General features: G+C 33.5%; 2 protein-coding genes and 1 non-coding gene across 5 annotated transcripts; all 3 read right to left on the bottom strand.

The window, feature by feature from the left end:
• Positions 1–10,936: 10,936 nt before the first annotated feature.
• LOC109817363 (zeaxanthin epoxidase, chloroplastic) lies at positions 10,937–21,581 on the bottom strand. Of its 2 annotated transcripts, XM_020382596.3 has the most exons (16): positions 20,816–21,579; positions 19,753–19,915; positions 19,530–19,604; positions 19,196–19,296; positions 18,977–19,092; positions 14,491–14,702; positions 13,697–13,788; positions 13,389–13,503; positions 13,175–13,278; positions 12,867–12,912; positions 12,668–12,732; positions 12,477–12,563; positions 12,188–12,242; positions 12,007–12,095; positions 11,828–11,912; positions 10,938–11,349 (listed from the first exon to the last, which is right to left on the bottom strand). In XM_020382596.3, the coding sequence occupies exons 1-16, from the start codon at positions 21,379–21,381 to the stop codon at positions 11,287–11,289; spliced, it is 2,034 nt and encodes a 677-aa protein (XP_020238185.1). In that variant the 5' UTR covers positions 21,382–21,579; the 3' UTR covers positions 10,938–11,286. The 2 variants fall into 2 exon arrangements, with proteins under 2 accessions (XP_082931404.1, XP_020238185.1); XM_083075278.1 differs by lacking the exons at positions 12,477–12,563; positions 12,668–12,732; positions 12,867–12,912 and having other exon boundaries at positions 10,937–11,349; positions 20,816–21,581.
• A 1,987-nt stretch (positions 21,582–23,568) lies between these two features.
• On the bottom strand, positions 23,569–39,578 carry LOC109817357 (zeaxanthin epoxidase, chloroplastic). 2 transcript variants are annotated; one of them, XM_020382590.3, is made up of 16 exons: positions 38,850–39,578; positions 37,461–37,623; positions 37,234–37,308; positions 36,911–37,011; positions 36,673–36,788; positions 35,226–35,437; positions 26,134–26,225; positions 25,821–25,935; positions 25,611–25,714; positions 25,310–25,355; positions 25,113–25,177; positions 24,913–24,999; positions 24,782–24,836; positions 24,600–24,688; positions 24,421–24,528; positions 23,569–23,990 (listed from the first exon to the last, which is right to left on the bottom strand). In XM_020382590.3, the coding sequence occupies exons 1-16, from the start codon at positions 39,365–39,367 to the stop codon at positions 23,969–23,971; spliced, it is 1,968 nt and encodes a 655-aa protein (XP_020238179.1). In that variant the 5' UTR covers positions 39,368–39,578; the 3' UTR covers positions 23,569–23,968. The 2 variants fall into 2 exon arrangements, with proteins under 2 accessions (XP_020238179.1, XP_020238178.1); XM_020382589.3 differs by having other exon boundaries at positions 24,421–24,505; positions 38,850–39,572.
• Positions 39,579–47,443: 7,865 nt separating this feature from the next.
• On the bottom strand, positions 47,444–47,550 carry LOC145958485 (small nucleolar RNA R71). The gene has a single exon (XR_014434326.1). It is a non-coding gene; the product is annotated as a small nucleolar RNA R71 (small nucleolar RNA).
• Positions 47,551–72,089: the final 24,539 nt, after the last annotated feature.

Consider the following 72,089-nt stretch of genomic DNA (forward strand, 5'->3'; position numbering starts at 1 on the left):
TCCCTGAAAGACTCTCCACAGCTATAGTCGTGGATCTACAGCTACAGCCGTGGGAATAAAAGTCACTTTTTGGCCCTGTTTTGAAGCCCATATAAAAGGGGAAAAGAGGAGAAACCATGTATCACGAAAATTAAAGAGAAAAAAAGATTATGGAGCACTGGAAGAAGGAAGAACAAGGGGAGAACAAAGATTTGGAAACTGAATCCTTTGGGAACGAAGATCAACTCCATTTCTTCATACTTTACTTTGCAATTTCTTCTTTTACCTCTTAGATCTTGTAATGTCCATGTGTGGCTAAACTCATTGAGGATTGGTTGGATGTAACTACTAACTTTTCTTCTTCTTAAATATATGCATTTTGATCTCATTATTTGTGCAGTGATTCTTCTCTTAATGCTTATATCGGCTTGATCACCCGTTGTATGATTTTTGGTTTTTGAATCCAGTTGGAAAACGTTTTTGAAAACCCGAACTAAATCTTGCACCTAATTATTTCTTGTTCTACGAATAGACTTGATTTGGTTAGTCACATTGTTTAAGTTATTGTTCTTAATGCGAAGTGTTAAACTCAAACATAGAGGAATCATGTTTCGAACTTAATGACTTTAGGATTCAACCTTGAGGAATCTTGTTGGATTATTTAATGAACGTGGAAATAATGGAATTAGAATCGCATGTATTTTAAGAAGATCTATGAGTTAGCAAGTGCTTCTGAACCAATCCTTGTTCTTAATCATTGTCTTTACTACTTTTATTTTATTGTGTTGATTTATTCCATCTTTACCCATTTGCAATTTTAACATCATTCTCTTTTAAATCATTAGAGCAAGAATTACTAAACACTCAAATTCCTGAGGACGATATTTGAATACTACTTCAAAATTTGGTTCACTTGCCAAGTGATGTGTTTGCGAAAAACCTCATCAGCCATATCATCTCTCCATTTAGGATATAGGGAACTTCCTAATGATAGAACTAAGCTCATAAAGTAGTAAAAAATTAATTGATAAAGGTTTTGTAATATAGTAATTCAAAAAAATGTTTGCCATGATAAGTAGACTTACCATAGGGGTCACAAATTTCTCAATGTAATATATCAAATAATGATTAAGACACTTTATTTAGTGAATTGAAGGATGATCTTCTAAACTTAACAACAGGACAAATTTGGCAAGTGAAAGTAGAAAAATCATATGGAATATGAAAAGGGATTTCATTACTCAAAAGCACTTTATTAGAAACATGTCCAAATCTAGAATGCCAAACGGAAGCATTCTTACAAGAATCAATATTCTAAAAAGAAAAAAATAGGACTTTTACAAGCAGTAAAGAAACAAAATTACAATCATTTTTTGAACAGACTGAAGGAGACAACACACACAATCCTTCAGTGAGATTACCATTGCCAATCTTTCTATAGTGAAGCATCTCCTAGATAAAAAAAATGATTTTTAAGAAAAGTGATGAACAGATCACTATGAGCTAATAAAACATTGACAAACAACAAGTTAAAATTAAATTGAGGCACAAAAAAACATTATAAAGCAACAATGTAAGAGAAAGTGGAATTGTACCAACAACTACTATGGAATAATAAATTTATTGGGTAACACTAGGGTGTTATCAGTGACATATCTGTAAGATTGAAAGCATGAGAGAAAATGAGCGACATAAGTACGAGCACCTATTAATTAATATAATTTTCATATGTATCAATAAATTGTATAATATTTTTCATTTAATTTATTTTTATACTATCATTTATCATCCAAAAAAATATTATCATATTAATTAAATCGTACATGACTTTTTTTTTATTTTATTAATATACTAACTTTATTTATTAACTAGTATTTTACTCTATATTACATAAGTTAAATATTTCCGTTTACAATTATAATTAATATTTATAATAAATAAATATTTTAAATATATTAATTATATTTTAGATTTATGATAAATAATTTAAATCGTAATTCAATGTTATATTTAAATTAAATTAAACAACAGTAAGTCTTGATAGATTTTAAAAGATTTTTTTTTGTTCGTCCCTAGAGTATCCACCGCCGATACCTCCCTATGTTGGAGGGTGGGATAGCTGGCCCCAAGATTTAACGCGGCTGCATACACAAGGCAGGATTCGAACCCCTGACCTTGCTTAAGCGTGGATCAACCCCTACCGCTGAACCACACGCTTGGGATTATATTTTAAAAGATTTAAAAATTATTTTCTATTTCATTTTATTAATTCAAATTGATGAATAATAATGAAAATATTTTATACGTTGATTTGAAATTTATATAAAAAAGTATCATATTATTTTTAATTTTTAAAAATTTGTAAACTTGATCTAAGTATTAAGAACTTTTAATTTAACGGTTAAATCGTTGAAATTTGATCTAAAGCAAGAGTTGTAGAGAGGAGTATGTGAATCCTCCTTATATATATACATATGTATATACATATATATATATGAAGATAGATCTGTTTACTCTACGAGTAAGTTTAACTAAACCTAGACTTATTTCGTTCAATAACTCATATTTTACATCAAATTTCAATAATTCAACCGCTAAGTTTAAAGTTCTTAATACATAGATAAAGTCTGCAAATTCTTAAAAAAATTAAAATCATTCGATACTTCGTTTCATTAATTCAAATCGTATAAAATAAAATGAAATATCAAATGATTTTTAAGTTTTCTTAAATTTTTTTTACAAACTTGATTTATAGATTAAAAATTAAATTTAATTTAATGATTGAATTGTTGAAAATTAACGTAGAGAATGCATGTGAAATCCAATTTTCAAAAGAAGGAAATAGGATGTTAAGATTATCTTTCCTACAAGTACAGGTTGCTTAAAATTAAGTAACAATATTTTTTTTTTCTGGTCTACGTTGAAGTTGGTCAATGTGACATAAAAAGTAGTTTAAAAATAAATAGTTTATGAATAAAAAAATAATTTCATAGTATTGATGAGAAAGAAGAGATGGAAGAAACTTCTATAGGAATCACTTATGTGTAAATAGAAAAAATATATAATAGGGTGCATGACTTATTTTAAGATACACCACTAGAACAAAATATACATAAATTTCTTATGAATTGCTTAAATATGATTTAGCATTATAGAAATTGGTTAAATGAAATAAGATATTTAAAATACTTCCGTGAAAGATGCTTTGATAATCCCTAATTGAGAAAATGAGAGCTTGACCATTCAAGTTAGGAATTTTAAATTATTGTAGGAGTAATCGCTTTATAATTTAAGTTTTAGTATATATTTCTTATATTAAAAAAGAAAAAGGAAATTGTACTGACCGTACTTCGCACTCGGGCTCCGAGCCCGGATTAGCGATACAAAGCCACCTCGAGTACACGCTGAGCGACGTCAGCCCGGTATTTGGGCAGATCATTCCCGAACCCGGGAATCTCGTCCCAGATCAGAATCGCCTTCCAATTATATCATATCATATCTCATCATATCGTATCATATCATATCATATGATATCTTATCATATCATATCATATGATATCTTATCATATCATATCATATGATATCTTATCATATCATGTCTTATCTCAGGCCCAAGGCCCAAGACAACCCTAATTCACACAAAAGTATGTGCATTATTTATACGAGACTCATACTCCCACAAACACTAACTTTAGCATCGGAGTCTCTTTTGCAGGTACCACCCCCATCTTGGAGCACCAGCGTACCAGTGAAGGAGGCTCGCCGACCTTACCCGGCGGATCAGCTCTACAGCAGATTTTCGGTAAGAACATTTGGCGCCCACCGTGGGGCCGATCAAGACCAGCTCTTATTGGCCATTCTTATGGTTTTCACTAGAAGCCATAACAGACGCGCAACAGACGACCTAGATCGCTCAACTACCATGGATAGGGATGCAACAACATTGAGGAGGCTGATCGACCAGGTCGAACATATGCGGAAATAACACGCCGCCGACCTACAAAACATGCGTGCCAAGCACGAAACTGATCTAGCAGCAACGCGCACCGCTAATAAAGCCGACCTAGCGGCACTATGCACCGAGAACGAGTGCATTCACACCCAACTCCTTCGGCATCCCTCAGATCAACCCCCTCCGCAGAGTAAGCTGAATAAGGACGAAGGGCACTCGGTTTCACAACCGCCAACAGCAGTTAGGGCACCGACTCCCAAGCCTCCCACACATCAGTCTCACGCGCCGACGAACAGGTCGATGCATGACGTCAGCAACGCCCCTGCCCACGGCACGGGGAATCAGACAACCTTCCGCCGCCATCCTTTCGTGGACGGTATCATGGAGACACCTCTCCCCTTTGGGCGGAAGCCTTTCCACCTCGACCGCTACGACGACACAACCGACTCGGACGAGCATATCAATCTATACACCACCCAGGTAAACCTCTATACTAATGAGGATGTTATACTGTGCAGGGTTTTTCCAACCTCGCTCAAGGGGGCTGCACTCAACTGGTATACCCAGCTACCCGCCGAGTCAATTGACAGCTTCGGCACCCTGGTCAGACGGTTCACAACCCAGTATGCGACAAGTCAGCCTCATCACATAACGTCAGCTGCTCTGGCCAGCCTCAGACAGAGCGATGACGAACCACTACGGACGTTCATGCAATGCTTTGTCAGCATCTCGGTGAAAATTTGAAATTTATTTGAATCCCGAGGTCGCCCTACATGCCATGCTCATGGCACTCAAGCCCGGACCGTTTGTCGACAGCCTATGTCGCGAAGCTCCTCGCGACATGGACGATCTAGCGCCCGTGCTGCTGGATACATCCAGATGGGAGAACACTCCGCTTTCCGTGACCAGGATCGCGGAAAACCACAAGGAAAGCAAGACCAAGGTCAGGCCACAAACATTTAAACATTTAAAATTCTGAGGTCGAGTACGAACCTTAAACATTCCTATCCGAGGTCGAGAACAAACCTTGTTCTTACCTGAGGTCGAGAACGAACCTCGTTAAAATTCTAAGGTCGAGTACGAACCTTAAACATTCTTACCCGAGGTCGAGAACGAACCTCGTTAAAATTCTGAGGTCGAGTACGAACCTTAAACATTCTTACCCAAGGTCGAGAACGAACCTCGTTAAAATTCTAAGGTCGAGTACGAACCTTAAACATTCTTACCCGAGGTCGAGAACGAACCTCGTTAAAATTCTGAGGTCGAGTACGAACCTTAAACATTCTTACCCGAGGTCGAGAACGAACCTCCTTAAAATTATGAGGTCGAGTACGAACCTTAAACACTCTTACCCGAGGAACGAACCTCATTAAAATTTTGAGGTCAACCTTAAACATTCTTACCTGAGGTCGAAAATGAACCTCGTGAAGGCTTACCTAACTCTATTCTAAGGTCGAATACGAACCTTAATACGCCTATTCCGAAGAATTTAAACCTTATGAAAGTCCACTAAACTCTATTTAAGTCGCATACGAACCTTAATATTAATATCTGAGGTCGAAGTCGAACCCCGGTACTGTCCTTAAAGGTCGAATATGAATCTTAATCAAATCATTCACGTAAACCCGAGGTCGAGCACGAACCCCGATACTCTTACTCAAAGGTCGAATACGAACCTTAATCAAATCATTCACATAAACCCCGAGGTCGGGTATGAACCCCAGTACTCTCGTTAAAGGTCAAATACGAATCTTAATTAAATCATTCACGTAAACCCCGAGGTCGAGCACGAACCCCGGTACTGTCCTTAAAGGTCGAATACGAATCTTAATCAAATCATTCACGTAAACCCGAGGTCGAGCACGAACCTCGGTACTCTTACTCAAAGGTCGAATTCGAACCTTAATCAAATCATTCACATAAACCCCGAGGTCGAGCACGAACCCCGGTACTCTTACTCAAAGGTGGAATTCGAACCTTCATAACCTCAATAATTTCACTTAAAGGTCGAATCCGAACCTCGTTAAAATTCATCTAACATTAGTTTGAGGTCGAATACGAACCTCAATACTCTAATCCGAGGTCGAATCCGAACCTCGTTAAAGTTCAGACAAAGATCAAACAGAGAAACCAGACATCAAATAGAAAAAGCCACAAGCCACACCACTCACATCAGTAGCTGGAGCGACCTGCTCAGCAACTTGGGGCTCCACCTCAGTATCTCACCCGAGGTCGAATCCAAACCTCGTTAAAAGTTCATCCAACTTCAGTTTAAGGTCGAATACGAACCTCGAAACTCTCACCTAAGTTCGAATTCGAACCTTAGTTCAATCGTTTCACTCGAAATTGAGGTCGGATACGAACCTCAATACTCTCATTCGAGGTCGAATCCGAACCTCGTTAAAAGTTCATCCAACTTCAGTTTGAGGTCGAATACGAACCTCGATACTCTCACCCAAGGTCGAATTCGAACCTTAGTTCAATCGTTTCACTCAAAGTTGAGGTCGAATACGAACCTCAATACTCTCACCTAAGGTCGAATTCGAACCTTAGTTCAATCGTTTCACTCAAAGTTGAGGTCGGATACGAACCTCAATACTCTCATCCGAGGTCGAATTCGAACCTCGTTTAAAGTTCAGCCATCTTTAGTTTGAGGTCGAATATGAACCTCAATACTCTCATCCGAGGTCGAGTCCGAACCTCGTTAAAAGTTCATCCAACTTTGGTTTGAGGTCGAATACGAACCTCAATACTCTCATCCGAGGTCGAGTCTGAACCTCAAGATCACATTTTATCAACCAAGGTCGAGTTAGAACCTTGATATGCCAAGGTCGAGTCCAAACCTTGAGATCACATTTTCTTAACCAAGGTCGAGTTCGAACCTTGTTATGCCGAGGTCGAGTCTGAACCTCGAGATCACATTTTATCAACCAAGGTCGAGTTCGAACCTTGATATGCCAAGGCCGAGTCCAAACCTTGAGATCACATTTTCTTAACCAAGGTCGAGTTCGAACCTGGTTATGTCGAGGTCGAGTCCGAACCTCGAGATCACATTTTATCAACCAAGGTCGAGTTCGAACCTTGATATGCCAAGGTCGAGTCCAAACCTTGAGATCACATTTTCTTAACCAAGGTCGAGTTCGAACCTCGAGATCACATTTTATCAACCAAGGTCGAGTTCGAACCTTGATATGCCAAGGTCGAGTTCGAACCTTGAGATCACATTTTATTAACCAAGGTTGAGTTCGAACCTTGATATGCCAAGGTCAAGCTCGACCCTTAAAAATCACATCTACTTAACAAGATCGAATTAGAACATTCAAACATCAAATTTGGGAGCTCCTCAGAAGCCCCTTTGCTCTTACATCACTCGGTGCTGGGGGCAAGTGTACTGGCCAGCAGAGTTGCCAACTTGTCCCTCACCAATCTATTGACCCGGTCAAAGGTTTACTAGCCTGACCAAGCAGCAAACTCATTATTGTCGAGTTCCTCAGCTCGGCCATGAAACATGGATATCGAAATACCACATCGGCCCAAAGACGCCACGTCATCAAACGGATAAAAATACAATTTTGTCACCGCACCGCAATCACAAGGTAAAACCCTAACAATGCCAATGTGCCGGTAGACAGTAAAAACCCTAATATTAAATCATTTTACTCAAAATTTGAGGTCGAGTACGAACCTCGTTAAAATTCTAAGGTCGAGTACGAACCTCGACAGGCTCACTTGAGGATCGAGTTCAAACCTTAATGCGTTTATTTGAGGTTCGAATACGAACCCTAAACATTCTCATCCGAGGTCGAGAAAGAACCTTGTGAAGGATTACCTAACCCTATCTCAAGGTCGAATACGAGCCCGAACCTCGTCCAAGTTTGAGGTCAAACACGGACCTCAACATCCTTATTTAAAGTCGAGTACGAACCTTAAGTTCGTTCAGCAGAATTCAAACCCGAACCTCGTTAAAGGTCGAGGTCAAATACGGACCTCAACATCCTTATTTAAGGTCAAGTCCGAACCTTAATAAAATCGTTTCAACCAAATCTAAGGTCGAGTACGAACCAAATCCGAGGTCGAATACGAACCTCGATGCCCTCGCCTAAGGTCGAGTTCGAACCTTGATATGCCAAGGTCAAGTCAGAACCTTGAGACTATATCCAAGGATGAATTCGAACCTCGGTATGACAAAAGCAGAGTCCGAACATTCGCAAAGTTACTTAATGAAAAATCTGAGGTCAAATTCGAACCTCGGTATGATTGAGGTCGAATCCGAACTATAGTACGATTAAGGACAAACACGAACCTTAACACGATTATTCGAGGTCGACTACGAACCTTAACACGTTTATTCGAGGTCGAATACGAACCTTAACGTATTTGTTTAAGGTTGAATATGAACATTAAACACGCGAACTTGAGGTCGAGCCCGAACCTCGAAATGATCGAGGTCAAATCTGAACCTCGGCACTACTACTTAAGATCAAGCTTAAACCTTCACGAAAATCTAAGGTCAGGTTCGAACCTCGGCTTATTACGGTCAAGTTTGAACCTTCACAAAAATTACTTAGATCTAAGATCGAATTTGAATCCTGGTTCGATTGAAATCGAGTTCGAACCTTCACGAGAAACTACTTAAAATTAAGGTCGAATTCAGATCTCAGCGTGAGCTTTCACCAAAAATGAGAGTGTACAACAGACATCGAACGTGTGTCTCAAAATGTGTGCAAAGCAAAAACTAAACGCAAACACATAAAGGCAGAAGAAAAATATGCATATACAAACAAAGTTCCCAGAGTTCAACGCTTGAATTCAAAACAGAAAATCAAAGCAAAGGGAAAATTAAACTAGGTCATAACAAAATTGGCCTACGTAGAGGCATTCTCGCTGGAGCTATCCTCCATGTCGTCCTCCTTGACGAGCTCGGTCTTAACTCCTCGACCTACGACCTTCAGAGCTCGGGGGGCTAGTGTACTGACCGTACTTCTCACCCGGGCTCCGAGCCCGGATTAGCAATACAAAGCCACCCCGGGCACACGCTGAGCGACGTCAGCCCGGTATTTGGGGCCCAGTATTTGGGCAGATCATTCCCGAACCCGGGAATCTCGTCCCAGATCAGAACCGCCCTCCAATTATATCATATCATATCTCATCATATCGTATCATATCATATCATATGATATCTTATCATATCATGTCTTATCTCAGGCCCAAGGCCCAAGACAACCCTAATTCACACAAAGGTATGTGCATTATTTATACGAGACTCATACTCCCACAAACACTAACTTTAGCATCGGAGTCTCTTTTGCAGATACCACCCCCATCTTGGAGCACCAGCGTACCAGTGAAGGAGGCTCGCCGACCTTACCCGGCGGATCAGCTCTACAACAGATTTCCGGTAAGAACAGAAATAATATTTAACAATGTGCATTTTTGTATCCATCGCATGTTTACTTCACAATGAACTAAAATTTTATTTAACATGAATTCATAAATGTAATACATAAAATTTAACTAATAATTCAAAGAATAATATTTTATAATCGCATCCAGTGACTGATCCAGAAATTTTAGATAGTAAGGGCAATAATTATTTATATATTTATAGTATTAAAGATTTTATATATAACTTTTAAAAGTATAAATATATATCATAATTATTTTTTACAAGCTTTTATATCTATGATTATTATTAAGAATGAAAATAAGTTAAGTCAGACTATGTTATATTATAATTTAGTAGGTTTGAACTTAACTTTTTTTTTTTAAAATACGTATCCTAAATATGACTTATTTATCTATCATAAATATTTTTTTAAATGTTTGGTTAGAACTATAATCCTAAAAATATACTTTATAATAATTTAATACTAATAAAAGCATAAAAATAAATATGTTTTTTTAAGCAAAAAAAAATGTTAAATTATATAAAAATCAAGTTTAATTTATTTATAATATAAACATGTTTTTAATATCTAATATAATATTTTAGATGATAATTTATTTCAAAACATATTTTATAATAAAAATACTAAATAAAATATAAATCTTACAATCTTTACTATTTTGATTTTTTTAATCAATGTATACATAAATAGAAAGTACAAAAGGTAAACATATATGCTGCAATTTTTATTTTATAAAAAATTAAACTTTTAAAAAAATTAATTTATTATTAATGAGTATTCTTTATCTCATATGAAAATTAATCTCTTATAAAAGTTTGATAAATATCAAATAAATGAATATTTTTTTTTAAATTTATATTTTATACATATGATAATTTAAATTTATTTATTTATTTTATTAAATATAATTTTTATTTTTAAATTATTATATTTTTTGAATGAAAAAATATGCATGTAAAATGTTAGTGGGGGCATATGCCCCCACTCCCTTGTACATGCATCCGTCATTGATGGCATCAGAATTCTATTTATTTATAAAAGTAACATAAATTACTATCTAAAGAAAAGTTATTCCAGAATTATATATGTGAAGAGAGATTAAATGACTTAGTAACTTTTACTTAAATTATTTTAGTCAATAACTCATTGTTTATGTTAAATTTCAACGATTTAACTGTTATAAATTAAAAGTTTTTAACTTATAGATCAAATATACAAAATTTTAAATCCATATATATGATAATTCATAATATAGATTCAAATCAATGTATAAAATATTTTTATGATTATCCTTCGATTTGAATTAACGAAACAAAGTATCAAATAAACTTCAAAAGTTTTAAAAAATTATATACTTGATCTATGCATTAAGGAGTTTTAATTTAACGTTGGATCATTAAAATTCATTGTACAATATGAATTATTGAATGTAATAAGTTAAGTAAGAGTTACTCTTAGAGTCATTTGATTTTTCATATATATATATATATATATATATATATATATATATATATATATATATATATATATATATATATATATATATATATATATATATATATATATATATATATATAATCTTTTTGAGCCCCTACCAACCATGGACTCTAAGCCGTTACACCTTCAAACTATGTCCAAGACCAATGTTGCTCATAAGTTAAACTCCCCGTCGTGAGTTTTTTATATCATAGAATTGAACTATGTTATGTAGTACTTTGTAAATAATTTTAAATTAATTTATCTCGATATGTATGCCCCTAACTCATGTCCATGATTAGAAACTTTACTATTAAACCTTCAATTATATTATCTTCACCTTATACTATTAAACCTTCAATTATATTATCTTCACCTTATAGTACTCTGCTACTTTCATTTTAAGTTGTATAACTTTTCCATAACTTACAAATTGTAACTAGATAAAATCAATCATACTTCCTACAAAGTTTATGCACTTTCCTTCTTTAAGACTCTTGGAACAGATCTTGTCACCTTAACACGAAATGAAACCTGCACATAACTTGGATTATTAGGTATCATAAGTCACCATTCAAAATAAATTACAAATACTCTGGCAAGTATAACTTATAACATGCATACAATATTATATGTAAGCCATCGAACATAAATATTTGTCTTTAACAAATGAGAAGAGAAACATAACTTGAATAATTTTTGTGCACCTCCCACAAGTATTTAAATAAAATTAAGTGAAATTTTGGCATTGATAAAAATTAAAATAAATTAATATTTTAAATTTAAATAATTGTGAGATAAAAGTATATATAAGTAACACTACTCAATGAGATAAAACCATCCAACTATTAATGTGCAACTTTTATAGTATGAGTCTCATTAGTTGATCAAACAAATGTAGAGCCTTTGTCATAGGTTGATCAATGGCATCTCATATACCTAATACAGTTTCTAGAAGATGCAAATGTGTAATATGAATACGACAATCAATTTTTAAGACCTTTTAACTCACCTTCTTAGAACCAAATTGAATAACATCAGATGGACGAATGCGAGTAGGATAATCATAAGGTACTCGATACTGCTTTCCTTCATTGCTGAAAACATAACGAGAATGATATTAAATGAATTTTTCAAATACTTAAATCTTTTCTAAGTAAACAAAGTACCTTTCATTTTTTTTTTACTTACTTAATGATCCAAGTGCCATGTTCACTTCGCAAATCAGTTAAGAAAAAGGCACCATCCTTATAATTAATTCGAGCATGCTTGGGAGAAACCTTAAAATGAGAAAATATTAATTATGTTGCATGATGTCGAAGTATATCAAGTGTGGAACCATGTTTGATTTAGGTCATCATAAAATTTCTACCTGGGGTGAAGGTATTATAATGGAATTGCTTTGATGATCTTGTAGTGGTTCACTCCTGCAATTATAGAAACATATATGAAAATAGGTTGAAAGTGAAAAATACATTATATTTAAAATAATTAGGAATGGAACTACAAACCACTAATTGATCGATGACCAAAAATCGTGATCATTCTCATGTTTCAAAGGTACATCCAAAAATAGTTACAAATTAATATTTGCAAATTATGAGTATAATCTAAGAGCTATTTTGTCATTGCATTGTAGGTAAGTGTAGCAATATGCATACCCAATTATGAATGATTTTGCATCATTTCGACTTAAAGTTATAGGCTTTGAAAATTTTGTTCCATCTCCACGTGGTAACAAAATCCACCTACAATTGAAATAAAAAGGGTGGACATAAAAGTTACGTGATCTACATTTGCGATAAGAAATATATAAAGAATGACACTCCTAAATATTTGGTCACAGACATACTCTCCATTTATGGCACGTTCAAGTGCTTCATCATTTTTAAACCATCTATGTAACTGGTCATTTGCCTTCATAAATAATAAAATATTTATCAACATTTAGATCATAAGAAATTTAATATATATCAACATATAAATTACTAGACATACAATATCTTCTCAGCAACGCAATACAAAATTAACATATTATTTGAGCAACGTACTTTATCTGTTAGCCTGCAACTTAGTGGTCTACCCTCAAGTTTGGAACTGCAAATGGAGCATCGTGTTTCAAGTGGTAAGTAAAGAAATTGCACAACTTTACACAACTACATTGATGATGATACATAATATTTTTGCCTTATTGGAAATAAGTAAAAAAAACTAAATATTGTTATCAATATTGTTAGTTTCTTGAACTTCTCATCATTTTTCCGTTATAGCAAGTTTCAAATTGCATGTTGAATGATACGGCCAAAGTAAGAACAATAAAAAAGTATATGACCAAAGAAAAGTGGGCTTTAAACATTACCTATTTCCAGCTATGACCCAATTCAACAAAAAAGACATCATTGTGTCAACAAAACACCTTCCTCCAAATATTCCCGGATGTGGTATCCGAAACTTAGTCAAAAACTACAAAATATGGGAAGTAATAATGAATTTATGTAACTCATTATTTCAATTTGAAATGTTTACCTTACTATATTTTTTCATTCTCGTATTGACAAAATTTAAATTCTTACCTCTAAAGGGCCAAGACCAACATATAGATATCTCTTGTAAATTGAAGCCATAAATGCAGCCATTCTGGCCATTCCGTGAATAATGGCAACCCGTAGTCTTCTTTCTCTCTCGTAGCTAGAAGCATTAGTGGAAATGGGGACAAAAGATGAATATCATTAATCACCAAAGATATTTATCACCAAATTTACAAATTTTAAAAAAGATGAAACATTATTAGACCATGTTGATATGACAAACCATCTCTTTGTTGAAATCAAGTTAATAATATTAATATTTCGTTTTGCATGAATGCAAAATGCTATGTTACCTCCTTAAGGAAGAATCGATGTCAATTGGACTCCTTGATTTAATACTTCGTTCCCATGCATTGGACAACTCCCATGCAAGTTGATAACTATCCTAAAAGGACAAAACAATCTTGTTAGAAAGGGCTTTTGCCTCACTTTTGAGTGTTTCATTGAGTACCAATTCCTTTTAAGGCTCTGACAAAAGTCTAGAGATGAAAATAAAATTGTTTATTTCAAAATCTCATAAAAAAAATAGTATATTGATTAAAGTAAAAAGCTAAGAAAAAGTATATGAAACACAAAGTCCGAAAAATCAATGATAACTTATGTGTATTAGGTATGTATGAGCGATAAAGGGAGAATGTGACAAATAGAAGCCCCTATCATGTTTCTTATTATGAGTAATATAATTTTTATGTAAAACAAAAATAACATCTACAACAATCATTATTTATGGTACAATAAGTTTGTACTTTTTGGACTAACACATAAAAATTTAGAACATAATGTTTAATTTTATTTTGTAGGTAAGATGACACACATGGCTATAAAGAAAATGAGAGATATCTAAATCATAGATGAAATTTATGACTTGAAATAACATTATGCTCACTTGGATAAATCATAAATGTATGAACATATAATATTTAAAATAATATTTTTTTTATTTATCTAGTATAATTCCCCCTTAATTAGTTAACTCTTGGTCTGGGTAAGTAGGAAATTGATATAAGTAATATAAAACTCATAATAATTTCATAATTCATTGAGAAAGGATGAATAAACAAAAATACCAGATAAAGAGAATATTTACCTCAATAGCCATGCATCCTCCTTGTCCCATATTTGGCTGCATGGCATGGATGGAATCTCCAAGCAAAGTCACACGACCCTTTCCCCACGTCAATGTTGGTATCCTGTCATATATGTCTCTTCGTAGAATTGCTTCTTCTTTTGTGTCAAGTATCAAATCTACAACATTATCACACCAATCTTCAAATATATTAAGTAGTCTTTCCTTTTTTCCTGCCATGTAGAAAGAACTATGAAATTAAACATAATGATTTAACCTTTTCTCCTTATAGAAATGGAAGAAAATATATTCATTTTTATTTATATTTTTTCAAGGCTGTCCAATTTCTCCATTTCCAATGCTAAATTAATATCATAAAACCTAGGCTATTTGATTAGCATCTTTACACCATAATACTAACTTTATATAAATAATCCATGTCTAGGAACATGGGTGAAAACTCAACAATAAAAGAAAATGAATCATACATAGAATCGACAAGTGACATTTAAGTCCATATTTAATTTTAACAAAAATAATTCATTAGATAATTTCAAGTAGATATTGTGTTAACTACTATGATGCACAAATACAAATTAAATATGAAACAAGTCTGATTTAGTGATACAATATTTATTATAGGATAAAACAAGATATACATATATGTGTGTAAAGTTTATTGAATATGATATATATATATATAATTTTACAAATTCAAACTAAGAACACACTTTTTGTACATTTCAAAAAATAAAAAGAAATTATAAATCACAGTCATTACAAATCACATCCTATTATCTACAAAATAAGTAGTTTCAATCTCATTCCACCTAAAGAGGACACCTTCCATGTCTAGTTCACCAAAGAGACTATGTTTTATTTCTCACACCTACTAGCAAATTACAAAGAGAAAAAACCCATGTGACCTACTTTATAATTAAAGGAGATGTGTTTGAGTGTTATTGTGCAAGCAATTAATATAAGTATAATTATGTATCAATCTAGCCTTTTAGTTGCATAATTTGATTATTTTGAAGTATTCTACTGTTCGTGTATGTAAATTGATGGATTGGAGAAAAAAATACGAAATTGCAAGTTGTAGAGTTTTTATTCGTGAAAATGACGTTAAACATCATTTTCGACACTAAGCATCATGGTAGTAGAAAGCTAGACTTGTTGTCTGTGACCCTCAGGCTAAGCGTGAGTTTCATGTTGAGTGTGACTTAAACTGAGCCTAAGTTTCACGTTGAGAGTGGCTTAACCAGAGAGAAAAAGGTTGTTCTCTAAAAGTTTTGTGTTGAGCATTAGATTTGACACTGAGCGTCCCTATGGTTTTGATTTGTTTTTTCTTTATCTATGTTCCTTGAATTCCAATGATGTAATGTAAATCCTCACGTTACTTAATGTCAATGCTTAATGAAGCGAGTATGTATATTAATGGCATGATTGATAATAATTGATAGAATGGATGATATGGATGATTCTTGTGTTAAATATGGATGTCCTTAAATATATTGATTGAATGAGATACTTGAATTGTGTATGAAAAATATAATATATGGTGAATTGTTATGAATGATAAATAGTATGCATGACAAATCATATGTATGAAAAATCACTGAGTATGTGTAGTGCATTATGATATGTTAGAGAGTCAATTGTGACATGCATCATATACACATAAATCGGCAAATCATTATATGTGCATTGAGCATATCTTGTTATAGACACCACATGCATACAAATCAAGATTCCATATCTATTGCATTTCATATTGCATATAATTGTCTATTATTCTTGAGAGTGTTTGTATGATGTGTTAAGAATGAATTATGAATTATTTACATTGCAACCATGTGGAATGTGTGTCTATTTGTAAAGTGCTTATTTTATAAATGCCATGTTGTGTGGTTATCTATCTTTAATCTCAAGCCATGAGGTAGTGTGAGAAGTTTCTCACTCCCCTTGTTTCCATGTCTTTGTTATAATTTATATTATTGTAAGTAATGCTCATCATGATATTGATGATGCCAAGGATGAGATTTAGACCTTGTGTTGGGAATGCTTTGACAAGATATGTGACATCGGGCCTTAGACTAAGATTACTTTCTACATTATGTTTTTAATAGGTCTCATGTTCATATTTGAATTTCCACAATTTGTGATTTTGTTTTGAGAGATTGTTATGTGACTCTCTTTACCTATGTTGGATTTTATATTTGGTTAATTATGCATGGAATAATTTTTAATTTTATATCCATTATTTTGTTAAATATACATTATACGTGTATGTAGGGTAGATGATGTCACAACTAATTACCTTATTCTTGTACATCATCAATAGTTTACAAAATTTAGACACAATGAAGGGCTTGTTTTTTCATTCCTTTTCCTCTGGAAATTGACAAAGGTAGCATGGATGAACCTTTGAGAACGAGTGTTAATCCTCTTCCTCCACCCCTAATCATTGCCACATCGTCATCACAACATAGTGGAGACACCCTCCCACCATTGATGATGTCATTGTAGCATCTACATGAGCTTTGTTGTTGTACCAACATTAATGCCTCCATGAAAACCCTTCATCATTTCTTCTTTTGCAGTGCCTTCTAGCTTAGTATTTAATAGGCTAGTTTCTTCAACGATGTCAAGAGCATATTTCATCCAAGAGATTATTAGACCACTTTTGGATTGAGTAACTTCAATACCCAAGAAATACCTAAGCATACCAGTGTCTTTAGTCTTGAACTAATTAGAGAGGTACTTTTACGTGAATAATGCTATGATGATTATTTCTTCTTATAACAATATCATCCATTTATATAATGAGGTAGAAACATCCTTGAGGCGAATGTGATGAAAGAAAAAGTGGTTAGCTTCACTATGAATCATAGCAAACTATTTTATAATATATACTATTAAAAATATATCACTATAAGGCTCTAGATACCATGTTGAAAGTAAAAGAGTAGATGCATAAAAGATGAGTTGAACTATGTGTTTTACTACACCACAAGATAGGTTTATATAGATGTTCAATTCATTCAACGCACATGATTTGGGGATATTTTGTTTCTCCTAAATAAGATATTATGCGTAATTACTAAATATTACAATATTATTCTCAACAATGTTTTAGCGTGTTGATACTCTTAATGAATTTGATTATATCGATTGTCTTTCCTTTTTCATTTAGTTATGTTTATAATAGGGCTTCCATGATTCAATCGACTAAAAGTGTTGAACAACAAGAGTTCGACTACTAAAGGTGTCCAAATGTGTGAGCAAGGGCTTGATCAATGAGGATGTTGATCTTAAGACAACAAATGATTTAGCCATCAAGGGTGTCGAACTATAGGCCAGAGTTTGGTGATTGAAGGTGCACAATTGTAACCAAGGACTCAATTATTCAGTATATAGCCAAGGGTTCGATCATCGAGAAGGTCGAATTATGACCAAGGTCTTGACTATTTGCTTCGGTCATTGTGGGTGCCAAATTCTGACCAAGGGGTTTGATGGCCAAGTATGTTGAACACTTATATCTTTTATCCTAAACATCGTTTCTCAATTGGTCCTACGATTTCCAGTATTTTGCCAACCGGATCCCTATTTGATATACAAAAAAATAATCAATATGTCATGACCATGACAGTTGAAAATTCATTATGGCTAGTGGCTACAATTAATTCAAAGTCAACATCAATTATCTAATGATGTGTTTGATAGAGAAGAAAGAAATAAATAAGAAATAGAGAAGAGAGAAATAAGTGAATGAAAATAGGTAATAAATAGAGTAAAAATTTGGTTATTTGATTGAAGAGAAATATGTGAGAAATAAAATATATATTAAAAAAAGAAATAAATAAATAAATATAAACAAATAAAATAGAGTAAAAAAGGAAAATAAAAAATAAATATTTTTAAAATGAATTTTTATTAATTATTTTTATTTTAATCAATTAAATAAAAAAATAATATAACTGAATAAATAATATTTTGAAATAAAATATATAACTAATTAAAATTAAGTAATTAATTTTTAATTAAAAATAATGAAAATAATAAATTTAAATTAATTAAATTTAAAGTAGATAAACATATTTGAATATAATATAAAAAGTTTTATAATAGAATAAAAAGAATTTGTAGTCGAATAGAAGTTTCTTATTGGAATAAAAGTTTGGTAATCGAATAAAAATCGAATTCGTAAACAATAAAATGTATTCAAATAGCATTTTTATTTATTCGAATAATATTTTTGACAGTTTTAAACCACAAATATTTTCTTAAGAAATTTAAAATAAAAAAATAAAAAAAGAAGAAGAAATAATTGTAACGGTTTTTGACTGCCAAAATTTTTAAAAAAAATTAATTAATATATTTTCTAACAGTTTTAAAATTGCTTTCAATAAAAAAATATCTCTAAGTAGATGACATAAAAATTTAACATTTCCAGAGGTTGTGCCTCTAACAGGTTTGAAATCCCAAACTCATTGAGAATGCATACCATTGGGGTCATCAACACCACCAGGAGGTTCTTTGTGAAATGCATACCATTGCATCTTTCCAGCGCCAACATCTGTAGCCACGAAGTATTGCTTGTGTCCCAAGAATACTCGGTATCTTCCAACAGATAACTTCAAGTAAGCTTCTCAACTCAATATAAGTAATATTAACAAAATATAATCATAATCCATGGAAAATACATGAATAATAGTCAACATACCCAACAGTTTCAATGTCAGCAGGCACAAAATCTACAATGCCAGTATAACAAGTATAGCCAGAGTAAACAGCTTCCGAGGGCCCGAATAACTGCTTCCTCACCTATTCTTAACAAAAATTACAATAAGGTGAAATGCAGAATTTATGATTATATCATATGAACCACTTACAGACACAATGATTGAAATAATTCACTACTTCACAATGATAGAACAAGTTTAACACACACATAAACTCCACTGTACCTGTCATGTTTAAGTGTGACATTTACTTTAATATGGGAAAAACTTATTTGCTAAAGAATAAGATAGTAATCAGAGAAGAGTTAATAAGACCTTGGACCATATACCATCTGCTCCAACCAACATATCTCCTTCAAATTTCTGACCATTCTCAAGCTCTACTGTTACCTGAAATTGTGAAATGCTGGATGAGAAATTATTAAACGTCAATATATGATATTTTAATCATATTAGCCTGCCAAAGCATATTCAATATATAAGAAATAAAAGCTTCACAATGAGAATATTAAACAATCAAGAAGCTTTCTCTAATTACCTTGTTTCCATCGTCCACAAAATTAACAACATTACTGGCATTCTTAATGACATCTTCCCCAACTGCGCGAGCTAGAATCTCTTGTAAAACTATTCGACTAATAATTCTCGTGACTGGAAGTCCACGTTCCACTGCAGGTGTGAATGTATCGAGCTTGACAAACCTGATGTCACGCCACTACTATTGTTAGATGGCATTTTTTGTAACAGTCGTGTGTTGGGATACAAACAAATTCCGCATCAATAAAATAAGAGAAAAAATAACAACTTATAAAATACACGCATACTCCAATAATTGAGAAGTCTTTTTGATAATGATCAAAAGCAAAATCCTGAGGAGTTAGTCCTAAACCGGATAATATCCTATTATTATCAAATTGTGTGTAAAAATAATTCTTATAAAATATTTCTTCAAACAAATACCATAAAATAATTCCATAAATGGTTAGGTCAATAACAACTTATAAAAAACAAATATACTCCAATGATTGAGAGGCCTTGCGGACAATATCTCATCATTTTAAAGTTGTATGTAAAAATAACTCTTATAAAATATCCCCTCAAACAAATATCATAAAATAATCCCATTATCGTGATATGGAAATTTGTCTATTCAAACTTGCATGTAGTAGAATACTTCTCTAATCAGAATTTTAATTTCATTACATGTTATCAAAATTAAACTAATTTTTATCATAATAAAGCACAAGGAGTACCATATTATATCTTTGTTTTGTCCTTAAACCAATTAGTCACAATAGCATTCATTATAAGCTTTTGGCTAACTTGGTTTTACCACACAAATCCTAAATACGTGTTAAGATATTTTAAAATAAGAGTTAATCACTTATATACTATTAATATAAAATTTTACAGTGATATAACACAATTAAATGATATAATTGATTGCTAGTGTAAAAAAATTTTACACTAACAATATATAGATGATTAACTCTTAAAACAATTCATAAGAATATCACAATTGCGTACTTTAAGAGAGAACAAGAATAAAAGAAAGACACTTAAATTACCGAATGAAACAAGTACTTAAGCTTTTAACTTACCAAGAACCAGAAACCCCATCTACAAGTCCATTGATTCTATTACCCGTGATACAACCAGCTCTCATAACTTCCTCAGCAACCTCTAAATCTATAGCTTCCAAAGAAGCCAAAGCATTGCTCATAATCTGAATTGGACCCCTGTATTGTCCCTCTCCTCTTACAGCACTCAAATCCTTCTCAAACACCACTACCTCAAACCCTTTTCTCTTTGCAGCCAAAGCAAAAACCAACCCTCCAATCCCTCCACCAGCCACAAGTATCCGAAGCTGCTTCTTCAAAGGGGTTCTATTCCCACCTTGTGATGAGGGTGAAACAGCAGGAGGATCCTCTACCACTGCACCTTTCACATGCATCACTTTCTTCCTCTGCTTCCTTGTTCTGCATCCCAGGCCACAGTTATAGCCAACAAAAGGTGAAGCATCAAGTGGAAGCCCTTTGTTCACGGGAACTGAGAAACGGGTTCTTGAGAAAGCTGGTGTGGATGGGTTAAGAGAACTGTAATACATGGTAGAAGCCATGGTTGTTGTTCTTGTTGCGTGTGTCCAAGAAAATGTATTGTGATCCATCAAGGTGTTAATACCACCATTTTCAATCGTTGAGTGTTTTCTGAAACTTGTATTGTGATCCTTTCATATCAGCATTTTTCCATTACGTATGGAAAATTATCTTTCCGTATTAGGAACTAAATCAAGCTAAGAAATATAGAAGAGGAAGCTAAAGAACTGATTAGTTGTGCCGCATTTTTGGACCGCTAAAACATTCTTTAAAAATAGAAATTGGAAGGCTACACGATACGACACTAATTAGTAATTCGGGAACATGTGTTCACTGCACCATTTTATCAAGTTGCAATATAGCCACCTGTTAAGATAGGTTTTTATTAATATTTTAGTCGGTATGACATAGTCTTTGTGTGGGAAATTTAAACGTATCAGCCACTGCATTGAATATATACATTGAACACTAGATAGTTCAAAGATAATTGGATGTAAAAATAATACTAGTTTTCTTTATTTAAAAGCTGATCCATGCAGCAGACTGCAGAGTCGGTATTGTACAGTACATTTCTGATGAAAAAATTAACCTCGTGCGGCATGGAAGGAGGAGCACCACAACGTATTGGACTTATAGATTGAAGATTAGATATTAACGCTTCGATTGTTACAATTGAAATAGGGAAGGAATGGTAAACATAGATAAAATAATGAAGAAGAATTTTTTTAATTATTTAGTATCGAAGAAATTTATCAGAAAAAAAAGTATAAAAAAAATTGTGGGATTTATATATATATATATATATATATATATATATATATATATATTTGCAAATCAGGACAAAAAAAAAAATATACTCTTAAATTACGAGAAAAAGTTTGTTTAATAAATTATTTTTATCAAACACAATACTTAAATTCAAGAATTTGAAATTTAAAGACCAATCAAATTATCAATAAGTTTAATAAATATTGATAATTCTTAAACATTTTTATTAAATAAAATATAAATATATCGAATGATTCCATTTTACTAGTCTTAATAAAATCATTATTTACATGATTTTTTTATTTATTTAAATAAATAAAAAAATTATTCAAATTTTTTTTATAAAAAAATTATAACATTTCAAATTTTCTAAAATTGTTAAAAGGATATTTTTGATTAATTAAAATATTTTAAAAGACATATTAGAGACTTTAAATAATTATAAATATTTTAATTAAATAATAAATATTTAAAAAATTATTTTATATAATATTTATTGGAAAAATATGTATTTTTATGATATTTATTTATAATAAATATTTGGAGATAAATATATGTTTTTATTATAATTTTATTGTTTATATATTTTATTTTAATTATAACTGTTAGACTATATATATATATATGTATGTATTATATTTATTAATTATTATATTGTTATAATTAATTAATTATCAAACCATTAAACATATTTATCGCCGCTTCTCATTTTTTCCACACATTTCGCATTAACCAAATACAGTGTGTTGGAGCAATTTTTGTCTCTCCCTCATTTTTCTTTTCCTGTGTGTGGATTTGATTGTTGTCCCACTAACAACAATGGTATATATCAATTATCAAAGCTTGCCAGTCACACGAGTGAAAAGATATTATCGAAATAAGTAAGGAAAGAGAATGTTCTCACCTTATAAAAGATATATAAAGTTGATATAATTTCAAGAGAGATATGTAACTAAGTTACAATATTATTTGTTAGTCCAATCTCAAAATAAATAGAAAGTTAAAAATTAATTATTAGGAAACTTTAATTAACCACAATTAAAGTTACAATGAAACAACGTTAACGTACGTAAAAAACAGAGTAGTAGTCGTCGCTATAATTTATTATGGAAAGACAACAGAAAAATCAGGAATCATCTCAAACCAATAAAATAAGTAATGTATTAGCATCATATGACGTTGGTCATGTTTATTTAAATGTGTAAAATTAGTATAACTTTACCATTAAAACAAGTAAAAAAAATTATTTATTTTAAAAGGAAATTTTAATACTAATTATATTTTTATTGTTACAAAAAGGAGGATTATTATTATATTTATTTATTTAAAATCAACAAGTATAGAACCTTACTCTTCCGTTGTGTTGATATTTTTTAATTATGTTTTATATTTACTTTTTTTTGTGAGATTCTTTTATTATATAACTTTATTACACAGGATATAAGATAGTAGATCAACTATACACATATTCATGAGTCACACAAGAGAAGGCAATGTTAACTACACATCTATATTAGTGTAAATATCGTATAAAATAATGTATTTTAAAGTTGAGAAGAGACTTTTAAACATGGGAAATTAAATAAATTCTAATGACTCCTAATATATCCAACTCTACCAAATGCCATTACAAGTATTGTAGTGGGGCAACAATTTTTATACCGAAGAATCCCTCAAAAAGTCCACATAGGCATGTAACGTGATCAGATCCTAAATGACTGGACTGTTGTATGATACCCCATCCTAAAATATTGCAGATATTACTCTACAACTTCAAATTTTTGTTGTGCAACTTTTCCATGTCTTGCAAAATGTAACTAGACAGAAACAGTCATACTTCCTGCAAAGTTCGTGTCCTTTCCTTCTCTAAGTCACTTGGAACAGATCTTGTCACCTTAACACGAAATGAAACCTGCACATAATTTGGATTCTTAGACATCAAAGTAATCATTCAAAATAAAATTTCGCATTTGTAGTATTTGAAGGACTAAAAATGTTTAATTAAAATTTGAAGAACTAAAATCAAACATCTACAATACTTGAAGAACAAAAACGCTTTTAAACTTTAATACTTTTATTTTAAATAATTATGAGATAAAATTATATATAAGTAACACTACTCAATGAGATTAAATTTAAACCATCCAACTATTAATGTGCAATTTGTATATTTAAACCATCCAACTATTAATGTGCAATTTGTATAGGTTGTGAATCTCATTATTCAATCAAACAAATGTAAAGTCTTTGTCATATGTTGACCAATGGTATCTCATGTACCGATATAAGTTCTAGAAGGTGCAAATGTGTAATATGACTACTGCAACTACTTTTTATCTAACCTTCTCAGAACCAATCTGAATAACATCAGATGGGCGGATGCGAGCAGGATAATTAGGAGGTACCCGATACTGCTTGCCTTCATTACTGAAAACATGATGAGAATGATACTAAATAGATTTGTAAAATACTTGAAGCTTTTTTAAAATAAAATGAGGTACCTTCCATTTCTTTTACTTACTCAATGATCCATGTGCCATGCTGACTCCGCAAATCAGTCAAGAAGAAGGCACCATCCTTATAGTTAATTCGAGCATGCCTTGGAGAAACCTTAAAAAGAGAAAGTATTGATTATGGTGCATGATTTTGAAGCACATCAAGTGTGAAATCGTGTTTGATTCAAGTCAAGATAAATTGTGTTACCTGGGGTGAAGGTATTGTAATTGAATCGCCTTCATGATCTTGCAGTGGTTCACTCCTGCAATTACAAAAGCATGTAAGAAAATAGGTTGAAAGTGAAAAATACATTACCAGGTGTATAGCAGCAAGCATACCCAATTATGCAGGGTCTCATGTCATTTCGACTTAAAGATATAGGCTTTGAAAGATTTGTTCCATCTCCATGTGGTAATAAATTCCACCTATAATTGGAAACAAGAAGGATGGACATAATAGTTATGAGATTTATATTAGTTATAAGAAATATGTAAAGGATGATACTTATAAATATATAAATATTTACTCAGAGACATACTCTCCATTAATAGCACGCTCAAGTGCTTCATCATCTTCAAACCATATGCGTAACTGATCATTTGCCTTCATAAATAATCAAACAGCTATCAGCATCCAGATCACAACAAATCTAACAGATGTGAACATATAAATTACCAGATATACAATATCTTCTCAGCAACAAAGTACAAAAGTAACATTATTTGTGCAACGTACTTTGTCTGTAAGTCTGCAACTTAGTGGTCTACCCTCAAGTTTGGAGCTGCAAAAGTAGCATCATTTTTCATGTTGTAAGTAATCAAATTGCACAACTTTACACAATTACACCTGATGATACATTATATTTCTGTCATATTGGACATAAGTAAAAACTAAACATTGTTATCAATATTGTCAATTTCTTGAACTTCCCATCATTTATCCATTGACCCAGATTTCTAACTGAATGTTGAATCAGAAGACCGGATTAAGAAAAATAAAAGTCTATAAGCAAAGCAAAGTGGGCTCTAATCATTACCTATTGCCACCTAAGACCCAACTCAACATAGAAGGCATCATTATGTCAACAAAAAACCTTCCTCCAACTCTTCCGGGATGTGGTATGCGAAACTTAGTCAAAAACTGTAGAGTAAGGGAAGCAATAATGAAACTTTTGCATTTTAGTCTTTCAAATTGAAGTGTCAACTTGTTTTTTTCATTCTCTTATTTAGAAAATTGAAGTTCTTACCTCTAAAGGGCCAAGACCAACACCTAGATATGCCTTGTAAGTGGAAGCCATGAGAGCTGCCATTCTAGCCATTCCATGAATAATGGCAACTCGTAGCCTTCTTTCTCTCTCATAGCTAGAAGCATTAATGGAAAAAGGGAGGAAAAAATGAGCACCATTAACCACCAAAGAGATTTCTCATCAATTTTACCAATTTGAAAATGATGAAACATTAAGTATTGGATCATGATTGATATGAGAAGCCATCTATATTTTCAAATCAAGTCAATAATATCATCATTTGTTTTTGCATAAATGCAAAATGGTATCTTACCTCCTTAGGGAAGAATCAACATCAATTGGACTCCTTGATTTAATACTTTGTTCCCATGCATTGTCTAACTCCCATGCAAGTTGATAGCTGTCCTGAATTGACAAAACAAGCTTGTCAGAAAGGTTTTTTGCCTCACTTTTTGAGTGCTTCATCAAGTACGAGTCCCCTTTAAGGCTCAAACAAGAGATGTATATCCATCTCCATCTCCTCTTAAATAGGTTATATTTTAATTTTATGCATGTTACTGTGAGTGGTGTATATCCATCATAGTCATGGAAATACAACAGTTTATTTGAAAGGCTCGCCAAGAAAAGAACCAAGAAAAAAGTCTGATACCCGAAGTCTAGAAAATCAGTTATAACTTAAGAATATTAAAGTATGAATTGTTAGGTCCAGAGTAGGCTTAATAGTTACTCACAGCTAAAATAAGAGATGAGTAAAAAAGAGACAAGGGAGAAAATAACCACAGTAAAAATATTATTTACTGAAAGGGAGGAAATTACAACACTTCTCTCTCTATAACTTACTCCTTTCTATTAGGAGACTACTACTACCGAGAACAGATCTCAAGGTGTATAAGAGAGGAAGAGAGAAGAGAAGAAGATTTGGGATGAAAATTATGGTTTTCAGCTTCCCTATTTATAGGAAAGTCCCAATGGCATTTTCGTAATTTCTCCTAAACTTTTAATATTATTTTATTATTATGTGGGACCCGCTTTTGATTTAAAAATCAAAAATCACCGAAAGTGTTTTCGGTGCTGGCCGCCACAGCTGTCTAACATTTCTCCCACTTGAAGATTATGATTAAGTTAATCATATCTTCACACCATTGATACTTCATGTTGCTTATGTCTTCAATAGGCCAAATAAGGATCGACACCATATAAACTTGTCAGTGTTGACAGGCTTTGTCATTACGTCTGCTATGTTGTCTTTTGTATGGATCTTCTGCATATCCACTTTTCCTTCTTCTACTACTTCACGAACAAAGTGATATTGAACTCCTATGTGCTTTGTCCTGGAATGAAAGGCTGGATTCCTTGCAATGTGCAAGGCACTCTGACTGTCACAATACACAGTAATTTTCTCCTGCTTGTGCCCGAGTTCTTCCAGTAACCTTTGAATCCAAATTGCTTCCTTGCATGCTTGCGTAGCTGCCATGTATTCAGCTTCTGTAGTAGATAGAGCTACAACAGTCTGTAACTTAGACAACCAGCTCACTGCTCCTCCAGCAAGTGTAAACACATAACCAGTAGTAGATTTTCGTTTATCCAGATCTCCTGCAAAATCTGAATCAACATAGCCTCTGACAACAAACTCCGATCCTTCAAAACATAATGCAACATCTGAGGTTCCTTTGATATATCTAAGGATCCTCTTTACAATACTCCAATGCTCTCTACCAGGATCTGCCATAAACCTACTGACCGCTCCCACTGCTTGTGCAATGTCTGGTCTCGTACAAATCATGGCATACATAAGGCTTCCCACCGCTGATGCATACGGCACTCGAGACATTTCTATCCTCTCTGCTTCGTTGCTAGGACTCATACTTGAGGATAATTTGTAATTGACAGGAAGTGGGGTCGAAATTGGCTTACAGTCTTGCATGTTGAAGCGCCGCAAGACTTTCAATAAATAATTCTTCTGAGAAAGCCAAATCTTCCTATCCTTTTTATCTCGGTGAATTTGCATCCCTAAAATCTTGTTTGCTGGTCCCAAGTCCTTCATATCAAACTCCCTAGCCAATTGTGCCTTTAATTCTTGGATCTGATCTTTGTTGGGGCCTACCACCAACATGTCATCCACATACAACAGCAAGATGATGAAATCATTGTCATCAAACCTATTGTAGTACGTACAATGGTCTGAACTCAGTCTGTTGTAACCAAGGCTAATAATGAAGGAATCAAATCTCTTATACCAACACCTTGGCGCCTGCTTTAAACCGTACAGAGATTTGGTCAACCTACAAACCAAATTTTCTTTTCCTTGTTCTTTAAAGCCTTCTGGTTGGAGCATATATATTTCTTCTTGGAGTTCCCCATGAAGAAAAGCAGTCTTTACATCAAGTTGCTCAAGATGTAAATTAAATGCAGCACACATAGCCAGAACAACTCTGATTGTGGTTAATCGGACAACTGGCGAGAATATCTCGTTAAAATCAATGCCCGCTTTCTGAGCATATCCCTTAACCACCAATCTTGCACGATATCTCTCCACTTGATCATTGCCATCACGTTTGATCTTATAGACCCATTTGCAACCAATGGCTTTTCGACCTTTTGGAAGATCAACAAGTTCCCATGTTTTATTTCTATGTAAGGCCTCTATTTCTTCATGCATTGCTGCCATCCACTGAGAAACATCAGAACTCCTCAACGCCTCTTGAAAGGTTGATGGTTCTCCTTCTTCAGTTAAGAGACAGTACGCATCATGACTTGCCATAACATAGTCTGAATGCCAAGATGGTTTCTTCGTCTGACGTGTTGTTCGTCGAACATCTCCATCATTGTCCTCATTTGGTTCTTGTTCATCGTGCTCTTGTTCTGCTTCAGAGGTGTCATCTTCTTTAGATTTTCCTCCTATCTCCACTATACTGGTGTCTTTGATAGTGCTGTCATTTTCCTGCTCCTTTTGCAGTTCAGTTTCTGCAAACACTACATCCCTGCTAACAACAACCTTGCGGGCAGTGGGATCCCACAAGCGATACCCCTTAACATTGTCAGCATAACCCAAGAATATACATTTCCTGGATTTTGGGTCCAGCTTTGTTCTTTCTTGGGAGTTGTACATCACGTACACAGGACATCCAAACACATGTAATGAAGAATAATTTGATGGTTTTCCATTCCACATCTCCATTGGTGTCTTCAAACCAATTGTTGTTGATGGTGAGCGATTGATCAAATAACAAGCAGTTTTGACTGCTTCTGCCCAGAAAGACTTGGCTAATCCTGCAGTTCTCAACATAGCTCTTGTCCTTTCTAGAAGAGTTCGATTCATCCGCTCTGCTACCCCATTCTGCTGAGGTGTATGAGCAACTGTAAATTGCCTCTTGATACCCTCTTGCTTGCAGAATGCCAGAAAATCACCATCTATATATTCTCCTCCATTGTCTGTCCTTAAGCACTTAATCCTTTTTCCAGTATCAAGTTCTACTTGTGCTTTAAATTCCTTGAATACTGGGAACACATCTGACTTCTTCTTGATTGGGTACACCCACAATCTCCGGGAATAATCATCAATAAATGATACAAAATATTTTGCTCCTCCCATGGAAATTTCTGGTGATTCCCAAACATCAGAATGGATCAAGTCAAGTATGTGTTTGCTCCTTGTAGTTACTTTGGCAAATTGTAATCTATGTTGCTTGCTTGTCACACAGTGCTCACAAAATGGTAAGGTTACCATTTTAAGCCCTGACAAGAGATTACGTTCCGCAAGAATTTTCAGGCCTCGCTCTGACATATGTCCTAGTCTACGATGCCACATCATCGTTGCCTCTTCTTGACTTATTGCTGCAACTGATGCATCTGCTTCTTGCAACGTTTCTCCCAAGAGCAAGTATAGATTTGATGTGATCTTCTCAGCTTTCATCACCACCAAATTGCCTTTAACTACCTTTAAGATTCCACCTTCAACGTGGATCTTGCACTTGAGATCATCTAGTTGCCCAATGGACAATAGATTCTTTTTCAAGCCCTTCACATGTCGTACCCCTTGAATTGTACGAATAGTACCATCATACATTTTTAACTTGATAGTACCAACTCCAGCAATTTCCAAAGCATGATCATTTCCCATAAATACGGATCCTCCTGAAATTGGTTCATAAGTGCAAAACCAATCTCTATTTGGAGTCATGTGCCAGGTTGCACCTGAATCCAATATCCAACATTCATGGAGTTGTTTTTCGCCTCTAGAACTTATTGCTTCACTGTACAATATTTCTCCATCTTCTTGGGTACTAGCAACACAACCTTGAGAGGTTGACGCTTCAGAATTCTTCCCTCCTCCACTCTTCTTGTGCCAACAATCTTTCTTCATGTGCCCTCTCATGCCACAATTATAGCATTTGAGGTTCTTCCTTCCTCGAGATTTTGATCTACCATGATTTTGACTCCCACTGGAGCCACGTTCCATTGATCTTCCTCTCATCATCGTCAAAGCTTCTGCTTGCTTTGAACTTTCCAGTCTGTCTTCCTTATTCTTTCGCCTGGACTCTTCTTCAAGAATAGCTCCGGCAACATCCTCAAAGGATAGACGACCAACAACATTATTGTTTGTTATGTTGATGATGAGTTGATCATATGAATCTGGTAAACTCTGAAGTAGAAGCTCCGCACGTTCATTTTCCACTATGTTGAAATCAGCTGTTGAAAGCTGAGCAAATAGCGTATTCAGATTGTTGATGTGGTCCGTCACTGCTGTGGACTCACTCATTCGAAGAGTGTAGAGTTTCCTCTTTAAGAATATTCTGGTGTGAAGTGACTTGACCTCGTATAATTTTACGAGCGTGTCCCAAATCTCCTTTGCAGTTGTCTTCTCTGCTATGCTCGACAAAACTGAATCAGCCATTGCTAAGTGCAAATTGGCAACAGCATTGTCATCCATTTCTCTCCACTTTTCATCAGTAATATCTGATGGCCTGCCTTCAATTGCTTTAAGACAGTTGTCTTTTCTCAAAATTGCTCTTATCTTCAATTTCCACAGGGAAAAATTGTTCCCGTTGAACTTCTCTATCTCAAACTTTGCTGCCATAATTTCTTCTATTAAACCGACTTAAGTAACTTCCACTAGAATAGTACCGCCTACTGGAACAATGATAAAATCCAGTAACAAGAATAATTCTTTTCTGATGTGACTGATCAGACAATACTGCAGCCACAGAGCATACTAAGAATTTTCTCCGATACTATACCAATGTACACCACAGCGGAATAATAAACAACCTAGTGGCTCTGATACCACTGTTAGGTCCAGAGTAGGCTTAATAGTTACTCACAGCTAAAATAAGAGATGAGTAAAAAAGAGACAAGGGAGAAAATAACCACAGTAAAAATATTATTTACTGAAAGGGAGGAAATTACAACACTTCTCTCTCTATAACTTACTCCTTTCTATTAGGAGACTACTACTACCGAGAACAGATCTCAAGGTGTATAAGAGAGGAAGAGAGAAGAGAAGAAGATTTGGGATGAAAATTATGGTTTTCAGCTTCCCTATTTATAGGAAAGTCCCAATGGCATTTTCGTAATTTCTCCTAAACTTTTAATATTATTTTATTATTATGTGGGACCCGCTTTTGATTTAAAAATCAAAAATCACCGAAAGTGTTTTCGGTGCTGGCCGCCACAGCTGTCTAACATGAATTAGGGTCAAACGGAGAGGGCAACAAGTAGGAGCCGCCTATCATGTTTCCATTTTCTATTATGAGAAATATAATTTTAATGTAAACCAAAAATAGCATATACAACAATCACTATTTATGGTTTGATAAGTTTGTATCTTATGGGCTAATACATTATAATTTAGAACATGTTTGGATAAACTTTTTTATAAGTACTTACATGAAAGAAAAATAAGAAAAAAATGAAATAAATTTTTTCATAAGTTAAAATTGATTTATGCATAAGCTAATTTGTAAATACTTCCTCATATTAGCTTATCCAAAAAACTATTTTGAATTGTGCAAAAATTAGTTTTATCTTACAGAGAAATTTATTTTATTTTTCGTTCCTATTTTTTTCTCCTAAAATACTTATGAAAAAATTTATCCAAACATACCATAGAACATTATGTGAAATTTTGATTCTATAAGTAAGAAGGCACACATAAGTATAAAGAGAAGGGGGTATCTAATAGTCACAGTACAAAATAGTCTTTCACTTATTTGTTGAAAAATTTGACACTAACTCAATCATAGATGAAATTTATGGACATTCAATAAGGCGATTAAGGCTAATGCCTAGAGCCTCCAAACTTATAAGACTTTTAAATTTTTTTAATAGTAGTATTATTGATATAAATTAATTTTTAAAAAATTAATAATATTTGACATAAGGCCTAATATTTTATAAGACACATATCTTACATTTTTTATATCTCTTATTTTCTTATTATTAAAATTACTTAAAAGACCAAAACCCATTTATTAATTTTTGTAAATGAAAAGTTACTACGGTTGTCACTATGGTTTCAGTTTTGGATATTCATAGCTGTGACAGTGCATAGCCATAACTTAAAGAAATTTTCATTCACAGATATAATTTTTCACTTTCCAAGTTTTATTGTTTCATTGTTATCTTTTTTTAATTTTAAAAATTATTTTTCTTGTTATTTTTATTTCAGCCAATCAATAAAATATGTCAAATAAAAAGTATCTACCTGGTTTTGAAAAGTTGAAAAAAAGAGAAGAATTGAAAAATTAATTCAATCTCAACATGGTGCTCTTCATAAATTTGTTACTATTCATAAAAAAGATGTTACAACTAGTTCAACAAATACAAATATGACAAAAAATTCTCTACTAGAAATCCAAAATAATATTAATATAGTAGAGCAAAATACTGATAATGAAAACATTCAAGAGGTAGAAAATCTTCACAATATCAATAGTCCTGATCCAAGTCAAGAAGATAGTACATTAAATATTTATGAAGTTTCTAAAAATATTTATGATCCAGGACAATAGAAAAATATTGATGAAAACTTTAGAGACTTAATAGTTAAAAATGGTCCAATTAGATATAACAATATGAAGTATCCAAAAGATGAAAATAATAGACATTTTTCTTCATTTTACTACCAAAAAGTAATGCCAAATGGACAAAAATATGATCGAAGATGACTAGTTTATTCAAAGGATTTAGATAAAGTGTATTGTTTTTGTTGTAAGTTGTTTTGTTCAAAAAGTTGTGCTTGTATTGCTAATCAATTAGTTAATGAAGGTACTAGAGATTGGAAAAATATTGGTTCCAAGCTTAAGAGTCACGAAACAAGTTATGAACATGTAACTAATATGGATAAATGGATTGAATTAGAAGCAAGATTGAGAAAGAAAAATACAATTGATAAGGAGATCCAAGAACAAATTAATAAGGAGAAGGAACATTGGGAGAAGGTTTTGGTAAGGATTATAGCTATAGTTAAACATCTTTCTAAAAAAAATTTATCTTTTCATGGGACAAACGAAAAAATATACCAAAAAGGCAATAGAAACTTTTTGAGTTTGATTGAGATGTTAGTGGAATTTGATCCAATTATGCAAGAGCATGTTAAGCGTATAAAGAATGGTAAACTTCATAATCATTATTTGAGTAAGACTATACAGAATGAACTTATAAAATTGTTAGCTTCTCAAATAAAAAATATTATACTAAAAAAAGTTAAAGATGTAAAATATTTTTCTATCATTCTTGATTGTATTCCAGATATAAGTCATCAAGAGCAAATGACTCTTATTTTGATATGTGTTGATGCTTTGAGTTGTCCCATCAAAATAAAGAATATTTTTTAGAGTTTGTACAAGTCAATGACACAACAGGAAAAGGTCTTTTTGAGGAACTTACTCATGTATTAATAAAATATGGCCTTGATATTAATGATATTAGGGGGCAAGGGTATGATAACGAGTCTAATATGAAAGGCAAAAATCAAGGAGTACAAAAGAGATTGCTGGACATAAACCCTAGAACATATTATACTCCTTGCGGTTGTCATAATTTGAATTTAGTTCTAGGTGATATGGAAAATTCATGTACTAGAGCTGTTTCTTTTTTTGGAGTTTTGTAACGTATTTATTCTTTGTTTGCTTCGTCTACTAAACAGTGAAAAATTTTACAAGAAAATATATCTAAGTTTTCAGTTAAATCACTATCTCAAACAAGATGGGAATGTAAAATTGAAAGCGTTAAAGCCATAAAGTTTCAAGCACCAAAAACAAGGGATGCACTTGTTCAATTATCAAAAACTAGTGAAGATCCTAAGCTAAAAAGTGAAGCCATGTGTTTAGCGACTTATGAGATGAAGAATTTTGAATTTTTATTGGGAATGAATATTTGGTATGATATTCGTTTTGTGATTAATTTTGTAAGTAAGATCATGCAATCTAAAGATATGCATATAGATGTTGCTATAGATCACTTAAGAGGTCTTCTAACTTATTTAAAAAAATTATAGGAAAAATGGTTTTGCATCTGCATTAGAATCCACTAAAGAAATGACTATTGAAATGGATATATAACCTAAGTTCAATGAAAAACGTAAGATTCATAGGAAAAAATATTTTGATGACATTGATAGTGATGAGATAACTTATTCTGTTGAAGATTCTTTTCGCATTAATTATTTTTTGTACATATTAAATCAATCTATTTCTTTTATTGAGATTCGATTTGAACAATTTTTAGAATATGAAAACATGTTTGGTTTTTTATTTGATTCAAATAAATTTAAAACTTTAGGGGAAGATGAATTGAAAAAATATTGTATCAATCTTGAAAAGATTTTGAGTTTTGAGGACCATTTTGATATTGATGGTCTTGATTTGTTTTCAAAATTAAAGTTATTGAAAGAAATTCTAACAAATAAAATTAACACACCACTGAAAATATTGAACTATATAAAAAGATAATGTTCTTTTCCAAATACATACATTACTTATAGTATATTATTAACATTACCTGTAATTGTTGCGATTGCCAAAAGAAGTTTTTCAAAATTAAAATTGATTAAATCATATTTATGATCAACTATGCTACAAGATAGATTGAATGGGTTAACTATATTATCTATTGAGAGTGAAATGTTATAATTACTTGATTATAAAACTTTAATAAATAATTTTGTAGCTCAAAAAGCCAGAAAAATAACATAAAAATTATTAAACTATAGTCTAAGGTCCCGAAATTCCTAAATGCGGCCCTGATGATACATATAATATTTAAGCCAAGAATTTTCATTTATCTAGTATTAGTCAATTCCTGGTCTGAATAAGTAGGAAACTGCTAAAACTAACTAAAACCGATAATAACTTCGTATTTCATTGAGAATGAATAGATAAAGTACCATATAGAAAGAACATATACCTCAATAGCCATGCACCCTCCTTGGCCCATATTTGGCTGCATGGCGTGGATGGAATCACCAAGCAAAGTCACACGACCCTTTCCCCATGTCAATGTTGGTATTCTGTCATATATGTCTCTACGCAGAATTGCCTCTTCATCTGTGGCAAGTATCAGATCAACAGCATTATCACACCAGCCCTCAAATATCCTAAGTAGCCTTTCCTTTTTTCCTGTCATGCAGAAAGAACTATGAAATTAATAATGATGATTTAACATTTTTTTTCCTCATAGAAAATGAAGAAAATAAATATTCACTTCTATTTTGTATTTTTCAAGGCTGTCCTATGTCTGAATTTCCAATGCTAAATTACTGTTATACAACCCACGCTATTTGATTAGCATCTTCATCATAATACCATCTTGATATAAATAATCCATTCAATCCATGTCAAGGAAGATGGATGAAGATTCAGTAATAGAAGAAAATGACTGGCATAGAATGGGCGAGAGGCAATTAGGTCCATCTTTGTATTTTAAATATCAATTGTTAGATAATCTCTGATAAATAGTGTTTTTACCAAAACATAAATAAATAGTGTTAACTATTATGCATAGATACAAATCATATATGATGCAAATTTGATTTAGTGATAAGATTATCATAGGATAAAATACATGGAAGATATACATATGTGTGTCTATAAAATTTATTGAACATAATAAATATATAATTGTAATTCTACGAATTCAAACAAAGAGAACACTTTTTGGACATTTCTAAAACGAATGAAATTATAAATCCTAGTCGTTATAAATCACAGCCTTCCATGTCTTTCCTCTTAAAGATGACACTTTCCATGTCTAGTTCAACAAGGAGACTATGTTCTATTTCTGACATGCACTAGCAGCAAATTTCAAAGGGAAAAAAACCCACTTGACCCTATTAAAATTAAGATTTGATGTAGTTAATGATGTCTAACATTGGATACTACTCTGATACAAATCCGGTGAGTACCCAAGAATATAAATATTAGATATACATCCAATACTGATACAAGAAACAAATGCAAGTATCAATGTTTCATAGGTGTGAAGCATGCTCCCTTAAATTCTGAGAAGATGATGCAATGAGCTGCTTTCTCTGCCTTGTTTTTCCTCTTTTCATATATAACCCTACTAATAGCTCACTATTTGCAGTAACTAGTGGCACATATTTAATAATCAGTGATCCTCAGCATAGAAATTATCTTAGCTCAAAATGTCAAACAAATAATCAAATTGTCATTACCATAACAGTTGAAAATGCATTCCAGCCACAATCAATTCAAAGACGGCATCAATTATCTAAAAGACAGGATAAACAATTCAAAAGTATGTCTATAAGTAGATCACATACAAACTTTAACATTTGCAGAGGTTGTGCTTCTAACAAATGTCAAATCTCAAACACATTGAGAATGCATACCGTTGGGGGCATCAACACCACCAGGAGGTTCTTTGTGAAATGCATACCATTGCATCTTTCCGGCACCGACATCTGAAGATACAAAGTATTGTTTGTGTCCCAAGAATACTCGGTATCTTCCAGCAAAGAAGTTCAAGTAAGCTTCTTAACTTAATATAAGTAATATTAACAAAATATCATCATGATTCATAGAAAATGGACAAATAGAGATACAATACATGAATAATAGTCAACATACCCAACAGTTTCAATGTCAGCAGGCACAAAATCTGCAATGCCAGTATAACAAGTATAGCCAGAGTAAACAGCTTCTGTGGGCCCAAATAACTGCTTCCTCACCTATTCATAAAAATATACAGTAAGATGAAACGCAGAATTTATGAATATGTGAATCCCTTACAGACAGAATGACAGAAAGAGTTCACTACTTCACAAAAAAAGAAGTCTAAAACACACATGAGCTCCACTGTACTTGTCATGTTTAAGTGCAACGTCTACTTTCATATGGGAAATATAATTTACTAAAGAATAAGATCATAATCAGAGAAGAGTTAATAAGACCTTGGACCATATACCATCCGCTCCAACCAACATATCTCCTTCAAATTTCTGACCATTCTCAAGCTCTACTGTTACCTGAAATTGTGAAATGCTGGATGAGAAATTATTAAACGTCAATATATGATATTTTAATCACATTAGCCTGCCAAAGCATATTCAATAAGAAATAAAAGCTTCACATTATAATTAGGAGAATATTCAACAATCAACAAGCTTTTACTAATTACCTTGTTTCCATCATCCACAAAATTAACAACATTACTGGCATTCATAATGACATCTTCCCCAACTGCGCGAGCAAGGATCTCTTGTAAAACCATTCGACTAATAACTCTGGTGACTGGAAGTCCTCGTTCCACTGCAGGAGTGAATGTATCAAACTTGACGTACCTGATAACCAACAATATAGCATTTCTTGGTATCAAATGCTAAAATTTCTTAAAGAAAATTGCAGAAAACATTTTTTTTAACATGATATTAAGAAAACAAGATTGTTGTTTGCGAAAGAGAGGAAAATTAACATTAACAGAGCTCCCCTTGCTAGAAGTCATTATATGTTTAGTTTAGTTCCACAGTGTCCAATAAAGACCCTGAGCTTCCCCAACTTTAAAATGAAGATGTACTCACTGAGTATATTCAATCTCTTTAACAAGCAGAATGTCAATAGACTTGTTAACTAGGACCAATGACACAAACATTGTTAAATATCTGAATTTGCATTGCAGTTGTGTTTCACCCCACTGCTACAGTTAGACTTCACAGCTTTTTATAAGGCACTTCTTGCAACAGTTATGATATTGAAGTTTGTCAACACAGTTCTCAATTGATATTAGTACACTCTTTTTTCCCTTAACCGTCATTTTTTCTCATTGAGTTCTAGATATAGTTTTTAATGTGGCAATATTTAATAGTGTACTAAAGAAGGAAGTAATTTTTTTATTTGCCTTTACCGGGTTTTAATTCCACAGGTTTTTCTAATAAAATTTTAACGAAACACATTCTGAAGTAATGGACATGCAAGGGGAGTGTTCAAAATATCATTCTTTTGCAAATGTATCATCTGTTAGATTCAATTGGTTCACCTTGATAAGGATATGATATGAATAATTTGTTTCCTTTCATAAGGATATGACTGAAGTTTCTAACCATACAATAGGATAATACCATCTATCAAGCCATGCCGATCAACTGTGGCAACTAGGTTTCAACCACCATCTGTCCTAAAGTTTTCTAAAATGAATACAGTTGCAGACAGTTGAAACCAACTAATTAGTTTTTGAGGGTCCAGCACCTTAAATGCCTATTCATTTCCCATTTAACATATATTAAACCAAGGATAAAACTTGCATGTACCATAGATACCGTTGATGTTGTTCTCTAATAATTTGAGTTTCACTTTAGTAATATGCATAATAAAAAATTATATTAAATGTCAACACAGATTAAGGTGAAACTCTAATTTTAATCGGAGAACAGCATTATACTTATGGTATTATATCTAAGTTTTGACATTAAACCAATCAGAATGATTATCACAATCACATACCCTAAGAGATAACAATAATAGAAGACACCTAAATTACAGCATGAAAAAAGTACTTAACCTTTTAACTTACCAAGAACCAGAAACCCCATCAACAAGTCCATTGATTCTATCACCCGTGATGCAACCAACTCTCATAACTTCCTCAGCAACCTCTGAATCTATAGCTTCTAAAGCAGCCAAAGCATTGCTCTGAATCTGAATTGGACCTCTGTACTGTCCCTCTCCTCTTATAGCACTCAAATCCTTCTCAAACACCACTACCTCAAACCCTTTTCTCTTTGCAGCCAAAGCAAAAACCAACCCTCCAATCCCTCCACCAGCCACAAGTATCCGAAGCTGCTTCTTCAAAGGGGTTCCACTCCCACCTTGTGGTGAAGGGGAAACATCAGGAGGAGCCTCTACCACTGCACCTTTCACATGCATCACTTTCTTCCTCTGCTTCCTTGTTCTGCATCCCAGGCCACAGTTATTGCTAACCAAAGGTGAAGAAGCATCAAGTGTAAGCTCTTTATTCAAAGGAACTGAGAAATGGGTTCTTGAGAAAGCTGTTGTTGATGGGTTAAGAGAATTGCACAAAGTAGAAGCCATGATTGTTGTTGCTGTGTTGTGTGTGTTTTGTGGCTCAAAGATACATAACTAGGATACTAGTTAACTTTAATTAATTAAATGAGTTATATTTATATCTGTACGTGTTGAAGTTTTGACAATGCATGGCACCAATAAAATCTTCAGATGAGTGAACAAGGGAACAAAATTGGTGGTTTAGAGTTTAGGGCCACAAAAATGAGAAGAATGGAGACGTCAAAATACTGGAAAAATAGATTAACGTTTGAGGGGTGAATGGGTGACTGTGACAGACTCGTTTTTGTACCTTAATTGTGGCCATAAATCTTAGGTGGTTCGTATGTTGTAAGCTCGGCCACGTATGAATAATCTGAAGCTCAGAACCACCGAGAGATCAAAATATCGAATTTTATTGGCTTGTGCTAGTTTCCTATGTGGATAAGGACGTCTATCCATTCGTTTGGTTTATAAAGGGAAGAAAAAAAAATCATTATTTTGATACTCTTTATAACAAGGGATGATGAAAATTCTATTCGAAAGTGGTTTGCTTAATTGAGAGTTAAATAAGTTTTCACTACGTGTAAAATATAAAAATGATTGCTTAATTAATTTTTTTTAACCTTCTTTTAGTCTTTCATTTTTTTCCCAAAAATATGTTTATAATTCTTGTCTTTATAAAAAAAGAAATATTGACTTATTTTCATTAAATGAAAATAAAGATTACGCTTAAGATATTTTCAAAATAAAAATAAAAATAATTCAATGATTAAAACTGAATTTTAATGCCTATATATGTCCCAGATTTTAGTACCGATACATAAAAAAAAAAAATTAAATCAATTCCCATTGTTACTCGTGCATTATTAATTTGGTTCTTACATTACACGAGTAACACATCCATAACTTAGTCTCTATATATAGAGGATTAAATTAAGGATTACTATAAGTGTGTATAATCAAATTATAAGAATGTGCTACATGTATAAAAAATCAAAATTAAGAATGTGTAAGGAAACTAGCGATAGAGGTGAGTATGATCCTGTTAGGGTCACTTGAAAAATAGTTTGTTACTCGAAAGAATTGACTGATAGAGCATCTACCAAGAAGGAACATCAGAAACGTACACTACAAGAAAATTATCATATAGTGACACCCATCTTATAGTGACATAATAAGTGTCCCTAAAAATTACTTTTACCTACACAATAAATATAATATATGTTGGTATATTGTTAAAAAGTGTGGGTATAAGCTATAGTAACACATAAAATATGTTAGTAAATCTCATTCAAAATCAACACTAAAATTGTGTGTAGCTATATGCCAAATAGATATATATCTACATACACTACAAGAAAATGACGATTTTGCGACGGTTATATGGCCTACATTGCAACGGTTAGAACTACCGCAAAGATAACATTGCGACGGTTTGGGAACCGTCGCAGAATTGCCGTCACTAGGCAATTTTGCGACGGTTATCAGAACCGTTGCACAAACCGTCGCAAAATTGGAATTGCGACCCCTGAAGCACCCGACGCACTAACTGCCTCTATATTAACATTGCGACCCTTTCATCAACTATCACACCAACTGTCTCTAAATTAATATTACGACCCTTTTTTTACCCGTTAGAAATTATAATTTTTTTTAATTTTAATAAATTTATTAATGTAACAATCCTCATATTTGGCCTCTCAAGGATTCTATTTCACGATATTTCACTGTTTAGCATGTTTTATTCTTACTTGTGCAATTTCTAGGAGACTTCTCAGAAGGTCACCCATCCCTGTACTGCTCCAGGTCAAGCATGTTTAACTGTGAAGTTCTGATGAGTAAGCTACCGAAATGTATATGTAAGTTGTCAGTATAACTTGTACAAATTAATTCATTTAAGTCATGCTCAAATATACAATCTCATATTTGTACTATAATAATAATATATAATAATTATATATTACGAATAATAATAATAATAATAATAATAATATATTTAGTTATTCTTTATTTATATGTACTTACTTTTATAATTAAGATCTACTTATTTCTATTTAAAATTATAATTTAAATTATTTAATTTTATAATTTATAATGATAATATAATTTATAAAATTATAAATATTTATTTATTACATACTTATAAATTAAATTTTAATATTTTAAATAAATTATTAATTAATTTAATATATTTATTTACCTTAAATCAAACATATAAAATTCAAAAAAATGTATTTATCCTTGTTTTATTTTCTAATTATCAACTATTAATAAAATACTAACTTAAAATCTTATCAAATTATATATAATATTCTCATATCAAATTTAAAACCTGATATTAGTTATACAAAAATATTAAGATCATATAGTAAATTGTCAATAAGATTTTAGTTAAATAATTTAAAATAATTAATGTTTCAATTATATTGTTAATTAACAAATAATTTATTCCAAAACTAATTAATTTTTTTATATTAATTATTAGTAAAATTTAATAACTTTTAAATTAACAATTAATTGGATCGATGAAATTCAACACACACCTTGAGTTATTGAGCAGAATAACTTTACCAAGAGTTATTTTGTAAGTTATCTTAAATCAAACATATAAAATTCAAAAAATGTATTTATCCTTGTTTTATTTTTTAATTATCAACCATTAATAAAATACTAACTTAAAATCTTATTTAATTATATCATAATATTTTCATATCAAATTTAAAATCAGTTCTTACATTTTCGACAAATATAAATTTTTCTGAAATATTTCATCAATAATATAGCTTTTCCTACAAAAAATTTCTCATCGAAAATATAAATTTTTTGAGAGATTTAATTTTGTTTTATAAGAAATTATCTTCGATTAATATAAAATTTTGTATATATGATTTAAGAGTAAAAGATTTTCAATTTAACGATTGAATTTACAAAATTGATATTTAATATAAAGTTATTGAGCGGTGTACACTTAGTAAAATTTACACCATGTAATTATAACCCCCCTCATATATATATATATATATATATATATATATATATATTAAATGTGACTTTTACTAAGTATTAACCGCTCAATAACTTTATATTAAATGTGAATTTGGTAAATCCAACTATTAAATTGAAAGTTCATATCTCTCATAGATTATATATACAAAACTATATATTAATCCAAGATGATTTGATACTTCATTTTTATAAAACAAAATTTATGTAATATATTCATTTCAAAATACACTAAAATATAAACACTTTGATTACCTTCCAGTTGTTGTTCAATTTTAAAAAAATTTGATATACACTTATAAAGTGATATGAACTTTCAATTTAACGGTTGGATTTACAAAATTCACATTTAATATAAATTTATTGAGCGGTATAATACTTAGTAAAAGTTACACCCACATAATTATAACCCCCTATATTATATATATATATATATATATATATATATATATATATATATATATATATATATATATATATATATAGGGACGGATGCGCGTTTGGAATAGTGGGGTACTTGCCCCCACTACTATTTGACATATACATAATTTTTTATCTATAAAAATAATATATTTTAAAAAATAAAATTATATTCTAATAAAATAAAAATATAGATTCAGAAAAAATGTTTATTTATTTGATATCTGTCAAATTTTTGAAAGAAATTAATTCTCATGTGATAAAAAAAATTTCTTAATAATGAATTATTTTTTTAAAAGTTTAATTATAATATATATATATCTATATATATATATGTCTTAATATTCACATATATAATGTAATATATTAAAATAAATAATTTTTTGATAAAATAAAATTTGTACCATGCATGTTTATCTTTTGTGTTTTTTATTTATTGTATACGTTGATTGAAAAAATCAAAATAGTAAAATTGTATATATTGATTAAAAAAATCAAAATAAGAAAAATCAGAAGATTTATGTTCCATTTAGAATTTTTATTATAAGATATATTTTAAAATAAATTATCATCTAAAAATATATATATTAGATATTAAAAACATATTTATATCATAAATAAATTAAACTGGATTTTTATAAATTTAACATATTTATTTTTATATTTTTAATAGTGTTAAAAAGATGGACATTTAAAATAAAATTTATAAAATTTAACATTGTAAATTATTCAATAATATGTGATCTGATAACTCAAAAATTAAGTTATAAAATGATAATTATATTTATTTATATACTCTAACACATCTTATATACAAGATAAATTCATAAGTTTGTTGAAAGATAAATTTATATTCTAGTCTCGATTTTGAAATTATATAAAGAAAAAAAAATCGTGTACTTCATGTTAAAGGAAGTATATATAAAATTAATAAAATATAAGTTCATTAAGATAATATACATAATACTTAAAAAAAAAACTTTTAAATTCTAATAAAAAAAATTGTCTTGTAGATTGCGACGGTTTATAGTAAACCGTCGCAATGCTGAAAATTTTGCAACGGTTTATGACTAACTGTCGCAATGTTAAAAAAAATTTGCGATAGTTTATGATTAACTGTCGCAATGTTAAACAAATTTTGCGATGGTTTATGATAAATCGTCGCAATGTTGAACAATTTTGCGACGGTTTATGATAAACCGTCGCAATGTTAAACAAATTTTGCGACAATTTACGATAAACCATTGCAATGTTGAACAATTTTGTGACGGTTTTGAAAAACTGTCATATGAAGGGTCGCAATATCAAAGCGACAAAGGTTTCTAGATAACCGTCGCAATTTGTCCGTCGCAATTTATCCTTTTCCTTGTAGTGATATATTATACTTATAGTAACACTTTTTGTATATCACTATATGTAACATTTATTATAGTGTTAAACACGCATACTCGAGATTGACTCGAAAAAGTGAAAGGTAGTTACTGGAGGTTTGTGACAGTTAAGGCACACCAAGGTGGTTATTAAAGGTCGAATCGAGAAAGTAAAAACGTGGGACGAATGGTTACGAGAAGTTACGTCTTAAAGCCACATAATAAGCATAGTGGATAACGGTTATCTTCTAATAACGCACATGCACAAAATTAACCGCCCTCATTTGGCTCTATAAATACGAGAAATATGTACCTTCACAGGGGTCGGAAATTTCATACTTGCACTCTTGAAAGCACTCTCTTCCTACGCATATGGCTTCCGTGCATGCAATTGCTGGGTACTAATTTCTTGACCACATTTCTTTTCTTTTTCTAGGATTAGGATTGGTTTAGTTTTCTTCTTTTAATCACGTAGTTATAGGTTGTTTAACTTCAATATTGTAATTGTAACTTGATCATTATGCAAGTTGGACGATGATTTGTATTGCCAATATATGTTTTATTTACTCTGTTCGCTTAAGTATTTACATGCATGCAAATTATTGTTTAATCATAATTCACGAAGATCTGGAAACCAACTTTTGTTAATTTGTCTCGTCTACTTCCATTCTTAATTACACGAACACTTTAAAATACCTAAATTAAAACAATTTTGTGCTAGTTCGAGTAAAAGGGACTCATAAGCGAATTCCACCACAAACAAATTGGCACGCCCGGTGGGACCCGTTTAATCAAGAACACTATTGAAATATTTTTAGGTATGTTGCATGAGACTTAGGAGTGGAAGAACCATGTCTACGTCTAATAATAGGGGAGAAATGAACAATGACACTCAAGTAGATGTAGAACACGTAAATCCAAACCTAGATAATGTGACTACTGTGACAAGGGGGGCAACATCACCCCGTGTTGTACTCCAAAATGTGGCCAGACAAACAAATGTTTCACAAGAATTCGCGAATGCCACTAGAGAATATCCATGGGGCATGCCACAGAATTGGCGAAATACCCAACCTGTTCATGTCGAAATGCCAGTGCCCTATTTAGGACCAAATTCACAAATGCACGTATCCCTACAGGGATATAATCCTGGACCAAATGGTTTGGGTTTTGTCATGCAAGACTCGTATCAACATGTAGGGACAAGTCATGAGGGATCTCTAGTTCGACAGAGTAGTTATGTGATGTTGTGTATTTTACTCGTATTTTAGCACTTTAATTCACAAGAATTCATAGCATAATCATGCATATCTTTCATGTTTTTAATAAATTTTTATATCATTTTCCTATTTTATGCTTTTCTTGGTATGTGTTGTGTTTTCTCTGAGCAGGATCAAGATTTAAGAATTAAAGAGGAAATGCTGAGCTACAGGGAAAATCACGGCCGTGATTCTAAATCACGCCCGTGATTCACCAGAGAAAATCACGGCCGTGACTCCCAATCACACCCGTGAACGCCACTGACCCTTCATAGATGTGCTCCAGAGAAGATCACGGTCGTGATTCTCAATCACGCCCGTGATTCACTTCGCGTCGATTTGGTGAATGAATGTGCTCCAGAGAAGATCACGGTCGTGATTCTCAGTCACGGCCGTGATTCACTTCGCGTCCCAGCTTTTTAAGTTTTATGTTTTATTTTTATTTTTGTAATTTTTATCTTGGTAGTTTTACCTTTTTACCCTTTTAGGTTATAAATTAGATGAGGTTAGCCTAGAACAGGAGACTTTTGTTTTCGGAGACAGTTTTTCAGTTTTTGACACTTAGAGAAGGTTGGGCGCCTGTGCCATCGACTCTAAGGTTTGCTTTTCTTTTATTCTCCTTTTCTTGAAGAACTACTATGAACTCCTGTGAGTAGTTTCCCTTTTTCTGGGATCAGGGCTTAGCCTCTGAGAACCTCTTTATTAATGTATTATTCAGTTTCTTAATTTTATTCCAATTCTTGATTTGTTCTTTTATATTTTATATATGAACTTTAACATTATTGTTTTCATAATAACATTAATTAAGGATGAACTGAGAGGAGAACTTGATTATAATTATGATAAACAATTAATCTTAATTTTCATAATCATAGATAATTAGGGATGAACTGAGAGGAGAACCTAATTATCGGAACCTAAAGGAACAGACTTGAGTGTTAAATCACGAGAGTTGATTTAAGCTTTCAAGGAGCAATAGATTAACAAAGATCTTAATGGGTTTAATTGAACGTAATTACCACGAGAGTAGGGATTAATTTTAATTAAACACGTCCTCGTAGCCTGAGAAGGTGCAAGGATTAAATTAGGTTAAGACTACCTTCAAGATGGAATAGAATTAATTAATGAAAATAATAATTCAATATTGTTGGAACTCTTTGTGCGAACCCTAGATTCCCGGAAATCTCCTTATCTTATCTTAAAGTTTTATCTTATTCATTAATTGCATTACTATCTCTTTTACCAGCGAATCTGATCTTATCATCTCAAAACAAACATTCTATCTGTTTTAAAATTCAAATTAAAATACTAGTAATTCTAGGTCAAACACGTAGTCCCTGTGATTCGATATTTATTACTTGACGACAACCGTACACTTGCGGTTTTCCACACATCAAGTTTTTGGCGCCGTTGCCGGGGACTACGTCTCTTGATTTAAATTACAATTATTTTAATTCGAATTTTTTTATAAAAAAAAAAAAAAAATTTAAATAAATAAATAATTTTTTTTTTTAGTGTTTACTTCTCCAATTCAGATTTCACGGGTCACTTTCTTTTTTTTTGCAGTGCCTTAGGGTTAATGCAAAAGAGATCTCTACGTCTTGGGAAACCAACACCACTTGATCCTGAGATTGAAAGAACTCTCCTAAGAAGGAAAAGAAACCTTTTTAGAGAATTTGACATGGCTGCACAACGAGATAATTTACCGCTTCGGGATTACTCTGCACCCGTAGCTCGTGGGATACCTGGAGGGGAGATGCAAACTGGAGCTACTGTACCAGCTTCTCTGGTGAATATGCTCAAACAGAACACCTTTGGAGGACTACCATCAGAAGATCCTAATGACCACTTAGACGGGGTTCTTGGAAATCTGTGAGACCCAGCAATTTGATGATGAAGTTTCTGATGGAATGCGACTCCGCTTATTCTCACTCACCTTGAGAGATAAGGCAAAGGTGTGGCTAAGAACAGTGCCTAGAGAAAAGATAGCAACTTGGGAATTATGTGAAAGAGCTTTTCTAGAGAAATTCTTTCCTCCTTCTAAAACTAAAGAATTGAGGAAGAAAATCACTAATTTCCAACAAGGCACTGGAGAGACTATTTATGAAGCATGGGAGCGGTTCAAAGGATATCTTCAAGCATGCCCACAACATGGCTTCAACCGTTGGCTTACCATCCAATTTTTCTTTGAAGGATTGGACCAACAAAGCACCATGATATTAGACTCAGCAGCTGGAGGATCTTTCATGGGGAAACCTATTAATGACTGCATGATTATTTTGGAAAATGTAGCCTCAAATCACAGCCAATACAGTGAAAGAGAAGTCACAGCAAGGAAAGGAACTCCGGGGCGATATGAAGTGAACAATATTGAGTTACTCTTAGCAAAATTTGATACTCTTAATCAAAGATTAGACAAGATGGAAAAAGCTAAGGTTAATTCAGTGGCTACAAATCAAGTATGTGACCTTTGTAGGGAACAAGGGCACACTGCAGTAGATTGTACCTCAATTTTTACTGGAGAAAAAGAAGATACTACTGAACAGGTGGCAGCTTCTCATAATTTCTATGACACTCCTCGAAGAGAGAAGAGTAATCCATATTCCAACACATACAACCCTGGTTGGAAGAATCATCCTAACTTTTCTTGGAAGAATAACCCAGTTCAAGGAACTAGCAATCAGCAACCTAATTTCCGTCCGTCCAATCACTTCATTAATGGGGAAGGAAATCCAGTACAGACACCCTCAATTCAACAAAGTGTTTCAAGATTAGAAAACCTTATGGAGAATTTTGTCACTAATCAAAAACAGACCAATGATTCAATGGCAAATTCTATTCAAAACCTTGCTGTCAAGGTTGAGAATATTACTCTCCACAACAAGATGCTGGAAAATCAAATTGCACAGTTGATGCCTAGTTCAAACAATTCTCCAGGTAAGTTCCCAGGTAAAACAGTTGCAAACCCAGCTGAAAATGTTAATGCTGTTACTTTAAGGAGTGGGAAGAAATTAGACGGACCTGTGTCTAATCAAAATGATAATATTGAGATTGATGAAGACGCTTCTCCTATGGTTGAAAAACCTGAAAAAGAGAGATTAGAAAAAGAAAAAGTATCTTCATCAAAGCCTCAAACTGTTTATCACCCTCCAATTCCTTTTCCCCAAAGGTTAGCAAGGACTAAACTTGATAGACAATTTGAAAAATTTTTAAATATGATCAAACAAGTGTATGTAAACATTCCATTTGTAGAAGCTCTACAACAGATGCCTACATATGCTAAATTTCTTAAGGATCTTTTAGCTAACCGAAGGAAATTGGATGATAGAGAGACTGTTACATTGATCCATCATAATTTGCCCAAAAAACTTAAGGATCCTGGTAGTTTCTCTATACCTTGTCTCATTGGAAATCTAAGGTTTGAAAAAGCCTTATGTGACCTTGGGGCAAGTATCAGTTTAATGCCTTTATCAATTTGCAAGAAATTAGATATGGGAGAATTAAAGCCTACAGCAATGTCAATCCAGTTAGCAGATAGATCTATAAAATATCCCATAGGAATTTTAGAAGATGTTCCAGTTAAGATAGGTAAATTTTTAATTCCGGGAGATTTTGTTGTTTTAGAAATGGAAGAGGACAAACAAATACCAATCATACTAGGTAGACCATTTTTGGCTACAGCAGGCGTGATAGTAGATGTCAAACATGGAAAATTGTCCTTATCCATTAATGATGAAACAATGGAATTTAATATTGCTAAATCTGTTAGACAACCTTCTCTTGAAAATATTTGCTGCAGGGTTGATATATTGCCTAAAGACATGGAGGAAGAAGTCATGAGATCTATTTTGAGGGATCCCTTGGAGAATTTTCTAGTTGGAGGAAAGCACATAGATCTTGAGGGGATTCAACCTAATTATGCTTGCTTGATCGATTCAAGTCCCCCGTGTAAAGAAAAAGATCCTCTAGTAGAAAGTCTTCTTGAGTCTTCAACAGATTGGCAAGAAGAAAACTCTCCAAAGTTAGAACTTAAACCACTTCCTTCATCTTTAAGGTATGAGTTTTTGGGGGCTAATTCCACTTATCCAGTCATAGTAAATTCAGCTTTAAATGAAAAAGAAACTGAAAAACTTCTCAATGAGTTGAGAAAATTTAGAAAAGTTATTGGATATACTATGGCTGATATAAAGGGAATTAGTTCTTCATTTTGTATGCATCGCATCTTCTTGGAGGAAGGATCCAAACCTTCTGTTGAAGCTTAAAGAAGACTAAATCCCAAGATGAAAGAAGAGGTAAAGAAAGAAATTTTGAAATTATTGGATGCTAAGGTAATTTATGCTATATCTGATAGTCCTTGGGTAAGTCCAGTTCATGTGGTTCCTAAGAAAGGTGGGATGACAGTAGTTAAAAATGATAATAATGAATTAATTCCCACAAGAACTGTGACTGGGTGGCGTATGTGTGTTGATTATAGAAAATTAAATAATGCCACTAGAAAGGATCACTTTCCCTTACCTTTTATTGATCAAATGCTTGAAAGGTTAGCAATGCATTCATACTTTTGTTATTTGGACGGATACTCCGGTTTTCATCAAATCCCTATTCATCCATTAGACCAAGAGAAAACTACTTTTACATGTTCCTATGGTACTTTTGCTTATAGGAGAATGCCTTTTGGCCTATGTAATGCACCTGCTACCTTTCAAAGATGTATGACTGCAATCTTTAGTGATTTATTAGAAAAAGAGATGGAAGTTTTCATGGATGACTTTTCAGTTTATGGTATTTCCTTTGATGACTGTCTATTAAATCTAACTAAAGTATTGCAGCGTTGCTCTGAAGTGAATTTAGTCTTAAATTGGGAAAAATGTCATTTTATGGTACAAGAAGGAATTGTCTTAGGACACCTAATATCTGGGAGAGGAATTGAGGTAGATAGAGCAAAAATAGAAGTAATTGATAAATTGCCTCTTCCAATTGATGTTAAAGGTGTTAGAAGTTTCTTAGGGCATGCCAGTTTCTACCGAAGGTTTATTAAAGATTTTTCAAAAATCTCTAAACCATTATCTAATCTACTTGTGAAAGAGGTACCTTTTAACTTTGATGTTTCTTGTAAGAATGCATTCTACAGGTTGAAAGAAGCTCTCACTACAGCTCCTATTCTGCAAACTCCTGACTGGAGCCTTCCTTTTGAAATCATGTGTGATGCAAGTGACTATGCTATAGGAGCTGTATTGGGACAAAGAAAGGACAAGAAGGTTCATGCTATATACTATGCCAGCAAGACTCTTGATGAAGCCCAAGCCAATTATGCAACAACAGAAAAAGAATTGTTAGCAGTCGTCTATGCTTTTGAAAAGTTCAGATCTTATCTTGTGGGGTCTAAGGTTATTGTTTACACAGATCACTCTGCCCTAAAGTATCTTTTTAATAAAAAGGATGCTAAACCTAGGCTCCTCAGATGGATTCTCCTTTTACAAGAATTTGATTTAGAGATTGTGGACAGAAAGGGAGTAGAAAATGTAGTAGCTGATCATCTCTCTCGACTTCCACAAGACCAAGCAACAAAGGAGGAACTCCCTATTAATGACAGCTTCCCAGACGAAAAGCTTTTAGCAGTTGTTGTGAAAAACAGTCCCTGGTATGCAGATCATGCGAATTACTTAGCATGTGGAGTCCTTCCTGAAGACTTTAATTATCAACAAAAGAAGAAATTCTTTAGTGACCTTAACAGCTTTATTTGGGATGAACCTTACCTATATAAGAGGTGTAGAGATTGTATCTACAGAAGGTGTATCTCAGAAGAAGCAGCTCCTCACATCATTCACTCATGTCATTCTTCCGCATATGGAGGGCATGCTAGTACGTCAAAAACTGCAGCTAAAATTCTACAATCTGGTTTTTACTGGCCAAACTTATTTAAGGATACTTGGAAGATGGTAAATTCTTGTGACCAATGCCAAAGATCAGGGAATATATCCAGGAAACATGAAATGCCATTAAATGGGATTTTAGAAGTAGAAATTTTTGATGTATGGGGAGTAGATTACATGGGACCATTCCCAAGTTCTAAAGGTTACAAGTTCATATTAGTTGCAGTTGATTATGTGTCCAAGTGGGTAGAAGCGATTCCCGCTCAAACGAGTGATTCAAATACTGTCATTAAACTCCTCAAAAGAATTATATTTCCAAGATTTGGGGTCCCAAGAGCTGTGATCAGTGATGGAGGCTCACATTTTATTGAAAGAAAGTTTGAATCTCTCTTAAAAAAGTATGGAGTCACTCACAAGGTTGGTACACCTTATCACCCTCAAACAAGTGGACAGGTAGAAATATCCAACAGAGAAATCAAAAAGATTCTTGAGAAGACTGTATCTACAACAAGAAAGGACTGGTCTTTAAGATTAGATGAAGCTCTTTGGGCCTACAGGACTGCTTACAAAACACCTATTGGCATGTCTCCATTTAGGCTGATTTATGGCAAATCTTGCCATCTTCCTGTAGAGCTAGAACACAAGGCTTTGTGGGCAATAAAATACTTCAACTATGACCTAAAGGATGCTGGAGAAAAAAGGAAATTGGAACTCAATGAGCTTGATGAAATCAGATTAGACTCATATGAAAATGCTAAGATTTACAAAGAAAGAACAAAGAAGTGGCATGACAAGCATATACACAGAAGAGAATTCAAGCAAGGGGACTCGGTGCTATTATTTAATTCCAGACTCAGATTGTTTCCTGGAAAATTGAAGTCAAGATGGTCAGGGCCTTTTACAGTTCAAAAAGTATGTCCCTATGGAGCTGTAGAAATCAGAAACGATAAAGGCGACATATTCAAGGTCAATGCACAGAGATTGAAGTTATATTTCCATGGGGAACACTTAGAAAAATTATACTCTATGGTTCTTCAGGAACCTACTCAAGCATCATGAAAAAAAAAATAATAATAAAATAAAAAATAAAAAATAAAAAATAAAAAAAAAATTTCAGAGTTCCAGAGAGAATCACGACCGTGATTCTAAATCACGGGCGTGATCTTCTCTGGAAAATTTTTTGGAAAACTCCAGAGAGAATCACGACCGTGACTCTAAATCACGGGCGTGATCTTCTCTGGAAAATTTTTTGGAAAACTCCAGAGAGAATCACGGCCGTGATTTCCAATCACGCCCGTGATTCCCTGCTGAGGCTCAACAGATACAACCCGTGATTTTTGAAATTCCCCTTTCCCTTATATATTTTTCCCCCTCCTTTTACATTCTCACTTCTCTCAAACTTACGAACTCTACCCATTCTCTCTTTTCTTCTCTCCCAAACCCTAGCTTCTCACTTCTTCTTCCTCTTCTTCCCTCTTCCTCCCACATTCACTCCTTCCGTTCATCCATGGCTCCCAAGCGCACCCGTACCGTTGGTTCGTCCTCCACCGCTTTCGATACCCACAGTTACGAGGAAGAAGCAAGTGAAATTCCGCACCTTCCTCCGAGGTTCTATCGGAACGATGAACAGCGTGAGCGGAACGAGGTATTACGCTTCCGCACTATCCATCCTACCAGGTATCTCGACTTCCCATTTATTCGTAAGTTGGGTTTACGTGCTGATATCAATTTCATGTTAACTAACATTGGGTGGACAACCTTTGCTACCGTGCATAATGATGTTGTTTATCCTCGACTAGTTCTTGAGTTCTTGAGCTCTCTCCACACGGAAATATTATCTGGGCCAAATTGTTCTGAAGGTTTGATTTCTTTCCGTATGTTTAACCAAGAACACGAATTAACCCTGGCTCAGTTCAATAATATTTTTGGATTTCCCACTGGAGGGAGCACGAGAACCCCAAGTTCTTTCAACCCTGGTTCTTTTTGGTATAGTTTGACAGGTACAAGTAATTGGGTCGCTGGAAAATGTAATTCCTCTGCTTTCCGCCATCCCGCCATCCGTATTATGCACCGCTTTATTGCCTCTACTGTTTTGGCCCGAGGTGATTCTAAAGGAAAGGTTCGTTTGAGCGACCTTTTACTTTTATGGGCTATGATGGAAAACAGAGAGGAGCCTATTGATTCTGGCAGTCATTTGGCACCACAGTTCTAGAGTATTTCCAATACCAGCCACGGTGCGATTGTGAACGGCGGCCTCATTACCACTATAGCCAAACACCTTGGCTATCACGCTTGGCTGGACCAGTTAGAACCACTCCCTGGAAGCCGTACTATTAATTTTGCTACCTGCTCTTCTATGAACTGCATTGCGAAAGATGAAGATGATAAATACTACTTTGTAGTAACCCAGTCGGGAGTGCACCACCAGTTACCAAATCCAACATACACCGTGAAGAACCGGGCTACACGGTAGTTTCCACTGGAGCCATTAGAGGACCTACCTCCAGCAGCTGAGGAAGCGGCTCCTGCAGATGAGGAAGCAGCTCCTGAACAACCCCCTCTACATCCTGGACCTGAGGTGGACAATGCTGCTATCCTGGCAGCTATTCAATCAATGGATAACCGGCTGCAACAAATGGATGAACGCCAGCAGCATTATAATTACATGGTTGATCAAATGTATCAATGGCACATTCAACGGTATCCAGATGATTTTCCACCACAGTGAGATCTTTCTTATTCCTTATTTTACTCTGATGCTTAGGGACAAGCATTCCTTTCTGTTGTGGGTTGGTTGCATATTCATGCATTTTATAATTTTGTCAAAATAATCTATCATGCATTCATTAGCTCTTTGCTTCGGGACAAACAAATCTTTAAGTTTGGGGTTAGGAGGATGTATGCATTTCATTCATTCATGCAAAGTAAAAAAAAAAAAAAAAAAAATCATGCATATATACATATTCAGCTAATCCCAGCTTGAATTTGTGTTTGAAAAGTAAATATTTTTAATGAAATTGTTCGTCTTTGAAAACACTGAATGTGATGAATTGAATCTTGAAGTCTCAGAACAAAAGGTTGAAAAATTAGCTGGTTTTGTGGCTAGCACTTGGTTCTTAGTATTGAGGCTTGAAATGATCGAGAATTATAAAAATAGTCTCTTGAAGATAAATTCTTTTTAATTCGTGCTTAAAAGCTTTTGGGGGATAATAAAAAAAAAAAAAAAAAAATTCACCTAGCACCCCTTTGAGGTCATAGGTTAGAGGGAGAATATTCTTAACCTTAGAAAACTAAGGGAACTAATTAGCTACTGGGGAATTGTTTAGTAAAATAGCTAGACCCCCTTTGAGGCTACGTGTTCTTGAAATTATCATCCTCTCTACACTGATTGGCTACTGGGGAAATGTTTTAGGTGAGACAAAAACAAAAATAAAAATATTACCCCTATTTGTGTCACAAGCATTGAAAAATTATTTCTGTTAAATTATCTTCGTTTGACTAATGAGCTTTACAAGATTTGACATCATGAAACTCTTAGAAACTAAGAGTTGGCGCTAGTAATGAAAGATTAAGATTCTAATGAAATCACACGGAGAATGAACTAACATGTCATCTAGAGAGTCTAAGTGATAGCTCATCAAACCAGCAAGATTAGAGGAAAGAATTGGTCGAGTACCTGCAAAATCCGAATTTGAAATTCGAAAGAAAAATCAAACTCCAAGCCCTTAATTATGTCATGTTGAATAACGAATTATACAAGAAGGGTTTCGATGGAATTTTATTTAAATGCCTTGGGAATCATGAAAGTTATATGGCTATGGCAGAAGTACATGAAGGTATCTGTGGAGCACATCAAGCAGGTGAAAAAATGAAGTGGACTTTGAAGAGAAAAGGGTATTATTGGCCAGCCATGATCAAGGATTATATCGAATTTGCAAGAAGCTGTGAGGAATGTCAAAAACATGGACCAATACAAAGGGTACCAGCAAGTGAATTACATTCAATTATTAAACCTTGGTCATTTTGAGGTTGGGCAATTGACATAATAGGGCAAATCCATCCACCCTCCTCGAAAAATCACAAATATATATTAGTTGCTATAGATTATTTCACAAAATGGGTTGAGGCAATTCCTTTGAAAGAAGTCGAGCAAAAAGACATAATCGATTTTGTGGAAGATCATATCATAACAAGGTTTGGAATTCCTCAAACAATTACTAATGATCAAGGCACATTTTTTACAGGTTGAAAGGTTGCTCAATATGCTCAATCGAGAGGAATTAAGTTAGTAACTTCGACACCGTATTATGCACAAGAAAATGGACAAGTAGAAACTGCTAATAAAATAATTATCAGTTTAATTAAGAAACATATCTCAAGTAAGCCTTGAAGTTGGCACGAAACACTTGTCCAAATATTGTGGGCTTATAGAAATTCACCAAGAGATGCCACAAAAATTACCCCATATAAATTGGTGTATGGGCATGAAGCTATTCTTCCTATAGATATCAATTTGCAATCAATTCACATACGGAAACATAATGATTTGCCTATCGAAGATTATTGGAATCTGATGTATGATGAGTTGGTGTCTTTAGAGGAAGAAAGGTTGATAGCATTGCAAAATCTTGTTCAACAAAAGGAAAGAATCGAGAAAACATACAATAAGAGAGTCAAAGCACGCAGTTTTCGAGTTGGAGACTTAGTGTTAAAAGTAATTCTTCCCATGGATCAAAGATCTCGACATTTAGGAAAATGGTCTTATAATTGGGAAAGTCCCTTTATTATCGATCAAGTATACTCAAAAAATGCGTACATGATTAAAGAAATAAATTCAAATGCAGCAAGCAAAGTGATTAATGGCAAATACTTGAAATATTTCTATCAAAGATCGAAGTTTTGAAACAAATAGCCAAAATAACACAAGAAATTTAAATGGTTGTTCAGGAATCTAATTATTACAAAACTTAGACTTGAAATCTTTAAAGGCCTGATAAGCCTCATCCAAACTTTTTCTTCGAGAAGCACACTGAGCCTCTAGACGTTTCTTTTGCTCCAAAGTCTTTGCGAGTCTCGATGAAATCACCTTGCCCTCATCTTTAAGAGTTTTCTAACGTTGAACAACTTCTTGGCTTTCAGCTTTCAAAGCAGCTTGCTTCGAGCGTGAGTTGTTAAGCTCATGTTGCAGAGCTTCAATAGATTTCTCGATGTCAGCCTCCTCTTGTTGCAATTTTTTTAGGGCAGGAATCATCTCTTCAGTGGATTTCCTGATCGAGAGTAATTCCTGTTTGAGATGTTCAAGCTTAGCACGATCTCCTTCGGTTCATACTTCTATATGAGCGACCTCCTGAAAAGTGTCAACCCATTTAGCTCGAAGATCATGAGCGAGTGTGAAGGGCTTAATGAACTCTTGAAGTTCAAGATGAACTTCGGGAGGGAGGTCTGGATAGGCGAGTAAGTCATCTATCATCTGTTGAACCTCGGTTTTGAATTCGGGAACAACAAATGCCTGATCAAGGTCCTCGACATAAGCTTTAGACTGGAAAGACTCGAGCAAGGGTTGGAAATTAGCAGTCGACTCAGGGGCTTTCTCAGAAACGGAGGCACCACTTGTCCAATTCTCCAAAACATCAAAAATATTATCCATTTCAAGGTTGTCATGGAAAAAGCTAATCAAGTCCAAATCAGCAGACGGAAGTGAGGGAGTAGGCGGCTTTGAAGATTTGACACCATCTTGCTTGGACGGAGAGGGAGTCAGAGTCGGAGAATCAGTCGAACCTGCACACGAAAAGGAGATAAGAAAGGCATACTTCTTTATACAACCATTGATAAACCTTAACAAAAGAAAAAGTATACCATGATTTGGACTAAAAGGAGGCTTAAGCTCGAAAGAGGGAGCTTCATCTTGGGAAGATTGGTGTGGAGTTTCAGGCTTCACATTAGGCTCCGATAAAGGAACCTCACCTTCAGCCTGAGGATTGGAAACGATGCCCGTCGAGACCGTTTCTACGATGTTTAGCTAAGGAGTAACCAACTGAAGAAGGATAAAGTTAAATTCAGGAAAAGGTACAAAGGAATAAAGATCAATGAAAGTCGAACCTATTTTGGTTCCCCAGTAGAAAGAGGAGTATCCTTGGAAATCTCTCGAGAAGAGTCGAGATGGATTACCTCGACATCTTGTGATTAAAGAAAATCTCAGAGAAATCAAACATCTCAGGAGGTTAGAAGTCGAAGTGCAAGATAAATACCTTAGGAACAGACTTCATAGCATCTTTAAGGAGTTTCTCGACAGGCGGTTTCTGGGACTTCTTAGGAAGAGGAATCAGTAGTTTCCCCTTCCCTTTATTCGGCTTTTTCGTGGTCGAAACCTGAAAATAGAATGAGAAATTCTTGTGGTCGAAACCTAAAAATATAGAGTGAGAAGAGAGAGAATGTAAGGGCAAATATGAATTACTCACAGTCTTGGCACTTGCTGAATCGGCCTTTTGTTTTTTCGAGGTTTCGAGACTCTGAAAATAGGAGAAGAGTTAGAGAAGGTAATGTGAAGTAAATCCAGAAGTCCGATTGAAAGTGTAGATAGAAAAGAATTGTACCTTAGAGCGTAGGGAAACCTTGTCAAAAATAGTCTTTCTTTTTCAAGTCTTCAACCCCTTTGTGTCATCATCATCCCTCTCCCAATTGGGATTTTCTTCAGCATGTTGAGGAACACGCTGAGGGATAGCAGCTACACAGAGTAAAACAAAGATAAGATAAGTACAAGATGGAAATACACTATTTGTAGTAAAGACATTTACCAGGAGGGGGATTGCGATTATCGACCCAACACAATGGCCACCATCTCCTTCGAGGAAAATTGTACACGGAACATCTCACATAGGTAACTCGATCCTTTACAGGAATTTCTTTACGCTTAAGGTAAAATGGATCAAGGGTCTTCACCCAGGGAGGGTGAGATAAGTGTTTAACTAAACCAAAACGTGCATTTGGAAGAGGAGGAATATTTTTAGGACAAAATTTTTTGAAATCAGTTTTTCCTCGAGGATTAATAACCTTTTTCGAGCGGATGTTCCTTTGTACCATTTTCGGTAGAGAGACAGATGCATCAAAGATGGTTCGACCAAGATTGTCAGGTCGATAACAAACTTTAAAAAATTGCTCGAACTGATAAATAATAGAGTGGTTTTTGTAAGTACCTGATAGTTTCGGGCCCTGCAAAGAAAGGGGAGAATTAATCAGCTTCTTCAAAAAGTCATCAAAGTCAAGAATTTTGTCAACATAGTACTCACACCACCAACGAAGAAAACATTTAGAGACTAAGAAAGAAGGAGAAAAAGAACAAGGTGTGAGGCTAAGTTGTTTCTTAGGACGCAAAATAAAATCCAAAACTTCTTCGTAATTTCCTTTCTCGACACAAATATCAGCATCTATGCTTTCTTTGCATCGAAGGGGAAGAGGTTTCATCTGACAAAGCCCAAATTGTCGGGCAAAAAGTTGAGGCTGGTAGGGGTAAATCCTAACATCTTTTTGTCGCATTCCAGATATTATTATATCCCAGGATAAGAACCCGAACCACATTTCGATAGAATTCGGAGCCATATTCCCAACTTGGTTATTTTGTCGAAGCCAAGGAGGACCTATCAGGGTAGTACGTATGAAAGGGGCTAAGTCCTCGCTAAATGCACTGAAACTGAGAATCGCGTCAATATATTTCACAAAGTTATCAATTGAACGTTTTCGAGGGGTAAGCGTGGTCAAACGGGCTCCTTCGAGTTCACACACTGGAGCGAAAGACGAAGTAAGTGAGAGCTTCTTCTCCAAAATCACATTAAGCCATAATTGTAGTAGCCATAACGGTCCAGAGAGATTTCGAGGGCTAGATTCTCGGAAAAGGCTTTCCGAAGCTTCATCGAGACAGGTGTATAGGGAAGCTAGTAAGAGTTTGCTCAAGAAAATTTTCTTTTTCAAATGTAAGGCTTGAGCCAGGACGTAATAGTATTTTGGAACCTGGAGAGAGGGAGTACAGAAAACACAAGCAGACAACTAGTACATTAAAAATGTAATATTTTCGGAGGTCGAAACAGGGGTACCCAGTTTTCCTATATGGGTATTGATGAAAGCCAGATAATTATTCTTGTCCCAAGATATGGAAGTTTCTTTGATCGAGATCTCCTCCTCGAAGGCATCAGGATAGAACCTATCTCCTATAGGGGCCAAGCCAGTAATCGCTGCAATATCTAACAGAGTGGGACATACAAAACCACATGGAAACTCAAAAGCTCAAGTCTTTCTATTCTAGAAAAAAATGGCAGAAAGAAGCATTTGGGGGTCGAAAAGGTGTAGATCAAATTTAGCAAGTTGGATGAATTCAAATATACCAGTTTCTACCCACATAGAACTCATTGCACCTTCTACACGTGCCAACCATTGTGAATTCCTATCCTTGGTGGGGGGAAAAGCCCTAAAAATCTTAGTGGTATCTCAAAACAAGGACAGGTCTATTTGTGAGGAATGAATGAAGGGTAATGTAGAGGAGTCTTTAGGTAACAATGTATTACCAAATTTTTTCTTATTCTGACCCATAAATGGACCTAAAAAAGCATGCGTAGTGCCATCTGCAAGGGTGAAAGGGAGAAGTACCTGTGACTGGAAAATCTTAAGACTTGCTTCCTCCATGCCTGGGATAGGGACTAAAGTATCATCACCATCCTTCACGGTGCAGATTGTAGCATTAGTTGTTAGCAGAGGAAGATATTGTGTAGACGAAGCAGCCGCCAATGTGGGAGACAGAACAGAGGCAGTGGCAGAAGTTGACGCGGCGGAAGAAGCCATGATAATCAAAGGAAAAAGCTTTTTGAATGCAGAAGCAGAAGAAAAATTGCAAAGCCAGAGAAGAGGACCAAGAAGCAGCAAGAAGCAGAGCAAGAGGATGAGCAAGAAAGTTTTAAACAAGATGAATGGGCTTTAGGTCAAACAGGTCCATATTAATTCAAATATTAAATCAAATCAATTCAAATTAGCCGCCAAAACGTTTTTTTATAGACAGACTTATGGGAAAACGTAAGCATGCACCGTCAGAGCAATCAATGTCAAATCAAACGGTAAATTGTATTAAATAGGTGGTCAGAAGTAGGCTTTCATTGAAGGAGTACAAGTTACTAACGAGCAAGAAAAATTCGAGAGAGAATCGAGGGAAATTCTCGGTAGGAATTCAGTTCTCTTTCACCACAGTGTGTGCATCGAGACTAAATTCCTAGGGGGGCATTTGTTAGGGTCACTCGAAAAATAGTTTGTCACTCAAAAGAATTGACTGATAGAGCACCTACCAAGAAGGAACATCAGAAACTTAAACACGCATACTCGAGATTGACTTAAAAAAGTGAAAGGTAGTTACTGGAGGTTTGTGATAGTTAAGGCACACCAAGGTGGTTATTAAAGGTCGAATCGAGAAAGTAAAAATGTGGGACGAACGGTTACGAGAAGTTACGTCTTAAAGCCACATAATAAGCATAGTGGATAGTGGTTATCTTCCAATAACGCACATGCACAAAATTAACCGCCCTCGATTGGCTCTATAAATACGAGAAATATGTACCTTCACAGGGGTCGGAAATTTCATACTTGCACTCTTGAAAACGCTCTCTGTTTGTGCATATGGCTTCCGTGCATGCAATTGCTGGGTACTAATTTCTTGACCATATTTCTTTTCTTTTTCTAGGATTAGGATTGGTGTAGTTTTCTTCTTTTAATCACGTAGTTATAGGTTGTTTAACTTCAATATTGTAATTGTAACTTGATCATTATGCAAGTTGGACGATGATTTGTATTTCCAATGTATGTTTTATTTACTCTGTTCGCTTAAGTATTTACATGCATGCAAATTATTATTTAATCATAATTCACGAAGATCTGGAAACCAACTTTTGTTAATTTGTCTCGTCTACTTCCATTCTTAATTACACGAACACTTTAAAATACCTAAATTGAAACAATTTTGTGCTAGTTCGAGTAAAAGGGACTCATAAACGAATTCCACCACAAACAGATCCAAATTGTCCACTTACACAACTCAGTTCATTGTTTGTTTGATTAGGTTCGAGTTTTAAAATTAGACTTTGTGGAGTAAAGAAAGAAACTAGAAAGGAGGTGAATAATATCAATAAATTTTTTTTTTGACATATAGTGAAATAGTATCAAGACCTTCACTAGTGGAAAATCGGTCTTTTATGTCAGCATTTTTTCGTTGATCATAAAAATATCTAACGTAAAAAATACGCGATGGCATTTTTGAAATTAATCCAAACTTTTTACATTGGACCAAAGGTGGTCCGACGTAAAAATTAAAATCTACATTAGATATTCAGTACAGTCCGACGTAAATTTCAATTTTTACGTCGAACCCCTGTTGGCCCGACGTAAAAGAGTTATTTTATACTTTTATTCCCCCTCAACAACTTTGTCTTCTTCGTGCGCGCAAGTATTTTTACATTGTTTTCCTCTCCAAGGATATCCGGCGACGGTGGTATGAGACCTTTAGGCGTTTTTCGGTCACAGTGAGTGGCGACAATAGCGACAACGAGACCCATTTTTTATTCTGAACCTATCTCTCCGATTGAGTTGAAGGATTTAGGTGTTTTCACGGATTGAGGTTAATGTTTTCATGCATGTGTTGATCTTTCTTTGTAAAAAAGTTATTTTATTCCTGCGGGAGTGTTTTGAGACTGTTTTCCTCTCCAGCAGTTCCGGCGACAACAATGCGAGACCTTTGGGCATTTTTCGTTCACGATGCGCAACGACAAGACCCATTTTTTATTCTGGACCTATCTCTCCGATTAGATTGAAGTATTTGGGCACTTTTCGGACATGTTCACATATTGAGGTTATTTTTTTGGTTTGTTTGTCAACCATTTTACATCGGACGTGGAGGATATGCCCGACGTAATTTTACGTTGGCTAAAACACCCGACGTAAATTTACGTCTCCCACATTGACGTCAGACTTTTTTTCGACATAAAAAGTCCAAAATAACATACGTAAAATGTCACTTTTGTACTAGTGCTTACAAGTGCAAATGAAAAGTTAAGTAAAAAGAATATATAATATTTTTATACTAACTTATCTCAACCATCGAGACTATATCAAGTTCTTGATCAACCCGATCAAGTTTCACTATCTTTTTCAAAGATAAAAGTATTCTTTCACAAGCTACTTCTATCTCAACCTAAGTATTTTTTTACTTGTCTTTTCAAGCAATTACCAAGTATTCTTTGAGCAAATAACCTCTATAAGTTTTAGCAATCAAGTATTCTTTTACAGTCAAGCTTCTCCAAGTTCAAAGCAATAACACAGTTAAAGTTGAGAAATAACTATGTTGTTTCGTCTTACTATCAAGACATAATACAACTAATTAAGTACAATGATGTTTACAGAAAGAATGTAAATATCTTTACGAAGGAGGTGTTATCTATGGTAAGTGTGTCTATTTTTTTCTCTCTTTCTAAAAAATTCAAGTTTCTTTATATAGGTACTTACATGAAGATGATTGTTACAAATCCTTGAGCATCTCTCACAGACTTACTTAGTTTATCTTCATATTCGTTTATTTTGGATAAAAGTGTTTGTTAGTATATTAAAACATTAAATGCATTTCACCAAATCGTCATTTCTTATCAAATCAAAGAAGTTGTGTATCACCTTTTAGGTACCAAAAGAAAGGAATTATGCATTTGTCAATTTGAAAATAGTTTTGTATAAGATTTTGCATATTTCAAGGGATATGTTAGTCCTTTTTTTCTAACAAAAAACATGTTTTTTTGTTAAATCAGACGAAGTAACTCCCAGTAAGGTTTTGAATGAGACAAATATAATGCGTATTGTTATTTCTAACAAGTGTGTTAGTGTTTCAGATAAAAACATAAGTACAGGAAAACTGAAAAATAAAGAACAAGAGCACGAGCAACCAAGATGAAGGGCAAAAGCTAACAAGACATCAGATGAGGAGACCAAACGATCAAACGAAATCAAGCCCATCACAAGAAGGAAAATAATGAAGCCTTAGATGATACAAGACCATGGACGATGACAGCTAACCAGACAGAGACTTAAATACACAGACGAAAATCAAGAAGGCTGGATTACGTCTGAAGTTACAACGAGATGAACTACCTAGCATCCACACTCTCAAAAGAACACATGAAGTCATCAAAATAAAAGAAGAAAAAAGAGAAAAATGGACTAGCGCTTGTCCACAAATCAAAGTTGCATGTGTCAGAGCAAGTACACCTACCAGACAGCAAAGGACAATGCCTCTGTAGCTACAATACCAGGGAAGTACAGAGATATCTAGGTCATGATTAATGTTAGATATAGAAGCAAACAAACGGTACAAAAGACTTCGTGAAACACAGATTCAGCAAGCAAATATTTAATGCAAGATCAGATGCATTAAATGCAAAAGTCCATGAAGCCTGTGCAAACAAAAAAAATCAGATGATGGCTAGTCAAGCATCAAAACTAGGTCTTCTCACGAACGAAATAACATTCAATAAACACCAGATGAGGACTACTACTAGAAAGAGACATTGAGTATCAGAAGCCAAAGCGAGACCAAACCGGGAACAAGAAAAGCTGTGGCGAACATCAGATGAAGCCAGATATCAACTCTATTAAAAGAACAGTTAAGGCAAGGAACATCATGAGAACCAGACAATTCAAGCTAATTGAATAGACAAAGTACAATATGTGCACCAGACGACTATGAATCCAATATCAGGTGGATGTGTGTCAAGAATAACCTCTCCAGTGCAACATGAAGAAATGGACCAAACATGAGACAACGATAAAAAGAAAGTCAATTATGCATCAGATGAAGGACAACACAGAAGAAAAGACACTCTAGACAGAAACAATGTCTGTCTATTCACATTGTTGACCAGATCAAAGAAAAGTCAAAGTATTAAACTTAGATGTTGAGACGAAGGTCAAGATTGAGATGCACAGAACCAACAGACGAAGATGAAGACTGCCATGCAAGCAATTAAAGAATCAAGTCTCAAGAGACAAACCAAGGCATCGTCTACGATCACACGAAAGCTCTCAACATAAAACACTTGATCTAAATGAAGAAATGAAGAAGAAGAGAAGCACGCAAAAACAAAAGCAAAAGCATGCATGTGTTAGAAAAGTGCATTACTTTTTATGATAAGGACAACAACTATATTGCTGCATGACCATAAAAAGACAAAACAATTCCTAGGTATCAGATAAAGTCAAACACTACTGCCAACAGGACAGAGAAGAATACATGCAATGTCTAAAAATAGGAAGCAACTTTTAATGCAAGATCAAATGCATTAAATGAAAGGATCAAACTAGTCATGAACGAATATATCAACTTCAACGGACATATGCAACGGGAAAATTTTACAGGCCTATAAGTATGCAATAACATCAAACGAAGAAAGGTTGGCAAGAAGCAGTGAAAGAATAACTATAGGCATTACCCTGGGCTCTGAGCATTAAGCACCAAAAGTAGTATCAAACCCAAAAGAAAAATAGAGCAATTAGAGATCGATTCCTCATAGTCAAACCTACAGTGTACCATTGTATTCATCTTTGTAGTCTAAGGTGTTCCGAGTGTATCTTAGGAAAGAAACCTTAGAGAGTGTAGATCACATATGTATCCTCTTTGTGAGAGTAACCCAAGCACTCAAACCTGATTATATGTCTATCATCTGCAAAGCCTGAAGAGGCTAGGGAAAAAATACTTGTAAAGCCTAGAGAGGCTAGTCAAACAATACTCACTACGAGCCTAAAGAGGTTGATTAAAGAATACTAGCGCTGGTGAGTGAAGCTGGCAGGCCAGGAATGGTCGAGAATACTTGGACTAGGAGTGGTTCTGACCTGGGTCGTCTATAATACTCACTACTAGCCAGAAGTGGCTGATAAAAATATACTAGCACTGGTGAGTGAAGCTAGCAGGCCAGGAGTGGTCGAGAATACTTGGGGAACTAGAAGTGGTTTAAGAATACTAAAGCTATTAAGTGAAGCTAGCCTACCAGGAGTGGTTGAGAATACTCGTGACCAAGAGTGGTCGTGACCTGGGTGGTCTAGAATACTCGTGAACAAGAGTAGTCATGACCTGGGTGGTCTATAATACTTATTGTACTTCATTTCATATCTAGTGGAACCCTTCAGTTGAAGGAGACTGGACGTAGCTCAGTCGAGCGAAACTAGTATAAAAATGATTGCATTGTTTTATTTATATTTCAGACGCAAACTCTTCTTAATTGACAAATCATGTTAAAAACTTCGTCTACTATCTATTCGTCATTAAAACCATTTTTCAGACGAATATGCAAATTTTGTTTAACAAATATATTACACTGAAAAATTTTATCTACTACTTATCCTTAAATGAAACTATCTTGAAAAGGAAAATGCAAGAACTTTAATTATTATTATAAACCATTTTCCTCAGCAGACGATAAATCTTTTAGACACAATGACCTTGTGTTAAGAAAACTCTGCATAACCGTTTAGTATCTAAAAATGCATTGGACGAAGAACATTATTCTTGCGAAAATAGTTTAAAATTCCTTCTTACACACACACACATATTCAACCCCCATTCTATGTGTTTCATGTCTAACTTTATTTTTCAGAATATCGAAGAAGCTTTCTTATTCCTTTCGATTTGTTAAGAAATAACATAAACAAAGATGACTTAGTGTTCACACATCATAAAAGAAATATATATATATATATATATATATATATATATATATATTAAAAATTTACCTTACAGGTGAAGTGATTCGTCTAATAATCATAATAACAAATTGTCTTATTAGAATTCGTCTTATATGATCTGAAAAAATTTTCTTTCGAAAAATATCTAAGTTTTTATTTTTATTTAACAGACTTGATGTAATTTTTAAGACGAGATCGAGTTATATTTCAAGTCATTCTAACTCATCTTATTTTACTTGAAAAAGTATAAATAGATAGATAGATAGATAAATAAATAAATACTACATCTCTTTTATAATGGCTAGTGGAATCGAGACACTCCATACCTTCATATTTTATTTAATAATTTAAAATTAAATAAAAAAATTAAGATTAAATAATAAAATATGTAGTTAAAAATTTAATAATTTGAGTGGTATTTATAGGTAGTTAATTTATTTGAAATGGTAAGAACAAAAGTAATTTATAATATTATTTTTTATTATTTAAAGATTTTGGAGTAAAATCATTTTAAAATGTGGAGACGAAAAATAGTTACAAACTAATGTATCCCCTTATACATAGATATAGATATTATTTATTTTAAATATATATTGTAAAGTACACCTTAATTTAAGGGTTATATCTCTTTTATAATAAGTCGTTGACTTATATAATAAAAAAGTAAAATGTATGACACCATCTACTCCTTTATAATTATAATACTCCATTTTTTTTATATAAAAATATAATATAAGTATTAATTAATAATTTTGATATTTTTATTTTTAATTTAATTAATGGAACTGTTTAATATTTATTTTAATCATTTGATATGTTTTGGAATATAATATAAGGTGATTTAAATTAAATTTTTTATTTAATTAATCAAAGGGAATGAAATTAGTAATTATGGTTGAGTAAGTTTTGACTAAGGGTTAAAGAAAGGGAAGTCTCAGTCCTACCCTTGTGTGCATGAGATTTATCTTGCGTAGCTTAACTATCCTAACCAAATCCTCATAGTGTGTCCTTCTAGTGAAAGTGTGCAAAGAATGTGACCATGCATGTATTCTTAGGCTACTTTATGTGTATTTCTAGCAATAATGTACAAGTGTGATATTTTTAATAGTGTGATATTCAATCCCTTACTTTCTTTGTTCTTGTTCTTGTGGATTTTGTAAGTGGTCATCAACATAGTGTTGAAGATGTTGGTGATGAGACTTAGATTTCATAACGGATTTTTGATAGAAAATGTGACATCGGGGTGTACTTGCAACTAGTTTAGGAGTTTGCTTCGTGTTATTAAATTTGAGAGCTTTAGTTTTAATTCCTTTGTAAATTCGTTACTTTTATTAAGTTTAGTTTATGTTAACAATATGATTTTTTCTACTTATATGGATTTTGAGTTCATTTATTTATGAAGTATTTCAATTTTATATTATTTATGTGTTATGATATGTAGGGTAAAAAGTGTCACAACAACAACAACAACAACAATAATAATAATAATTATTATTATTATTGGTAGCAGTAGTAGTAATAAAAGTATAAAATTACAAAATTTTCAAAATATGCTATAAACATTTCACAATGGTAAAAGATTCACTTACTTACACTAGTCAAAAAAAAGAAATAAAACTAAAACCATTTGTAATTAAACAAAAAGTCTACTTCACAGTCCAAAAGACCATATAAAGGTTTACAAAACAAAACAATTGAAATTTAAAATGAACATACACCAAATCAAGAACATCCAAAGTCCTAATATCATGTCATATCAAAGCATGACATTGATAAATAAAGTAAAGAGCTCTAAGCCTCATCACCAACATCAACTGCTTGTTAGTCCTCACTTGTAAATGGGGTTCAATCCATACACAAATAAGGAAAACAAGAAAAAACAAGGGAGTGATATGTCTCACTCATGCTCTTAAATGGAAAAAACATTGGGTAGCTAAAAATCCAATAATGTAGATATTGGTAGCGTGATTGTCAAATTTTTCAAACAACATAACAAATATAACAACAACAATAATAATATATCTCAAACACATCAAGGGGACTTATATCACATGTAATATTCAATGTCTCATACTTTAGTGCAATATGCATATAGAACCATTCAAAAATATAACAAACATAACAATAATAATAATAATAATAATAATAATAATAATAATAATAATTTATCTGCAAATATATCAAAGGGATTATATCACATGCAATATGCAATGTCTCATACTCTAATGCAATATGCATTTGGCGCCATTCAAAAATATATGTCGCCTAAAGGCTCATAGGATAGTCTAGGAGTATTGTTGATGAATAAAGCCACCCGATCAAATGTGCCTACAGATAAACACTCTCATTGGGGAGAAGATCCACCAAGACACGTTAGGGTCACATGGTCACGCTAGGTCCACCTATACTCATTATAAAGTATGGGTTTTTTTATGGTATTGTCTGAGGGGTTAGTTTTATAGTTATTTCATACACTCTACAATGATGAGATATTGTCCGCTTTAAGCCTAAGCTCCTCACGATTTTGCTTTTGGTCATCATTAAAAATGCATCTCAAGCATTGGAGTATATATGTGCATTATAAACTGTTATTTCTTTTTTTATTTTATTGATGTGGGACTTGTTTGTGTCCCAACAAGATCCACTAAGCACTAAGGAACCTCCTTAACACCGAGAATTTGTGTGATCAAATTGTGTGTTACTTCTAGTATACTACCAATGATTCTTCTAATCATGTGCTAATTCTAGATATATTCTCACTCTTCTTAGTTTAGTTATTGTTTTCTTATTTGGGCAGAATGTCACTTTTAGGTGTTGATCAAGTATATGAGTTTATGCCTACGAGAGATAAAGCTTAAGGCTTTGGCTTTACTTTTACGAGTGTTGCTCTAATTAGTGTGATATCGAGACTAATAGACAATTTATAGTTATGTTATTTATTGAAAACCATGTTTTTAAGACTTAGAATTTACTTTATTGCATTTTGTTTTTCTTTTAAGAATTGATAAAGGTTGGTTTGATATGTTAAATATTTGTTTTAATTATGTAATATATTTTAGAATATATTATATGATATTTTATCAAAGAATAGTATAATATTTTATTAAAAAAGGAAGGGATCTTTGGGATAACTGTGGGTAATATGTTTAACTAGAGGGTTAAAGAGAAGTTAGGATTTTTAAAAGAGAATTTTTCTAATCAAACCATTTTTACACCTCTATTTTCATGGACGCGCTTTAGAGCTCGAAAAATAGGTGCAGGAAGAAAATCATTTTGGAGATGTGCACCCATTATCTAGAGCTTATCCAAGTAAGGGGGAGTAAGAAACTCCACTCTAAGTGTAAGTTTGTATGTCGGGTTGTAGGATTGACCCCCAATCTTATATGTGTTATGTGCTTATGTATGTGGGGTTTCCCCTAATGCTTTTGTAATGTTCTCTATTTTTCTCACTCATAATTAATTATATGAATTTCTTGAATGGGTGATTGATTTCATATTTTGAGATTGTAATTGTATGATTTGAGATCTCTATGGGTTTCTTGGGAAATCCTAAGGGAATGCATTGGTGATTATATGAGAAGATTAATTAGGTATGTAGTTATATGTGTAATTGTATATTTTAGAAGTGTAATATAACCTATAGAGAGATCTTATCTATTGGATTCAAAGAAAAGAGTTTGGGTGTGATTGTGTTAGATTCTAAAAATTTTGGTATGAACATACCTTGGTAATTATATAATTTTTCTGCGTGTGATTTATGAAATTGAGTTCTAATTGTTAGGTTAGAAATTATACATTTAGAGGTACAGTTTAGACTCAAGAATCACATAAAAATGTTAAGTAATGACTAATTTATGTGAGTTAAAAGACCAACCTCATGTTCTATGGGTGAAATATAACGTGCGTAAGTTGTAAGCTTTTCGAGCAGACTTAAATGGTATAATTAGGTTTTGTGATATTCATAAAAGTTGTAGCCTTGGATGTTAACTTTCAAATTCCATTGGAATCACATAAAAAGGAGATCTATAACTCAAGTTATGATCAAATTAGTGAAAAAAGGCTTGGCTGTCAGCTTTAGGCTAAAATGTTGTGATTTTGTATTTATTTAAAATAGTAGATGACATGTTTAGCTCTTGAGGTCAACATAAAAGTTAAGATCAACTTGATATCATATATACATATATATATATATATATATATATATATATATATATATATATATATAGGACGTTTGGATCACATAATGTCTTAAAAGATTAAGTTGTGGAAATGTAGTTTGTAATGAGGATGATGAATAGTTTTACCCTTTAAATGTTTGATCTTATATAACTGGTTTGAGATACTTATATCAATGTTTGGGAAGGATGAATTATGGTAGAAAATAGTTGTTAATAGGTTATGATGTAAGTTGATTGTTATTGACTTGAGGTGTTATAATGATAATGATATCTAAGGACTTCATGTGTAACAATGATAAAGTTGTTAGAAATTCTTAGTGACATTGAGCTCAATGTCTATGGTTAAGGTGCTAACATAAGATTAAACTATCTCATAATTCTTCTTACTTGAGGTGTATTGGATGATGTTGTGTAATCTTTATATTACTTAATATCTGGTTGTAGTGTGTGAGTATGTCATTGATATGACATATTGTGAGTTATGTATGAATTGATTGATGTGCTTTGACATTGATGCATTTGATGTGTATGGATCCTATGAGGGTCATATGATGAGAAGTCTAAGCAAGGCTTAACCATGATATGATATATGTAACACCCAGTTTTTAAAAAGATGGCATTTTCGTAATTTTAATAAAGGAATAAGGGTATTTCTGAGTGTCGGAACGGGCCGTTCCAAATGCAGAACGGGCCGTTCCAAAAGAAAGAATATGCTTGTTTTTAAAGACCCAGAACGGGCCTGGAACGGGCCATTCTGGTATGGAGAACGGGCCGTTCTGGAAGCAGTACGGGCCGTTCTGCTGAGATTGAGAACGGGCCGTTCTGGGTTCAGAACGGGCTGTTCTGCTTTTTTGGGAACGGGCGTTCCGATTTTGGAACGGGCCGTTCCATTTAAGAAATTTGCCCATGTTTGAAGGATCCGGAACGGGCCGTTCCGAAATCAGTACGGGCCGTTCCGGGTGCGTCAGATTGCCTATAAATAAGGCCAAGGGGGGGTGAAAATTTTATACTGAGTGAGAAGGTGAAATCTTAGAGAGAGAAAGAGGAGAGAGAGAGAGAGAGAGAGAGAGAAAGAAAGAAAGAAAGAAAGAGAGGGAAGAAAGAGAGAATCCAGAGGAGGAGGCCCTGCCCAAGTTTCAACTCCGCTTACCCAGGTAAGGGGGGGAGTGAGAACCTCGCTCAGGGGTATGGGGATAATTGTTGGATAGTTATTTGTTGGATTGGCCCCCAATCCTTTGCTGTTGTGCTGTCTTATTTTCTGTTTGCTTTACTTTATTTCTTGTTGGAAATAATAAATGATTATGTAATCCCAATCCCTTGCCGTTGTTCTGTTTGATTTTCTATTTACTTTACTTTGTTCTTTGTTGAAGGTGCCGTTGTTCTGTTTGATTTTCTATTTACTCTACTTTGTTTTTGTTGAAGGTGTCGTTGTTCTGTCCGATTTTCTATTTATTCTACTTTTTCTTTGTTGAAAGTAATAAATGAGTATGAAATTAATGTTAATAATAAATGAGTTTTAATATGAATAAGAATGCTCTCTGTGAATACCTATGCGGACCTTATGAGGAGTATTTATGACATGACCTTGTGAAATATGGACAAATGACATGAGACATATGAATGGACTATTGAGACATGATATGATTATGAGACTGACAAATGAGGACATGATGTACTAAAAGAAATTAAGTAATAAGTCAAATGTTGAGTTAATGAAATAATGAATGTATGACATGCATCATATGCATATATTATTCCAGGTGTGCCGCTGAGTCCGCACATCAGTGATGTAACTTGCTAACGAGGTGTACCTTAGGGTCACCAGTGATGTAACTTGCTAACGAGGTGTACCTTGGGGTCACCAGTGATGTAACTTGCTAACGAGGTGTACCTTTGGG

Source organism: Cajanus cajan, chromosome 5 (assembly GCF_000230855.2).
Source record: "Cajanus cajan strain Asha chromosome 5, NIPB_CcT2T_4, whole genome shotgun sequence".
In the NCBI taxonomy this organism is placed as follows: Eukaryota; Viridiplantae; Streptophyta; class Magnoliopsida; order Fabales; family Fabaceae; genus Cajanus; species Cajanus cajan.

What these genes read in the sequence shown, in the direction of transcription:
- LOC109817357 (XM_020382589.3), bottom strand. Translation starts at nt 39,367, where the DNA reads ATGGCTTCTACTTTGTGCAATTCTCTTAACCCATCAACAACAGCTTTC. An exon ending in CGGATGGTATATGGTCCAAG is followed by an intron (nt 37,012 to 37,233) that starts GTCTTATTAACT and finishes TTTTATGAATAG; the next exon opens with GTGAGGAAGCAGTTATTTGG. An exon ending in GTTGCAGACTTACAGACAAA is followed by an intron (nt 25,178 to 25,309) that starts GTACGTTGCACA and finishes TTATTTATGAAG; the next exon opens with GCAAATGATCAGTTACGCAT.
- LOC109817363 (XM_020382596.3), bottom strand. Translation starts at nt 21,381, where the DNA reads ATGGATCACAATACATTTTCTTGGACACACGCAACAAGAACAACAACC. An exon ending in GATGGGGTTTCTGGTTCTTG is followed by an intron (nt 19,916 to 20,815) that starts GTAAGTTAAAAG and finishes GCGTGACATCAG; the next exon opens with GTTTGTCAAGCTCGATACAT. An exon ending in GCAAAATCATTCATAATTGG is followed by an intron (nt 12,243 to 12,476) that starts GTATGCATATTG and finishes CTATAATTGCAG; the next exon opens with GAGTGAACCACTACAAGATC.